General features: G+C 43.2%; 1 protein-coding gene and 1 pseudogene across 2 annotated transcripts; both read right to left on the bottom strand.

Annotated features, from left to right (window-relative positions):
• Positions 1–8589: 8589 nt before the first annotated feature.
• On the bottom strand, positions 8590–51081 carry LOC311085841 (tripartite motif-containing protein 16-like; the record flags this gene model as incomplete). Its single annotated transcript, XM_084118461.1, has 7 exons — positions 8590–9140; positions 9371–9418; positions 9871–10030; positions 27471–27704; positions 27806–27901; positions 28317–28610; positions 50803–51081. 7 exons carry the CDS (start codon positions 51079–51081, stop codon positions 8590–8592), a joined length of 1662 nt encoding a protein of 553 aa, XP_083974587.1.
• Positions 47131–50646, bottom strand: LOC311085149 (tripartite motif-containing protein 16-like; annotated as a pseudogene). The gene is made up of 4 exons: positions 50455–50646; positions 49556–49715; positions 47884–47931; positions 47131–47653 (listed from the first exon to the last, which is right to left on the bottom strand). The product of its transcript is annotated as a tripartite motif-containing protein 16-like (transcript).
• Positions 51082–65243: the final 14162 nt, after the last annotated feature.

Here is a 65243-nt window from a genome sequence, read left to right as displayed (position 1 = left end):
TAAATTGGACGGCCTCTGACCCTAGGGGTCAGAGCCCCTTTTCAATCTGCCTCCTCCTGACGTCTCACCTGTTTCCCAGTGTTTAAAAACACACACACACATTAGTCATATGTTGGCAGACCAGATACAGTCCAGCAAAGAGTCATTTCAATGTCTTACTGAAAGTAAATGAAAATCAATACTGTAAATCATGGAAAATCAAAAATTCCCATAACACTTCCGTAAGGTATCTGTATCAGCCTCGGGTTCTGAGGTCTGAGTCCCTTTCTTCTTCTTCGATAAGGGGCTTTGAGTAAAAAAAAAGAGCTTTTCTTTTAGAGGGACTTTTCTTCAGGCTTTCTTTCTCCGTGAGCTTATGCTGAAGGTGCTTTAGAAACCGATCCTTCATGGACTGCCAGCTGTGGTCGGTCGGTTCTCCATTTCTGTCCAAACCAGGTTTCCTTTGGCTTCATGCTGCCGCTTTTCCATGAAATCACAATAGCGGCGTCGTCTTCAAGTGAGTAAACCCAGCCGTCCAGTGCCCTGGTGACGGGCAGCCATCCTCGTCTGGACAGACTGTCCCACACTGATCACATAGTCGTCCCGATCCAAGTGCTGGTTCTGCTCTGCACAATCTCGGATGAATTTCGTAGAGATGTACGTTTGTCCAGTGCTCTCCATCGCACTGGTCACGTTGCCCGGATCGACCAGCAAAATGGCTCTGGGCTCTTGATTCCGACACAAAATGCCTCCTCCGTTATTCAGAGGGTAAAGCTGCGTTTTAGTTGGACCGGGTCTCACATAGAAGCGCATTGAATGTCCACTGGTTTCCAGGAATAAGACAGGAGATATTTCATATATTTTAGAGACCTTCTCCTCTCCTGGCTATAACATTGTGAAGATTATCTGAAGATTAAATGTGAAAGTTAATTGTTTTCACATTAAAATGGTTTAAGTTTATTAAGATATATTATTTAGAATGAGGGGTACTGACTCACTCTCCCAGTTTACATCTAGATTAAAGACGCAACTCTTTAGCCTAGCGATCATATAATGCATCTCCTAATCTTATACAGTTAAATCAGACCAAATGCACATGATTATCCTTGCTTAATGTTATGAACAGCAGCTACACTAATTATTTTCTATTTGCTTCTCTGTTTAATCTTGGGATGCCCATCCTGAGGTAACTAGAGATTATCAGCTCCAGTCTGGATCCAGAAGGGTGGAAGGGTGCTCTCGATGGGACGAGACTCTGGAAGGGTGCTCTCGATGGGACGAGACTCTGGAAGGGTGCTCTTGAAGGGACGAGACTCTGGAATGGGTGCTTTCGACGGGACGAGACTCTGGAAGGGTGCTCTCAAAGGGACAAGACTCTGGAAGGGTGCTCTCGACGGGACGAGACTCTGGAAGGGTGGCGGCCATGATGGGACAAGATTCTGGAAGGACAGCGGGGACGGAAAGAGAATCTGAAACTATTGTGTAGGACGATCCACTCACCCACAGGATGTTGTCAATGTATTCCCTCAAGGAACACATGGTGGCAGTAGCTGGAAATTGCCTAAAGAGTGGATCATCCAGACCTTTCCATAAGATGTGTTTGAGGGCTGTAGACAAACAGGTAAATGGCCAACACAAGGGAGAGGAGAGCACAGGACATAGACACTGGAAAGGATCGCTGGAGAAGAACGTTGGGGTAGGGATGGCTGACGCGAAACTGACGTTCCGAAGCTTTTCGAGATCCCAAAGCGCAGATGTTTCAAAACACTGATCCGAAGCGTGATTCAAAACACCCATGTCACGTGACTACGGCTAAATGAAGCTTCGGAGTGTTTCACAAGTGTTTCGACAGGTGGCATGGTCCGCCGAATCAGCGTTTGATTGACAGGGTCAGGAACAGACCACACAATCGCACATCTGTATAAAAGTTAAGTCAGCGCATCTTGAGCTCGTGGGTTTTTGTGAGAGGAGTTTGATTTTGAGATAGCAGATTTTTGGTGATATAGTGACATTTATAGTGCGATTTGTTTAGTTATTTTTAGGCTTACATTTAAATTTACACATTGACTGATAGGCTAGAGACAGACAGAGTATACATATAGTGACACATTAATAGATGCATAGATAGAAATAGACAGAGATGAATAGATAGATACATATATAGATAGATAGATAGATAGATAGATAGATAGATAGATAGATAGATAGATAGATAGATAGATACAAATGGAGGCTCCACAGAAGAGATGCCGTACATCTTTGGTGTGTGAGCATTTCCATTTGGAAACCCCAAATAAAGTGAGATGTATGTATTGTGATCGACAGCTAGCCTACTGCAACAATACATCATCCATGATGCGCCATTTGAGGAGCACTCATCCTGCCATTTTGCAGGGTGCAGAGGATGGTAGCATTCCCCCTGTACCTAGGCCTGCTATGTCAGTCTATGTTATGTTATGTAATCTGATTCATGTAATTTATACTTCATATATGCTGTCAGTTTAGGATTTGTTACTAATTTCTATTCATTTTCATTCAGAGCCACAAATGTCAACATCAGGCCCATCATCATCATCATCAACATCAACACCAGTAGAAACAGGACAGTTTATGGGAACTTTTTTATAATCGTATCCGTGAAACCCAGATGATACACAATGCTACAGCTGATGCCACAGTGGAAGTGCGTTTTTGCCCAGAACTCATAATCCCCTAACTTACTGGAAAGAAAGAGCAGTAATCTTTCCTCATTTGTATGTCCTTGCTAAAAAATATCTTTGCATGCCAGCAACAAGGATTTTTTCAATGGCTGGAGAAATTATCTGTAAAAAAAAAGAAGTAGGCTAAGTCCTTCCACAACAGAGAAATTAATATTTTTGAATAAAAATCTAGAAAAAAATTAGACATTGTGGCTTGATTTCTTTTATTAATATTCATTTGTAATGACCAAAATAACATTATGCACAGTGAGGAGCCTACAGGTTACAAGCTTCACATATTAGAAAAATACAATAATAAAAAAAACAACACAATTTTTTAATGGCTCGTTGTCAAGGTTGTTTCAGATCAGCACCTGCAAGTGACCACTAGGTGTCACCGTTGAGACGGGTGTCATTCACGGGTGCCCACCACTACATTGGGGATGATTGTTGGAGGTAGCCTCGACACAATATGGCACATATTCACCCGTTTCGGTGTCGGATTGTTTCGAAGCCTCGACACAATATGGCACATTTGCTTCAACTGTTTCATTGTTTCACAAAGCCTCGATCTGCCCACCACTACATTGGGGATGATTGTTGGAGGTAACACGGAAGAAGACACGGGAGATAAAGGTCCTACAGGTTTCACACACTTGGGTAAAATGAGACTAGACAATGAGGGAACACAAGGTGAGTGGTTCTATTTCGTTCTTACTGACCGCCAGAGGCAGTGCTTCCCACTGAATATTATCTCTCTTGCTCATGCACAGGTCGAGTCTAATAACAACAAAGTCATCACATGACCAGGTACGTCATGGGGATCCCCTCTATTTAACCCCGTGACATCCTGCAAACTGTCCCTATAATCTTCTTGCATACGTGCAAAGATTGCAGGTCGAAGGAAAAACTTTAGAATACTTGGATTCCGTCTTTCACAGCCTCGTAACAATAATTTTTGTTGGAGCTGCGCGTTGTGCGTCCTCCAGAGGCTGCGGCGGATTGAAGACAAACTTACCTGGTTGGAACACGTCTGTTTATTCCGATCGCGATAAGTTGCTTACATAAGCACCGGATGTTGTTTCTTTTTGGAACGTGTATATATGGCATCTCAGAGTGGTTTCGCTCCATAGAAAGGCCATAGTGATTAGTTATAGCGAACAGTAAGAGTGTGTGCGCTCCAGGAACAACAATATATTTCTTGTTACAGACCGCGGCGTGCACTGCAGCTGGTGGTAATCATATAGAGCATTCAATTAGGTAAGTAATATATATATATATATATATATATATATATATATATATATATATATATATATATATATATATATATATATAATTATAATTACATAGTTTTACATGGGTAGAATATGAATATGAATATGACAATTTAATTATTTTTTGTTGTTTTTCTTTGATATAGGCATATTATATTTCTTGCAGTTGCATTATATACGAGTGTTTTCGCTCTGTTTTTTGTACTGCTACCTGGTACTTCTATCAACAGTGGGCTATAGTATTAACACCAGTTTGGCTGTTAAAAAAAAAACAAAAAACCCCCTCATTCCTACCCAAAAGGCTCTCAACATCATTTAGAAATCAACCAATTGAGTTGGTAGCACTCAATCATTCTGTGTCTGACACACAAGTTAGCAATCCAACGGAACAATTATGTCCAGTGCGAGCCCTTCGGGGCTATCTGAGTGCCACAGAGAAATTGCGACAGTCAGACCAACTATTTCTCTGCTACGGCGGGCCAAGAAAAGGGCAGCCTCTGTCAAAGCAGAGGTTGTCACATTGGGTGGTGGAGGCCATTGTCCAGGCGTATAAGGCCAACAACATGACATTGCCAGCCGGCATAAAATGCCATTCGACGAGAAGTATCTCAACGTCTTGGGCAGCATTAAAAGGTGTCCCTCTAATGGACATTTGTGCAGCAGCTAATTGGTCTTCCGCTGATACCTTCTCCAGATACTACAGAGTTAATGTGGTCGCCCCTGGTGCTATGGAAGCGGCAGTCCTGTTGGGACCCTCAACTTCGGCTTAAGGTTAGGAGTAGCCTCCTCGTGACCTTGTTGTTATGAGCCATCCAGTGGGAAGCACTGCCTCTGGCGGTCAGTAAGAACGAAATAGAACGAGAGTTACGTATGTAACTACGGTTCTATGAGTTCTGGATGACCGCCAGAGCTCCCTGTCACTCGGAGTCTTGCGAGAAGATTCTGTTGAGACAGTTTGCAGGATGTCACGGGGTTAAATAGAGGGGATCCCCATGACGTACCTGGTCATGTGATGACTTTGTTGTTATTAGACTCGACCTGTGCATGAGCAAGAGAGATAATATTCAGTGGGAAGCACTGCCTCTGGCGGTCATCCAGAACTCATAGAACCGTAGTTACATACGTAACTCTCGTTTCATGGTGAAGTTAATGAGGGAGATCGCTGACAGGTGCAGGTGATTGTGAAGGAGGTGCAGGTGTGGGCCAAGGAGGATGCTGGGAAATGTAGTGAAGGAGGTGGTGACTAAGCTGGTGACCGTGACACATAGGACAGGAAGAGCTAAATAAACTTATCTCTGCATCTACACCAACAACATGTTTATTAGATCCAATACCCACTAAATTACTGAAAGAGTAGTTACCTGTAGCAGAAGAGCCTCTTCTCAATATTATCAACTCATCTTTATCTCTAGGTTATGTTCCAAGATATTGTTTCAACCTGGCAGTTTTAAGCCTCTCATAAAGAAATCACAATTAGATCCAAATGAATTAGCAAATTACAGACCCATTTCAAATCTTCCATTTATGTCTAAAATACTAGAAAAAGTCGTGTCTGCTCAATTGCACTCTTTTTTGCAAAATAATGATATGTATGAAAATCATATCATTCATCATATCAGTCTGGATTCAGGCCCCATCATAGCACAGAAACTGCGCTCGTTAAAATTACAAATTACTTCTAGCATTTGACCAAGGCTATATCTCAATACTAGTTTTACTTGATCTTGGTGCTGCGTTCGACACTATAGATCATAAAATGCTCTTAGGCCTTGTCCACACGGACACGCGTATTTTTATAACCGTGACTTTTTTTACGCGGTTCGGCCGTTCATCCACACGGAAAAGCAGTATCAGGTCACTGAAACCGAACATTTTTGAAAACCCCGGTTTTCAGAAACGCCAGTTGCAGTGTTGTCGTGTAGACAGTAAAAACGGGGTTTTTGCTTCTGATTCAGGCTTCTGATTGGCCAACGTGGCTTTACTATCGCCGCCTGCTGGTGTGGCATGCTCTTGACAGCGCGTGATAGCATGTTTTTGTTTTCATGTAGCCGGAGATTTCTTTTAAACCGAACATGTGTGGACGGGATTTTTCCTTTAAAACGCAGGAGGAAAAACTCTGGTTATAAAAATATCCATGTCCGTGTGGACTAGGCCTTAGATCGATTACAAAATTTCACTGGTATTCATTAAGGTGGTTTCGATTTTATCTATCAGACCGTTACCATTTTGTCTACTTAAATGGGGAAAAATCTAAGATAATGTCAGTAAATGATGGAGTGCCGCAAGGATCTGTGTTAGGCCCTCTGCTATTTTCAATATATATGCTGACACTTGGTAATTGTTACGGAATGGTTGAGTTAACAAAGCGCACAACAAAGGAGAATGAACTGGAGTAATATATAATAGTAAACTTAGAGAACAACAAAGAATTAACACAACCAATAACTATCTCAAACAAGGATGAACAGAGAATGGGTGAGAACACAGGGTATATATACACATGTGACAAACAAAGGGAACTAATGATATAATTAACGGACAACATGTGAACGAAATTACTAATTAAACAGACTAGGGGAAAACTACCAAAGGGGCAGAACTAACATGTTGAACACAAGGGCAAAACAAGACATACATGTAACAGTAATATTATAAGAAAACATGGAATTAATTTCCACTGTTATGACGATGACACTCAGTTATATATTTCATCACGACCAGATGAATTCTCTAATTTATCTAAGTTGACAGAGTGTGTTAAAGATATAAAATACTGGATGACCTGTAATTTTCTTGTTTTAAATTATATGGTATATAGGTATTATAGGTATTAATTATTGGACCAAAAAAACTGTACACAGAATCTCTAGAATACAATTTGCATTTGGAAGGATGTACTGTAACTTCATCCTCTACAGTTAAAGACCTGGGTGTTATATTAGACAGCAACTTATCTTTCGAAAATCATATTTCATATGTTACAAAACAGCCTTCTTCTACCTCAGAAACATTGCTAAGCTCCGAAACATGTTTTCTGTTTCTGATGCAGAAAAGTTAGTTCATGCGTTCATGACCTCTAGACTAGGTTACTGTAATGCATTACTAGCTGGTTGTCCTGCATCCTCAATAAACAAGCTACAATTAGTACAAAATGCAGCTGCTAGAGTTCTCACTAGGTCAAGAAAATATGATCATATAACACCAATTTTATTATCTTTACACCGGTTACCTATTAAAGGGATACTCCACTTTTTTTGGAAATAGGCTCATTTTACAACTCAGCCGTTTAAACAGTTGAGTTTTACCGTTTTCGTATCCATTCAGCCGAACTCCGGGTCTGGCGGTACCACTTTTAGCATAGCTTAGCATAGATCATTGAATCGGACAAGACCATTAGCATCTCTCTCAAAATAATGACCAAAGAGTTTCGATATTTTTCCTATTTAAAACTTGACTCTTCTGTAGTTACATCGTGTACTAAGACCAACGGAAAATGTAAAGTTGCGATTTTCTAGGCTGATATGGCTAGGAACTATACTCTCATTCCTGCGTAATAATCAAGAAACTTTGCTGCCGTACCATGAGTGCAGCAGGTGTAATGATATGACGCAGCACGATGAGAGACTCTTGCACGAGAGCGCGCGCTGAGACTTATATAATGGAAAAAGACAAATAAGGAAAAGTTCAATGGGTCTCAGCGCGGGGGGGGAAAAGTGAAAGTAAATGTGCTAAAAGTAAAAAGTTTTTTTTTTTTTTTATCAAGCGAAATGTATAAACCCTAACAACGATTTATTTTATTTTATTTTATTTTATTTTATTTTATTTTATTTTATTTTATTTTATTTTATTTTGTTGTTTAGTCTAGAAATCTAGACGCACCCTAACGGCAGCAAATTTTATTTTGCATTCAGGGTCGTCTAGCAACTCTCCATTGGCTTGCGAGCTGGCAAAACTAAACTCTAGTCAGGACAATCACATCGTGTATAGTCGGTGGGCGGGCTTAACATAATGACGGCAGAAAACAAAGCTGGCTGCTGCTGCTGCTGGCGAACAGCAGTCTTTCGGGTTCCCAAAACATGTATTTGAAACGTTAGTTTTTTTTTATAATTGGTGCCAAAGGTACTTCAGCAAAGGCTGTAAATGCTTATGTACATGTGATTTTTTCATTTTTTATTTTTAATAAATTTGCAAAGATTTCAAACAAACTTCTTTCACGTTGTCATTATGGGGTATTGTTTGCAGAATTTGGAGGGAAATAATTAATTTAATCTATTTTGGAATAAGGCTGTAACATAACAAAATGTAGAAAAAGTGAAGCGCTGTGAATACTTTCACCTGACTGTTAAAAACACCTGTAAATATATTTAAAAAAAAAATCTTTATAATAAAAAACTAATGTGAAACATGAAAGGGACAAACACACACACAGACACACACACTGATCTCATTGTCTATATGAGGATTTATTACACACATTTGTTCTGATATTATTTCAGTGACAGAAGTACAGCTGTAATAATAATAATAATATGATAAAGAGAAAATAAGAAACTATACAACATCTCACTGTTACTAATTTATCAAGCAGCTCAAAGTATTATGGGCAAAATCTCTCTACTGTCTATTCCGATGCATCAACACAGTTTCAATGATGATTTACAAACAAAAGCAAACCCAGGATAGAGTGGCTGAGTAAATATGGTCTGGACTGTGTGGATGAGGCTCATTGTGTCAGAGACGCTGTAGAAGGAGAGAGTTCCTGCTCTGTGATCCACATACACTCCTATTCTTCTCTGATCCTCATACACTCCTATTCTACGGCTGAGCGACACTGCAGGAAGATCAGTCGCTTTCTTATTGTGTCTGAATGAGTAACTGGAGGAAGAGCAGTGCAAACTCCAGGACTGATCATTCCCTCCAAACACACACTCATAACCCTCTCCCTTCCTGCTGATGCTCTTATATGACACTGATATAAACACACCATTATTCCCACTCCACTCAATCTCCCAGTAACAGCGTCCACACACACTCTCTCTACACAACACCTGAGGCCAGTAATCAAATCTGTCGGGATGATCAGGATACGGCTGCTCTGTGTCAGTGTTAGTAATCACTCTGTTCCTCTCAGACAGACTGAGGCGTTTATTCACTGTGTTCAGATCCAGAGTGAACTGATGGGAATCTGATGGAGAGAAAACACATCAGAATCAGGAATTATGAATCTGTCTGTTCTTTTAATGTAGCTGAACTCTTCATAATTTAATATTCAGTGTATCAGCAGTGTCTCAGTACAGCTGATAATCGTTTAAATTATCAATTATTAAACTAGTAAATTATGATTTATTTCTCCTTCTACAGGAAGAACATGAACACATTCAGTGATTTTGTCTGCTAGTTTTCTTAGTCACTTACATTGTAGGAAGTCGTCCCTGGTTCTGGGATTCCTGTTGGTGAATGTGACTGTGGAAATAAACAGACATGAACAGTGTGAAGAGAAATGAAAATATAAAATTCATCCATCTCTATACATTTCAAATGTGATGTTCTTCATGATATTAGACGATGTTGGACTCATTTCTGAGAGCAAATTAATCTCCAGGGGCCTCATTTATTAAACATGATTTGATCCTAAATTTCATGGATTCATCCTACATCAATATATATAAATATGCTTGTCCATGATGATGAGTGCCAAACCTCTGAACTATCCAGTGATTTTTGTGGCCGCTCTGTAGGTAAAGTTGATGCACTTGTTCACAATGGACTTGAATTTTAGCTGAACTGTGATGCATTTACGAACATTACGAGAAAAAGATTGTCCATATGGATGTTTTAACACTCCTTAAATTGTTGAACATTCACATTTCGGATCATTCTACGCACGTGTTTATAAACGAGGCCCAGGACTTTACCTCTGTCAGAGATCTTCTTGAGCTCCTCTTTGCAGAAATCCTCCAGTTTGACTTTCAGCTGACGGACAGATTCTTTCACTCCATCAAAAGAGGAGAGAGAACTGAAGAAAACGTCATTCACATCTGTAGATTCAGGAGGTGCTGAGAGAGACTGGAAACTCTACAGAAAACAGAAATCAAAACTCATCAGCTCCACACTTCACTCAATAACCTGCACTACTATCAGATCTGTGCAGCTCTTGTTGACTTGAGTCAACAGTTACTCACATCAATCCAGCACTTTCAGACAATCAGATACTTTCTTATAATATTCATTAAGTGGCTTTAAAGGCTTATTCATCCCAAAATAATAATATACTTTAAAAGCAGAAAGAAGAGTACTTTAGCATCTATTTAAAATATACTTATTATGGAAATAATATAGCCTACTTTAAAAGCTTTACTCAAGTGCAGATGGAATGTAATGTTTATGGTATTTTATTTGCAATTCTGTATTATAGTTTAAATTTATATTAAATGCAATTAGCTTAACTTTATAGTGTTTTTGAGCCAGTTAAGAATTATTTATTTACATCTTTATATGCAAGGCTCAGTACTAGGACCGATGCTTTTCAATCTGTGCATACTACCCTTGTGAGATATCATTAGGAAGCATGGAATTAGTTTTCACTGTTATGCTGATGACACTCAGCTCTATATTTCTTCACGCCCTGACAAAACGCCTCGGTTACGACTGTAACCTCGGTTCCCTGAAGAGGGAACGAGCGTTGCGTCGAAATTGACGCTATGGGAACGCTTTGCGTGATGACGTCTTGAAGCACATGTAAAATCAGTCCAATGGTGTGGCGGAACGTCAGAGGCGGGTGACGTCACGTACCAGGAAGCTATAAAAGCCGGCCCGAAACAGAAAACGAAAGCTTTCTTAAAGTCTGAAGTCGCGCTGACAGGCATGAAGGAGATATGGCAAGGCGACGCAACGCTCGTTCCCTCTTCAGGGAACCGAGGTTACAGTCGTAACCGAGGCGTTCCCTTTCAAGGGAACTCGCGTTGCGTCGAAATTGACGCTATGGGAACGTCTATACCAACGCCTCCATAGCTACAAATGTCTGTCCTGTGTGTAATCATGTGAGCAGCACTAAGAAGACAAAACATGAGACCCTGGAGCAGAGTCTAAATCCAGAGAGTAGAACCTGACGAAGGTGTGCGGTGAGGACCAGCCTGCCGCATCACAGACGTCCTGTAACGATACTCCTGATATAAGGGCCTTAGAGGCCGCCATACTCCTAGTAGAGTGCGACCGGACAGCCAAAGGAGAAGGCTGTCCAGCCGCCTCATAAGCAAGTGAGATAGTCTCAACCACCCACTTGCTCATCCTTTGCTTAGACACTGGACCTCCCTTGTTAGGGGAGAAAATGTCACTTTTACGCCACAGGGCAGCTCTGTGGACATACGCGTCTAACGCCCGAACAGGGCAAAGCAAATTATTCGCCTCCTGGTCCGATTTCGAAAGGGAGGAGGACCTCCAAGTGCCACGAGGAAAACGAGATACCAAAGGGGTCTTTCCCCACAGACATTCCACCCAAAGGACTGTGGTAAGCACCTACGGCCGCCACATAAACCTTTAAAGTGGACGGGGTCAGACCTGCAGTGAACCGGTCCTGCAGGAACTCCAGAACTGTACCAATTGGGCAGTTGACTGGATCCAACCGACGGTCACTACACAAAGAGGTGAATACTCTCCAGTTCAGGGCATAAAGTTTCCTCGTGGAGGGAGCTCTGGACTGTAGAATGGTCTCAACAACCTCAGTTGAGAGACCTGACTCTATGAGCTGGGCCCCCTCAGAGGCCAAGCCCACAGGTTCCACAGTTCTGGTCGGGGGTGAAAAATCGAGCCCCCTGCTTGGGACAGAAGGTCCCTCCTGACGGGTAGCTCCAGAGGAGGCCCGTCGAGGAGGGACACAAGATCGGGAAACCATACTCTGCCCGGCCAGCGCGGGGCTATAAGAAGCAGGCAAACCCGGTCCCTGCGAACTCTTTCCAGAACTCCCGGGAGCAGAGCAACTGGGGGAAAGGCGTACAGACGTAGCCTCGGCCACGTCTGTACCATAGCATCCAGTCCCAGAGGAGCTGGATGCGTGAGGGAGAACCAAAGTGGACAGTGAGACGTCTCTCGAGACGCAAACAGATCCACTTATAATTTCCATATCAGCTCCACCACCTCGGGGGTGGAGCCACCATTCCCCGGGCCTCGGCCCCTGTCTCGACAGAGTGTCTGCTCCTATATTCTGGACCCCGGGGATGTAGGCTGCCTTGAGTGACAGCAACTTCCCCTGGGACCACAAGAGGATATGGCGTGCCAGCGCAAACCCCCTTGATATAGGCGACTACCGACGTGTTGTCCGTATGTACTACACATGGTGTCCCCTGAGACCTGTGATAAAGCTCCTCAGAGCCCGGAAGACAGCTAACATCTCTAGGCTATAGAATGCCAGGAACGATGATGGTCTTCCCACAGACCTTGAGATGAGCGACCCTCAGGATCGCTCCCCAACCCGTGAGGGAAGCATCCGTCGTTAGCAGTTTGCGACGACAAGGAGCTCCCAGCACTGGGCCCTGGGACAGGAACCAAGGTTTCTTCCACATAACCAAGGCACGTAGGCATCACCGCGTGACCTTGATTGTGCAAAATGGGTTGCCCCTCGGGGAAAAACCCTCTGGTCCTGAGCCACCACTGCAGGGGCCTCATGTGCAGCAGTCCAAAAGGTATCCCGTTGGAAGCTGCTGCCATGAGACCCAACAGTCTCTGGAACTGTTTGACAGTGAGTAGCTGGCCTAGCTTTACACTTCTCACAGCTGCCAGGATCGAAGCGTGGCGATGACAGGCGCGCCTGCATCGACACTGAATCCCAAACCACGCCTAAAAAAGTGGTCCTCTAAAATAGAGAAGCACACTCTTCTTGGCGTTCAGCCGTAACCCCAACTCTTTCATATGGGCGAGAACAACATCTCGATGTTGAACCGCCATCCAATGCGACTGAGCTAAAATCAACCAATCGTCGATGTAGTTCGTGATGCGAATACCCCGGAGGCGCAGAGGCGCCAGAGCTGCATCCACGCATTTGGTGAAAGTGCGGGGTGATAAAGCCAGGCCGAATGGAAGAACTCGATATTGGTATGCTTTGCCCCCGAAAGCAAACCTCAGGAACTTCCAATGACACGGACGGATGGAAATATGCGTCCTTGAGGTCTATCGTGACAAACCAGTCCTCGGACTAATCTGTGGCACGATTGTCTCAATGTTAACATTTTGAACTTGAGCTGCATGACAACTCGAAGATCTAAAATGGGACGCAATCCCCCGTCCTACTTTGGAACTATGAAGTACCGGCTGTAAAACCCGGTTTCCCTGTTGGAGGGAGGTACATATTCTATGGCCCCTTTCTCTAACAGAGTGTTTACTTCCTGTTCCATAACCAGAACCTGCTCGGGGCCCACCACTGTGGGCAGGACCCCCATAAACCGCGGTGGGCGTTACTAGAATTGTATCTAATACCCTTTTTCCACGGTCTGCAGGACCCAACGAGAAACATTTGACAGTAGCTTCCACGCTGTCAAAGATTCTACTAGAGGTACCAGTCTCTCGAGACTGGTTTCTGGATTTTGTTGCTGTTGAGTAGTCGGTTCGTCGCCCTGTAACGGCGCACCGGCAGGGAACGACCAAACAGACTGCTCTAGCACCCTCCTCAGAGGGGGCGGGCATCCCGAGGCCACTACATTTCCGGGTGGACCTTGAGATATGTGCTCGCCGGAGACCGCTGCGCCCTGTAACACCGGAGGCGGCAGGGTTGGCAGAACGGTCCCCTGAGGGCACCGAAGAGAGACGGCACCGTATTTTTCTCCTGCTGTTGAGTAGTCGGTTCGTCGCCCTGTAACGGCGCACCGGCAGGGAACGACCAAACAGACTGCTCTAGCACCCTCCTCAGAGGGGGCGGGCATCCCGAGGCCACTACGTTTCCGGGTGGACCTTGAGATATGTTCTCGCCGGAGACCGCTGCGCCCTGTAACACCGGAGGCGGCAGGGTTGGCAGAACGGTCCCCTGAGGGCACCGAAGAGAGACGGGCACCGTGAAAAGAGGTGTTAACCGCTCTGCTTCGGGGGGACTACCCTCATTTGTCCTGAGCCCTCAGACATCAGGACTTTTTCCCAGCAGCCTTCTTGGCGGTAATAACGGTCCGCAGATCCGTTTTACCCCTCGAAGACTGCTGGGTTTGAGAGCGCCCTCCGTGTCCCCGAGATTTTTGTGGGGGAGCACGGGAGGAAACGCTCTGTTTCTGAGTGGCACGGTGCTCAGCGCTCTTTTTAGAGGAGTGAGGCTGCTCCCGCTCAGCAGCCTCATAGAAAGAACGGCGGGGGAGAAGTTTCTGAAGTGCAGCTGCCTGTTTTGAAGCTTCTTGTGACTTCGCTACAGCACTATTAACTGCGTCTCCAAATAACCCTTGCGTGGATACTGGTGCATCTAAAAGAACATGTTTTTCTTTGTCCTTTATGTCACTTAAGTTGAGCCACAGATGCCTCTCAGTGGCCACCAGGGCTGCCATAGAGCGGCCGATGGATTTAGCCGTCTCCTTGGTGGCCCTGAGAGACAAATCCGTGGCTCTACGCAGTTCAGACACCGTATCAGCACTAATACCCCCGCCCTCCTCAAAATCACCCAATAACTCAGCCTGGTAAGCCTGCATTATGGACATTGTATGTAAACACGCTGCAGCTTGACCGGCGGCGGCATAAGCTTTATGAACCAGGGAAGAAGTAACTTTTACTGGCTTGGATGGAAGTGCAGGAGCCTTCAGAGAAGATGCCGTTGCTGGAGAGAGATAGCTCGCGAGCGTCTCTTCCACCTTCGGCATCTCCCCATAACCATGCTCTTTATAATTGTGAATGGATGAATAGTGTGATGTTTGTGCAGTATACACTCGATATGACACTGGTTTCCCCCACGATCTCGACACCTCGGTGTGGAGATCGGGGAAAAACGGAAGGCTTCTGCGCTGAGGCTGTGCACGAGATGGCAGGAAACGTTCGTCGAGCTTGCTTTTCGAACGAGCGCCCTGCCTATCTTCTGGCCACTCAATAGATAATCGCTCGACAGCTCTAGTGATAACATCAAGCAATTCTTCAAACGCATGAGACTGAGGTGGCGAATCCTCAGACTCAGCGTCAATACTAACAACGTCCAACTCCTCAGAGCTGGACAATTGCAGTATTGGTGCCTCCATCGGGGGGGAAGAAACCGCAACGCGTGCTTCCACACCCTGATGAGAGGCAGTGGATCTATCAGAAGGAGGCTGAGATAAGGCAGAGCCCGTCTCAACATCCACTGATAGATCCATTTGCGAACCCCAGGTCTGTGATTGCCGCCGTGCCTCGGCAGCGGCGGGACCAGAGGCCTGGGGAACGCGATCGGGATTGAACCGAGCCAAGCGGGATCGGAGCGTACGCAATGGAAGCGCGTCGCAATGCACACAGTCACCACCCTCGAGTGCTGACTGGGCATGCTCCTCTCCCAAACAAACAACACAAAGAGTGTGAGTATCACCTCCCGTTAAATAACGCGGGCAGGGATGGACACACACTCTAAACTGCTGCTTGCTCGCCATACTGAATATATATATATATGATATAGACAGACAACACCAAATATACAGACAGATTTCACACAGAGCGCAACTGAAGACTCAGAAAGCTTTCGTTTTCTGTTTCGGGCCGGCTTTTATAGCTTCCTGGTACGTGACGTCACCCGCCTCTGACGTTCCGCCACACCATTGGACTGATTTTACATGTGCTTCAAGACGTCATCACGCAAAGCGTTCCCATAGCGTCAATTTCGACGCAACGCGAGTTCCCTTGAAAGGGAACTTACCAATTCACAAAATTAACCGAATGCATAGCTGATATAAAAAATTGGATGACTAGTAATTTCCTACTACTTAATTCTAAAAAAACAGAGATTCTAATTATTGGACAAAAAACTTCCTCACGTAATAATCTAGAATACTGTCTAACACTTGATGGCTGCTCTGTCAAGTCTTCGTCGTCGGTTAGGACAAACTTGTCCAAAACGCAGCAGCTCGAGTTCTTACCAGAATCAGGAATTATGACCATATTAGCCCCGTTCTGTCAACACTCCACTGGCTCCCTATTAAACATCGAGCTCTTAACGCATTATAGTCCTTCACGTCTATTGCGATCTCAAAATTCCGGTCAGTTGATAATACCTAGAATATCAAAATCGACTGTTGGCGGTAGATCCTTTTCCTATTTAGCACCAAAACTTTGGAACAGTCTTCCTAACATTGTCCAGGAAGCAGACACACTCTGTCAGTTAAAATCTAGACTAAAAACACATCTCTTTGACCTAGCATACACATAACACATTATAGACTTCTATAATTCTATAATTCTATGATTCTACATCATAAGAAGAATGGCGTCTACGCTAATATTAGTCTCTCTGTATATCCCGAGGTTTACCACAGTACGCCGGATCCAGGGCGTATTCAGATCTGATGAAGGACCTGCGCCTGGACGCGACGACAGCGCTGTCCTGAAGTGTCAACTAGACTCTCCCCTGTGAAGGCCTCCCTCCCCTCCCTTTACCTCTCTACAGATAAAGCGTTGTCGGGATAATTCCGGATCGCGTGGCTACACGGAAGCGATAAAAATTCTGTATTATAAATTTTAAGGCCAGACAAGTAGTTTGTTGAGGGTTGATTTGTAGGGAAGGACTACACGTCTGTCCACATATATTCAAACACGGATACCTATAGACTGAACGCGTAATACACATGTGCACGCCATCAGCGTTCTCACAGGTTCGCGTTTTTTATGTTTGCGCAGAAAGAACTTAAGAGTTTTCTGTTAAAACGGTGTTGTGTTAGCGGCCCCTAAGTTAATAACCTGAGTAGGGAACGGAGACGTTACGTCACTGACGACGAATGGGGTTTCGCTTAGAAAGCCTATCACCTTCGAGTATACATAACGAGCCAATGGCAATGAAATGCCATGGGTCTGCAGAATTTGCATAGCGTAACTCTGCCCCACCTCGTGAAGTAAGATATAAGGAAGTACGCCGGCAACATGCAGATATGTTTCTTCACTGAGGAGCCGAGACTGAACTCAGGAGTTCCCAGCGGTACAGCAGAAGTGGCAGGGAGATGTAACTTTCGTGGTCACTACGAGTTACGTCAGTGATGACGAATGGGGTTGCATATGGAGTATCACTGGGGTGTCCAGCAGCAGGTGGAATATTTCCCCAGGGGTGGCAAGGTGGCTTGCCAAGGGAAAGACACATGCTCAGAGAGACTTACAGTGGAATACACATGTGGGGGTCACCCAGAGGGGGAACCATGCACATGGAGGCACCTAGCCAAGCGCGAAAGCTGCCGGTGGCATAACTCTGGCGTTGACGTCAACAGTACTGGAGGAACTCAGGGCTTATTAGGCTCACCTGAGGAAAATATTGCATGTATCCCGTCCGTGGAGAGGAATGGTGAGCAAGCGAAGACACCTGAGCAGAATCTAGTACCGGCTAGTTGAAGCGAGTACATGAGAAGAAACTGGCTCCACTCGGAGATTGTAGAATCTCGCAAATGTGTTAGGTGTCGCCCAGCCTGCAGCTCTGCAAATGTCTGTTAGCGAGGCACCATGCGCTAGAGCCCAAGAGGAGGCCACACTCCGGGTGGAGTGGGCCGTCACAACAAGGGGGCATGGTCGACCTTGCTGGTGGTATGCCAAAGCAATGGCGTCCACTATCCAGTGAGACAACCTTTGCTTGGAGAGAGCCTTTCCCTTCAGCTTCCCACCATAACAGACAAAGAGCTGGTCTGAGGTCCTGAAACACTGTGTTCTGTCTACGTAAGCACGGAGGGCGCGTACTGGACAGAGCAGTGCCAAGGCTGGGTCTGCCTCCTCCAAGGGCAGCGCTTGCAGGTTCACCATCTGGTCTCGAAAGGGAGTGGTGGGAACCTTGGGCACATATCCAGGCCAGGGTCTCAGGATCACGTGAGAGTTAGCCGGCCCAAATTCCAGGCACGCTTCGTCCACTGAAAATGCCTGCAGGTCCCCTACCCACTTGATGGGGGCCAATGCAACCAGGAGCGCTGTCTTAATTGACAGGAACTTAAGCTCCACTGATTGCAGAGGCTCAAAGGGAGCACTCTGCAGGGCAGTTAAAACCACTGAGAGGTCCCAAGAGGGTACGAGGGGAGGACGAGGAGGATTCAGTCTCCTCGCTCGCCTCAGGAACCTGATGATCAGGTCGTGCTTTCCCAGAGACTTACCATCAACTGCATCGTGATGTGCGGCAATGGTGGCAACTAGGGGTGACCCCGAATAGTCGAAGGTTCGATGCTTCGATTGGAGGAGCCTGATTCGACTACCGATCTCATGGTCGAATCTTCGCAGAGGTGTTATGAAACGAGGATGATGCCACTTTGGCTATATGAGGGCGCTCAATGTCTGATTTCACATAGAACTACAGGTTTTCTGTCAATACGTTAATATTCAGCCTATTATGATAATGCTGTATATAAAAATGTGCAAAGAGAGAAGCTTTTAATAAATATTTTTTAACGTGCGTGAATAAATCAAAACACCCCGTGACAGATTTAAGTTTCACTTTCAATATGTGACCGACAGAGGAGCGTCTTGGCGGCAAGGATTTAAATCTTTAACAATGTCTGGGATAAGAAAATCTAAAGTGTGGATGTACACCATCAGAAAGGATATTCTCCAAGGCTGGATTTAGCATCAGGAAAACCATGATCGCACTTCTGCCGGCCAACGTTAACAAGTTGGTTTTCCACAGGACATTCTAAAATGCTTAACTTGAAAAAAGCTTTTAAAACGCTTAAAATGCACTTTTAGGGGCCTATCACACCTGACGCGTTTTTTTGCAGTGAGAGGCGCCTATATTTTCAATTGGTTTCCAATGGCAGCGAGCGTTCTGCGCACTGTTTATGCGCCTGCTGCGCCTCGCGTTTTACCGCCTGCTGCACCTCGCGTTTTCGAACCTGAAAAACGCGTTTTAGAATGTATTTTATCCGCGCGCACAAAAGACTCCAACGGACACAGACAGAGTGAAAGACTGGATTTGTTCTCTCGATCAGGTAGGGTAGAAGTGATTTCAAAACTTTTCAGCCGGTTCTAATTTGATTTTTGGATGCTGTGAACATTTTTAGCTAAAAAGACTGCCACTCCAGTTTAGCATTTATTGTTGTTTCTGCAGTTAAAAATACAAAGTTGAAAATTCTGACTAACTCTCGTTATTTTAATAATTTCTTTATTTTTATTTTATTTATTGATCTGTCAGGGTTATCTAATCTAACTATTTGTGGCTTGTGTTTTGAATATGTTCCCCTGCACTTTAGGCATTTTGCACACATTTGCTCCTCATCTTGTGACTTGATTCTGATTTATTTCGTTTTGTATTTTTATTTATTAGAAAGGTATATTCTGTTCTAATTTAACTTAGTAAATTAATTGTTTATTTTTTCGGTGCATCGATGTTGTGCTGTACTTAGAGCCTGCTCGCACAGCCGGTAATTTAGCCGATTTAATTTGATTTGCATGTGAAATGTAAATCCTGTCTGCAGTGTGGCCTTTCTGGAGTTATTTATGTTATTTCTTAGTTTTATTGATGCCAAATGTATTTATACATTTTCTTCTATATCTTTGTGTGATTTTCTGTACATTGCAGCTTTGAAATGTTAAAGCCCCGCCCCCATACACACGATTCGACTATTAGTCGACTATAGGCAAGACTAGACGATTCTGATTCGACTATGAAAATCCATAGTCGGGGACACCCCTAGTGGCAACATACACTTTGAGGGTGGAGGGAGACAGCCTTCGCTCCAACCCTTCTTGCAGGAAGGAAAGCACGACACTGATCTGGCATTTCGAGGGGTCTTGTTGTTTAGAAGAACACCAGTTGACGAAGAGGTTCCACTTCAACGCATAGGCATGTCTTGTGAACGAAGCTCTAGCGGAAGTGATGGTAGCCACCACTGCTGGTGGTAGGGTACTCAAACCTGCCTCGTCCCGTCCAGGAGCCACACATGGAGGTTCCAAAGATCGGGACGAGGGTGCCATAGGGTGCCCCGTCCCTGAGAAAGGAGGTCCTTCCTCAGAGGGATTGGCCAGGGAGGTGCTGTCGCGAGGAGTACTAGTTCTGAGAACCAGGTCCGGTTGTGCCAATACGGGGCAACCAAAATGACCTGCAAAGTCTGCGCAAGAAGGCTCACTGGGGGAAAACGCGGCCAGCTGTGCGCCAGTGCATCTGTGCCGAGCGTGCCCTCGGCCAGGGAATAAAACAGGTCGCAATGGGATGAGTCGTGGGAGGCAAACAGATCTACCTGTGCGTCCCGAACTGATCCCAAATCGTACCGTCGGTGGTGCAGCAAGGCGGAATGACCAGCCCAGGTGTGGGTGCATGGTCATTAGCCGCGTTCTGCCAGAGGAGGCCAGGGGAGGACCAGCGTCCCATGGGGGCGTGCTCTGCACACTATCATCCGAGAACTCTGTGACAGAGGAGGACGATAGTGGCGGGACCCGTGGGCGGCGCGCACTATCGTCCGAGAACTCTGTGTGCTCATGGTTGGGGGAACCAGTTCTTTCTTTAACCCTCTGAGGTCGACAAACGCGCCGACGCGTTTTGCCGGATTTTCTCCACATTGTAGCACTATAAACTTAAATTACTCCATCATTTATGGTCATACAGAAAAAAGAAATATAAAAAAAGAATCTGTGATATTTCTCCTTTTGTATGTGTCCACTTACAATCAAATCAAAACATTGTGCTTTTGTAAAATAAAGAAAATAAACAGGGTGTGCTTTCTGCCTCTCCGTCGCGGTGAACTTTTTTTTCTTGAGCACGTCTATAAACTGAAACAAAACTCAGCGAATACTTGTCACACATTTATGAGCCATATACCTTTATAAACATTTAAGTGTGTACTTTTAAATGATCGGATTCAAAACGAAAACAAATATTCTCTGTTTAAGTAATTTGTATAAAACCAACAAGATGTCCAGCTTCTCAAACGCTTGCTCATTACAGTTAATTTGGCCACGCCTACTCGCGCAAAAGACATTCACATGCAAATCTCCACATGGAACGCGAACGCGCTCGTTACCTCAACAACAAAACACTTCACTTCACTTTTCGTCGAGTTTGAAAGACGTGCCTGAGCTTACATTGGATTTAGGCTACCTCAGAAGAAGAAGAACGCGATTTGAAGACAAGAAAGATAAGGTAAGAAATTCTTACATAGCCTAGTTTGTTATTGTTGCATAAATGTCACGTTGCAGCTGAACTGTTGCTAGATATATGGGGAATATTATAATATTTAGACCCGTACGTGTTTACTGTGTTTGTGGATATCTGCTCAAACATAGATATGTTTATGGTAACCATAATGTTTTATATTTGAGAGTGATCGCGTTTGAATGTATCATATTTTGCAAGCGATCGCGTTTGAATGTATCATATTTTGCAAGCGATCGCGTTTGAATGTATCATATTTTGGATGAAAGCAAAACGCACCAAACGGCTTCTTGTTTTTATTATTATCTCATTTCATATCATCATAACGGATGGAAACATTTGAAGTAACATGATAATCAATATATTTTTCTCTAGCTTCTTTTGGAAGATTTATAGGCTGCTATAGGTTATTTATTGTTATTATTATTTTATCCGCACTGCGCATATACCTTATGCCTACAAGGCACAACAAACCTGGTGTTCATTATATTATATATCGTTGGAAACGTGTGTGTGTGTGTGTATTCTGTGAATTTTAAAAAGGAATTTTAAAAAGCAATTTTAACCAGAAAAATCTAATATTTATTTCCAAAATCGTGCAGGCCTTTCTCTTGATATCAGTATGTTCACTTTTTTTTTTTTCAGGTCCCAGATGCCACTGAGGACTTCAACATTCACATGAGTCTCAGTACGTGAACATGGTAAAGTGAAAATCTTGGAAATGAAAGGTATGTACAATGTTTTTAGGAATGGCACAAAGGTCTCTGTCTTTGAAGTGCTTTTTTGGCATTTGTTGTGTATCTTTGGATTATGTTGTGTTGTAAATAAATCCAAACAATTTAAAAGCCATTATTTTTTAAATCTCCTCATTTACAGTATTGTGCAAGGTTGCTCAGAATGATAGGGGCCTGATAGCTCCTAATAGGGCCGTTAGGGGAGGTTCTTTGTCTTTCTCAGGTGAGAAAAGCTTACATATTAATGAGCTCTCGCATAAGGCTTTTTCACACAAAACACGTCGTAAAATTTTTAAATCAATATATTGTCTTATCTGAATGAGCAGTCAGGGTGATTTTCACATAGTTTTGCAGCAAATATTCTAGGCTACGTCATACAATTTTCAAAAGTCTTGTGAAGAAATAATCAGTATGGGTTTCATGGCCTTATTTCAGTGAGAATTTTTTTTTGTATTTTCAAAAACCACGCATAAATGTCATTATCTCAAAACTACAAACTTTTACATACATGCTGCTGATATATTATTGTAGCAGAGTTTGTGCTGAATACAGTGTAATTAGACTTTAGCCATGAAAATGTCACAAGTAACAGAAATAACCAGAAATGTCAGAGCATGTCAGAACACCTCCAGGGCCCAGAAAACAGCTCAGACCTCAGAGGGTTAACCACATTAGGGTACTGCTCGTCGTGGGACGAGCAGCGGTTTGGAGAACAAAAGATTCTCCCCCGGCCCTCCACCAGGGGAAGGAGTGGCCCTGCTACCATCTCCTGGGAAAAACTGGTTGCCAACCCTGAGCTGCCCGTCTCAGGGGCGCCGCTTAGCCCGGCGTTTAGTGGGGCGCGGGGCCGGAGAGGGCTGGGGCGCCTTCCTGCGGCTTCCTCCACAACGTGGCCCGGGTGAAGGCTGCTGCTGGGGCCGTGCGGGAGGGGCGGGAGCCGCGGGAGGGTGCCCTCGGCAGCGAGCAGGCTGAGGATTCTGTGCCGACGGCTGAGTGGAGGCAGTAGAGGGCCGTCGGGGTAGAATATGCTTTATAGCCTCAGTCTGCTTCTGGGCAGTCGAGAACTGTTGGGCAAAGTCCTCGACCGCGCCGCCAAAGAGGCCGGCCTGGGATATGGGGGTGTCAAGGAGACGAGTCCGCTCCGCATCCCGCATATCAGCCAGGTTCAGCCAGAGATGTCTCTCATGGACCACAGCTGTGGACATTACCTGGCCCAGGGAGCGTGCGGTCACCTCAGTCGCTCGGAGAGTGAGCGGCACGCAGCTCATCAAAGAGCCCTGGGTCAGTCCTGCCCCCGTGCATGTCCTTGAGCACCTGGGCCTGGTAGACCTGCAGGATGGCCATGGCATGCAAAGAGGCGGCTGCCTGTCCCGCTGCTCTATAGGACTTCGCCACCAGGGTAGACAAAAACCTACAGACTTTGGATGGGTGCTTTGGGTCACCACGGGAGGAAGCACTCTGCGGACACAGCTGCATCGCGACAGAGTGTTCCACCGGGGGAACCCCAGTGTACCCGTGGGCAGTGGCCTCATCGAGGGGAGGTAAGGCGGAGGAGGTCAACGAGCGATCACGGGAAGACAATGGTGCCATCCAGGACCTCGAGACCTCCTCATGCACATCCGGGAAGAATGATATTGGGGTTGGACGCCGACGAGAGTCAGCGGCCGTGCCCAAAAACCAGGCTGCGAGCGCACAGTGTCGGGTGGCGGGGACCACTCGAGCCCAATGGCCGCGGCTGCCCGGGAAAGCATGGCCGTCATCTCGGGATCTGACTCGGGCAATGCTGGAACACCCGAAGGTGGCAGCACAGCCGAATCGTCACTTCCCGAGGACTCATGCCCACCTTTTGATGCTGCAATAGACATTGCATCCTCTTCTGGAGGGCCGAAAGAGACACGCGGGGCCTCCATAGAGGGACCAGCGGTCTCAATCTGAACACTCTCGGGTAACAACGCTGGAGAGGGGGTTGTGGACCACGGACGAATCGACAGTTTGTTCCACACCGTCACCCTCAGGTCACCCTGGCCACCAGCCGAAGTACAGCCTCTCGCGGAGACCTAGACCGTAGATCGGGGTGTGGATGAGGGGACTCTCACTCGAATGAGTTCATTGAGTCTCGACCGTAGCGTTGAGATGGTCATGTTCCCACAGTGAGAACATGAGTCATCCACAAGCGCTGCTTTAGCGTGATCAATGCCCAAACACACAAAGCAGCGATTGTGCCCATCAGAATTGGAAACATTGCGACCGCAACCAGAAGTGCACGGGCGAGGCATCTTTAAAAAGACGTGCCTATGGGCCATCTATTAATGGGGTTAAATAATTTTGAAACTGCAGAAGTCATTAAAATTAGCATTTTCAGTTAAATTTGGGGAAACCACTTGAAACATTTGTTGTGTTGAGCTATTTCAATTACTTTTGTTTGATTTGTTCATTGCAAACAGCTGGAAGTCTGTAAATTTTGCCAATAAACCTGATTTGCAATGGGGGTTGAATAATTTTGATTGCAACTGTATCACTTGTGCATTTATCTATAGGAAGTTAGAGAAAAGCAGAGTGATGCAGAGGTTTTCTTCTCTGATAATGGATGGAGAGGTGTGACGATTATAATTTGTTGAGACGGTGGAGGATTTAAGGGAGTCTCTGATTGTTGAAGAGAATCCAGTATAGTCCTTCTGAAAGGGAGTCGAATATCCTAAGGCTGCTTCTGCAACTTAAGGTGAGGTGAGTCCGCTCTTCCGGAGGACTTCAGTGAAGCACCAGAAATCTGGGTGGATAGGCACATTTAAGATATCAGAGTAACCAGGAGCTGTATTGCTGTAAATGGCGGCTAAATTTGTGAGCATAGCTGCTGAAAAGGAAGGAGGGCGATGGACTGCTGAAGCTGGCCGGGTAGGTGGCTCTGCTGTAGCTGTAGTATGGGATGTTGCTGGATGGTAAGATGTAAGGGTGTTGGGGGGAGGAGGGAAAAGAATAGACTGGTTGAAGAAGTCCAGATTGGCCCGTATGAGGTATAATTGCTTAGGCACTGGAAGGTTTCTGGACTGAAGAGTTAGCTGTTTAAGAAATATCAGAGTGAAGCGGAGCCGTATTGCTGTGAACCGCGACTTAATTTGTGAGCGTAACTTCTGAAAAGGAAGGGCGATGGACTGCTGAAGCTGACCCGGTAGGTAGAGCTGCTGTGGCTGAAGTATATGTGATGTTGCTGCATGGTAGGATGTAAGGGTGTTGGGGGAGGGAGGGAGGGAGGGAGGGAGAGAGAAAGGATAGACTGGTTGAAAATATAAATAGAGTAAACAGAAGTCATATTGATATGAACTGCTGAAGGAAGGGTAGAGGAATTGAGGTTGGGATGAAAGGATGTGTGTGAGTTTGAGCAAATTGTGAGCATGGAGAAGAATGATGAAATTATTTTAGAAAGATCAGATGACTGGATGAGCTGGGCTAGATTTATAAATTACCTGCTAAAATTTTTTGGATTGGAGAATGTGATGGGTAGCTGAAGCTTGCAGAGTAGATGGTGCAGCTTTAGCTAACTATATAGGCTGTTGCTATATGGCAGGATGTACGATATTGGGGAAGGGAACGGTAGGGGTGGAGAAGCGAGTGAGGGGGAAAAGGATAGACCAGTTAAATAGAAATGGAGGTTGAAGGAGTCCAGATTGGCCCACGTGAAGTAGAATTCCTTGGAGTGCTAGATGAGGTATCTGGACTGAAGAGATAAGCGCGGTCACACTACACTTCTCTTTCCATTGATTTCCTGGATGTATGGAACCAATGGTACGATTTCTATATGTCATAATCGTTTGTTAACAAACATGTATTCATTACTTCGATAAGCTCATTGTTTCTGCCTTAAATTATTACATTGTTTAAAATAATAAAATTTTAGCTAACTTGTGTGATTTGTATATGTACATCTCAGAAAACATAACTTATACAATACATTTACCTCTGATAACAGATCACTCTAAACTGTAAATGTAGATGCATACATTTTTCTGTAAAGCTGCTTTGAAACAATATGTATTGTGAAAAGCTTTATACAAATAAATGTAAATTGAATTAAATGGATGGAGAAATGGATAAAGGGATCAATGGATGATGGATGGGTGAAGGGATGGATGAATGGAGGTATGGATAGAAGAATAGATGGAGGGACGGATGGAGAGAGGGATGAATGGAAGGATGGATGGAAGAATGGATGGATGAATGGGTGGATGAATGGATGGATGGAGGGATGAGGGAGGGGTGGATAGATGGGTGGATAAATAAATAGATTGAGAAATACCGGAGTAAATGTATAAATGCATCGCTGTGAATTGAAGGAGATGTAGAGGAATGGATGTTGGGATGAAAGGATGTATGTGGTTGGCGTTTCTGAGCAAATTGTGAGAAGAAAAGAATGATTAATTCTTAGAGAAAAACGAGATGGAGTGAATGCCGGTGGAATTACAGCTTGGATGCCGATGGGGGGAGCTAGAGCTGCAGTCTGAGGCTGTTGTGGAGGAGAATGTCTTGTGACGTCACGGGTGACGGAGAGTGGCATGTGTATGAATTGAGAAATTAGAAAATGCCGGGCAGTCTGGTTGAGGAACGACCACACCCAGAGAAGACAAAGGACCTTTCTGGAAATTAACATTTGAACTCTCTCTTGAGAAACTTGCATCCCCGAGTCAATAACCTCCCCATCTCGTCTCACGTTCATGCTGAGATCACCAGAAATTCACCCAAAAATCTATATGGTTTAATGTGAATAATTATCATACAGTATTATACATGTTTGGTATCATTTGAAATGTCTCAGTGCGACTGGTACAAAGGTCTCATTCTCCACAGAAGTAAACCAAAAGACAATAAAGTTTTTAAGAGTTTAGAGATAACTTGCTTACAGAGGAGGGTGTGTCTTCCAGGCAAATGGCATTCTGCCCTCAAAAGGTGTAAACTCTGTTTCAATGTGAAAGAAGTTTCTGTCTCAGTCTGTGTATTTAAAGAAAGAGGCTCGGTGCGATTTGTAATGAGATCGGCCCGTAATGCATCCCATAAAAGATGTAATGGTACATCTTTTACTCTTCATCTCTGAGCATTTGATGTTTTGTATTGATTGTCTTTGAATTGATTTTATAATTGGCATCATACATTTACCTGACTAATAATAAATTGTTACATTTTGATTTATTCTGACTTACTCTGAAATTATTAACTCTAATAGATTACGTGGTATCCATTGTTTTCGCAAATCTGATATACAGTATATATATATATATATATATATATATATATATAAAAGAAAAAGGTCAGAAAAATGTTTCCTATGAGATTTTGCTGGGCTTTGTATGTGTCGTCTCTTTAAAAAGAAGATGATCAGATGAGAATCTGACTGAGGATTATATGATACCACAACCCCCTTGACTGAATCTGACTGAATCCCTTTCAACATCTCAGTCAACAGGTCATTCAGTTCTCATGAAATGTTTCCCTGTCATAGCAGGATCTTGCTCAAGTCCACTATTATCCTGTTATTTTAGACCTCTGTTACCTGGAGGAAATGGATATGATGCTGTGTGTGTGAAAGCTGCTCCAGCTCAGCGTCTCTCTTCCTCAGAACATTGATCTCCTGCTCCAGACGCTTTAGTTGTTCTTCAGCTCGACTCACTGCAGACTTTTCCTGATCTCTGATCCACTGCGTCACCTCAGAGCGGCTTCTCTCAATGGAGCGGATGTGCTCAGTAAAGATCCTCTCACTGTCCTCCACTGCTGTCTGTGCAGAGCGCTGTTCAAACACACATCACAATCACACAGTGAGTTCAGCAGGACTGAAGGAGGAGAGTCCTAACTGAGATGTCTCAAACTTCTCTTCTTCTCCAGACTCACCTTATAAGATGCCACAGCCTCTCTCAGCTGCTGAAGATCTTTCTCTCTCTGCTGGATTCTCTGACGGAACTTTATTTGAGTCTCCTTCAGATGAGTCTAAAGGTCAAAACAATAACAGGAAATGTCACATAAAACGAGAGATTATGAACAAATATGAAGCCAAAGTGTCAGCATTATTTAATTTAATTTTACTCGTAAGTGGCCTTTTATGTAATTAACATTATATTATCTGCAGATCCCATTTTTAAAGATATAAAAATTTGAAGAACACTACAAGTGCACATTTAGTACAATTAAGCTGACTTATTTTTTTAAACCAGTGAAGTTGTTTAGATTCTTTTTGTCTCCTTTTGAGGTTAAAACTGTGAATGTGTAGACTAAAATAGATGAGACGTTCTGAGACGTTTCTTCATTCCACAGAAGAAAGTCACACCGTTTTAGATCGGTATGATGGTGAGTAAATGAAGAGAGAATTTTAATTTTTGCTTGAACAATCACTTTAAGTTCGTACCTGTTTCTCAGTCCTCTGTGCTGCAGCTGATACAGTTTTGTGTTTTTTATGTTCATACTCCTTGCACAGCACACAAATGTATTGTTGATCAGTGATGCAGTATATTTCTAGCTCTTTATCATGTTTACGGCAGATCATGTCCTGCAGTCGTCCAGTGGCATCAATCACTTTGTGTGGCTTACGTGAGTGAAAATCCTCATGACGGTCAAAATGAGTTTGACAGTAAGATTCCTGACACACCAGACAGGACTTGACGGCTTTGTATTTTCTTCCAGTACAGACGTCACACTCCACGTCTCCAGCTCCAGCGTAACAGTCAGCAGGAAGTTTAGTCTTCTTCGGTTTCTCCACCAGTTCAGCCAGAATGGTGTTTTTACCTAAAGCAGGTCTTGGACTGAAGGTCTGTCTGCACTGAGGGCAGCTGTAGACTGTCTTCTCATCCTCCTGATCCCAGTGGCCTGTAATACAGATCTTACAGTAACTGTGTCCACAGTGGATGGTCACTGGATCATTCAGAAGATCCAGACACACTGGACACATGAACTCATCCTGAGAAAATCTGGCCTCTGCCATTTTACTGCAGACACAAACACACAAACATACTTAGAGACACAAACACACAAAGCTCAACAATACTTTAGTTTCTGTTTCCCTGAACTGAGTCGAAATAGTTTACTGCTTCTATGTTTGAGTGACGTGTGTAAAACAGGTGTCTGTAAAGCAGTTTCCTTATTACTGGTCAAGGAGAGGCACTTTCCAGGGCTGTGTTTAAGGTCCACTTTTTTATGCCCCTCACTTGCTAACTTTCCTCTGTCTTGTTTAAAATGATACATCATTGCTTACATTGCAGGAGTGCCCACTACTGGCAGAACCCTAGATGGGTTTAAATGTTACACACTGAGCCTGTGATCACTTGTGGGTAAATCAAGTTCGAGCACTGCAAGGTGTCACAATTGTGTTGCATTGTGTACAGTATGAGTGGACTTGTTGCCTCTGTCAAAATCAAGGGGTCGAGGGTCTGTTGAATAAAACTTCCCTCATCCACTTGACGAAGTTGAACGCACTTCAAAATGGCGGTAGGGATTCTCCTGAGGGGAAGTGCTTAGGGAAGTTCCCACGTCTAAAAGTGGAGTTAAATGCCCCTAGCTGTGTTTATTTGCTATTCAAGTGAAGTTGAAAATATTGTAAATATGAGTTCAGAGCACATGGATGACTAAGCAAAGTCATATTTACAAATGAGTTTTGACATTGACGGGGCATAATCACTGATCATGCTTTGGTGGTTCCATCTCTCAAGAAACCAAATCTTGATTCGGCCCCACTTAAAAAGTACAGGCCAATTTCTAACCTACCCTTCATCTCAAAAATGAACATCCCATTTACAAGATGTTTCACTCTGGATTCTGAGCTCTCCATTGTACAGACTCTGCTCTATTGAAGGATGTTTTTGCGATCAAATTTTAGTTAAAGAATGTTAATGTACAGAGATAGAAAGTAAAAAATAAACATCACTCTCAACATTTTTTTCTAAATTACCATCCCGACTATACCCCCCACCCCATCTCCCAAAAGTACATTCGGAACATACATAATTAGTCTAAGAAAAGTGCAAATCAAAATCCAAATACAATAAATAAAGACAGGAAAAAGTAGGAACATGAGACATAGATCTTACAACCGCTCATTTATTTTTGAAATTGCATCTAGCCATGCTAGATAGTCCTCATGATAGTCCTCTGAGAGGCTTCATATAACCTTGCCACTGAGAGCTCCATGTTCGCAATGTCCAAGAAAGAATGCATCCAGTGAGTCCACGCTAGAGAGTGATTAGGTTTCCAGCGCAAGGCAAGCTTTTTCTTGGCATCTGTAAGTCCACAGAAAAACTACTTTTTCTGAGTTAGAGAGAGTAAGAGGAATCATCCCTTAGAAGCAAAAGTCTCAGACAGCATGATACCTTAAATTCCAAAATGTCCTTTAGCGTTGTGGAAACCTGTCTTCAAAACTCGTTGACTTCAAGGCAATCCCAAAACATGTGCATATATGTGCCTATGCACCCAATTGAGCAAAAGGTTTTTAGAGACATGTTTGAGGTTGGCCCATATTGAGTCCCAACATATGTCATTACTGTCTTCTGAGCCAGTCCCAAAAATAACTCTTAACTTTTTTAAGAAGCTTCCAAAAACAACAGGTACAATGAAGAAACCATACCCCTTGTACTTCCATATTAAGTAAGCAACTTATGCAAAGTAAGAGCCCCAAGGAACCCCATTTGCACACATGGCAGATCTCAGGCGCAGATAAAAGAAAAATGAAGTGCCTGGTCAATTATATTCAGCACGTACATCATTAAACAATCGTAAACCTTTGTCACCAAAAGCATCGGCTTAAACATTATTCCCTCTATCACTCCAGTCTGAGAAAATAAAAGGTTTATTATCCGAAAGAAGACTATGATTACGAAATAATGGAGAATGAGAATGCCATTTATGGTAATCATGGGAAACTTTTGAAGCCGCCTGACAGGTAGAAAGAAGATATGCTATTCCAGTTTTTTTGCACTCTTCAAATGAGTGTTGCAATAAATCAAATCCTGGAGTCTATAAGGTAAAACCAGATTAAATTCAATCAGTTCAATCAATCAATCAATCAATCAAATTTTATTTTTATAACGCCTTACAACAGCCAAAAGGTGCACAAGGCGCTTTCCAGTAAAAGCATCAATAGACAACAGAAAATAAAACACAAATATCAGTCAGAGTCAGAGGTTACATGTTAAAAGCTTGTCTGAACAGATGTGTTTTCAACTGCGATTTAAAAACACTCAACACGGTGATGCTTCGTAGGAGTGTTGGTAAAGCGTTCCACGGATTAGGGCCCTGGACGGCAAATGACTGGCCTCCAAACTTTTTATATTTGAATTTGGGAGTGACCAGAGAGGTGTGTTCAGAGGAGCGGAGAGTTCTGGGTGGTTGATAGACCGTTACTAAATCGGCGAGGTAGACCGGGGCCAGACCATTGATGGCCTTGAACACGAACAGCAGGACCTTATACTCCACCCTAAACCGCACCGGGAGCCAGTGGAGCGAGCGGAGGACTGGGGTGATGTGTGAGCATTTGGAGGTGTTGGTGAGGAGACGTGCTGCCGCGTTTTGAACCAGTTGAAGCCGATTAAGAAGTGATCAATTAAGTCCAGTGTAGAGGGCATTGCAGTAGTCTATCCTCGAGCTGATAAAGGCATGAATGGCTTTTTCAAGGTCAGCACGGGACAAGAATGGTTTGACCTTACTGAGAAGCCTTAGCTGGTAAAAGCTCGCCTTAACAACTGCACTAATCTGTTTGTCATACTGCAATTTTTTGTCAAAAATAACACCCAAGTTACACACAGTGGGAGCAAACTGAGGTGTTAGAGGACCAAAACTGAAAGAACTGTTGGGTGAGTCAGGGCTGAACAGGATGTACTCAGTCTTTCCTTCATTCAAATGAAGGAAATTCTGGGAAAGCCACTGCTTGATGTCCTTAAGGCAGTTATAAAGGGGGTCCAGCGTAGAACGATTGTTCAGAATCACAGGAAGGTAGATCTGGAGGTCGTCTGCATAGAAATGAAAATGAACGTTATGATTGGAGATGAGTTGTCCAAGTGGCAGCATATAGAGAGAGAACAGAACAGGACCGAGAATGGATCCTTGAGGCACACCGGATGACAGAGGGGCAGATGAGGAGGAAAAGTCGTCGAGCATTACAGAAAAAGTTCTGTTAGTGAGATATGAGGAGAACTAATTGAGCACTGCGCCCTGCAAACCAACAAAATGTTGAAGACGGGAGATGAGGATGGCATGATCCACGGTGTCAAATGCAGCGGTAAGGTCCAGTAGTACCAAAACCACAGAGCTTTTACTATCCAGAGCTCCAAGAATGTCATCATGGACCCTCAGTAACGCTGATTCAATGATATGTCTAGACCTGAAACCGGACTGAAATTTATCACTAATGACGTGCAGTTGTAGGTGAGACTGAAGCTGGGAGAAAACAAGCTTCTCCATCAACTTACACAGAAGTGACAGGTGAGATATTGGTCGAAAATTGGACAGTATGGTGGGATCTAGGTTGGGTTTCTTGAGCAGCGGTCTAACAATAGCGTGTTTGAGAGCAGTGGGAACAGTCCCCAAACTAAGACAGCTGTTTATGAAGGAGACAAGAAAAGGACCTACGATGTCAATAGCCTCTTTCAAAATCCTGGCAAGAACAGCGTCTAGAGGGCAGGTGGTAGGCTTCAGCTCATGGACAGCTTTTTTGAGGTCCTCCAGAGTAACTGCATCAAAGTTCTCCAGCACGCATTGCGTCGCTCGGGAGGAAAAGGCAACAGTAGGAGCTTGTGTTATAGTTTGCCTAACAGACGAAACCTTGTCCAAAAAGTATTGTTTGAATGCATTGCATGTATTTTCTGATACATCATTCAAAACACCAGACACCGGATTTATGACAGAATTAATAGTGCTGAACAGGATTCCAGGGCGGTGGCTATTGCTATTGATGAGATTAGAAAGGTACTGTCCTTTAGCTTCCTTCACTGCTCTCTGATAGGTGGCAAGACTGTCTCTAAACATCTCCAGTGACACCTGCAGCTTATCCTTCTTCCATTTTCGCTCAGCCTGTCTACACTGGCGCCTGAGGGCCCAAGTTGAATCATTGAGCCAGGGGTCCAATGGACCTTTGGTCATCTTTACCTTGTAGGGCGCAACAGAGTCCATAATCTGGGAGCAGATGGTGTGAAAGGAGGAGAGGAGAAGGTCAGGACATAGAGGCGATGCCAATTCAGCAGTAGAGACGATGTCAGAAACAGAGAAGGCAGCAACAAAGTTATCAACTGTAGATGGAGTAAAAATGTGACGACGATGGGGGGCAGTGGACGAGGGAGCAGGAGGAACAGCACAGATGTCAAACCGTATGAGAGAGTGGTCAGAGATGGGAAAATCCAGGACCTCACAGGTTGACACTATCACCCCACGAGAGATAATAAGGTCAAGGGTGTGACCTAACCTTTGAGTGGGACGGGATATGGACTGGGTAAGGTCCAATGAATCTAAAAGTGCCTTAAAATCATTAGCAGGTTTATCAGAGGGGCAGCAAACGTGAATGTTAAAATCACCACAGATTAGAATATTATCAAACTTTGCCATTGGACCCCTGGTTTCTAAGTGTCTCTGCTTGCATACAAAGTCCCTTTTACGATCTTGATCTTGTTACATGCTCTAAGTGCTGTACATGCTAAGAAATAATTATTTTTCAGTGACCATGAAAGATACACTTTTCTTAGAATAAATGGACAATCAAAGAGTTTGTTGGAACTGATTCATTGATTGTAATATTAATTTAGCTTACCTCAAAGTTAATCTAATTAACTGACCCAAATATTAATCATTAATCATAATTGGTAATTATGGATTATTATTAATATTTCTCCTTTGAGCTAATATCATTAAAGTATACTTTCTTATTTTTAGTTTGTTAATGTTAAAATCACCACAGATTAGAATATTATCAAACTTTGCCAGAAACTCTGTCAGAAACTCTGAAAACTAATTTAAAAAATTTAGCTTTGGTGGCCAGTAGATTAGTGCACATAAGATAGGACAGGGTAGTGTGAGCACAAATGCTTGTAACTCAAAGCTGGAATACCCTCTAGTGGACAGCTGGCGGCATATCAAGGACTGTCTGTGTGTAGTAGCTATCCCCCCGCCCCTACCCGTTTGCCGCGGGGTGTTTAGGTAAAGATAGCCAGAGGGGAGGAGTTCCGAAAAGGCACTGACGTCACCTGGGGGAAGCCAGGTTTCGGTGAGGAAAAACAATCCAGATTGTAAGAGGAGATGACATCATTGAAGACAAATGTTTTGTTATTGAGCGATCTGGTGTTACATAATGCCATGCGAAATGTGGTCGAGTTGACAGGCGGCGATGTCACACAAGGAATTGGACGGAGGTTTCCTTGGACGCAACCCCGGGTAGATGTTTTGACGCGGCGGGGACACGGAAATGGAACGCCAGTGTTGGAATTAACCGGCCGAAGCCATCGGTAGCATTCCCACGATCTTCTAGCACTGCCAAGTCCTGATTGATTTCCAGTCCTCGGCGACAGAGAATCCAGGTGAATCCTCAGCCTGACATGTAACCCCCTTCTCCGACCGCGTCTTCTGCGACGCTTACTGCCTGGTAGCAGACAGACAGGGCGTCTCAGGTAAGAAGGAATTAATGTCAACAGTGGCGGTGGTGGTTTGAAGGACTGGGCATTTAGGAGGCGATTAGTTGTAAAACACAATTCCAGCAGTGTAGTGCGATCATAAACAATAATCGGCGAGACGGTAGCAAAAACAAACATGAAAAAACAGAGAAGCAAGTGGCAAGCCAAACATAGCGGCGCCATCTTGCACAGCCACAGTTGCCAAGATACAACAGAGCCCAGGACTCAACCATTCTGTAAGAGGTCATAATGTAAAAGCCCAATGATAAAGCCTAAAGTCCGGTAGTAAAGTCCACCAGCATCCTTGCAATGCTGCAGTGTTGAATACTTTATATGGGGAGACTTGCCATTCCATATGAACTGCTCTATTGAAGGATTGATGTATTATCCTCAGTGACATTACTTAACATCTTCAGCTCAAACTTGTGTTCAGAATATGGATGTACTGCTGTCCCTTACGAGTGTGCTATTTAGTATACTTCTTTTAAACTAAAAATAAGAAAGTATACTTTAATGATATTAGCTCAAAGGAGAAATATTAATAATAATCCATAATTACCAATTATGATTAATGATTAATATTTGGGTCAGTTAATTAGATTAACTTTGAGGTAAGCTAAATTAATATTACAATCAATGAATCAGTTCCAACGAACTCTTTGATTATCCATTTATTCTAAGAAAAGTGTATCTTTCATGGTCACTGAAAAATAATTATTTCTTAGCATGTACAACACTTAGAGCATGTAACAAGATCAAGATCGTAAAAGGGACTTTGTATGCAAGCAGAGACACTTAGAAACCAAATCCATATTGTGCACAAGTTTTATTAACTAACTCACAAACATAACTAACACTAACAAACAAACATACATACATTCATACATACATACATACATGCATAGGTAAAAGGGTGAGTGATGTGGAACCGGAAGCAGGAAATAGAACTATGGAAAAGATCTATTTAACTATGAAAGAACCATCAGCTTATCATTTTCAGAGCACCTCATTAAATTGATACTTGCATGGTATGCAGTGGATACAATTCTTGAAGTGGTTGAAATTTGAGTTCGTTGATGGGTCCGTGAGTGTCAAAAGTCACTGGTGCAAGTTGTCATCGTTTTCTTCTCTGCTTGATGGAGAAGATGATGATGAGGCTTGCATGGTGGTTTCGACGAGCACATGGCTGTTGTGAGTCGAAGCCTGCGGCCCTGGCCTGCTGAGGGCACGCTGGACGGCACGGCATCCTGAAGTGCCGAGAAGGCCCGGAATTGATCGTTGTCCATTCAGTGATGGTAAAGTTGCAGTTTTCTGGATTGGAGACATGGCCTTCTGTCTCCCTTTGGTAGTATGAAAGCATGGCAGGCCGTGCTCCGGCATGCTGGGCCCAGGGCCCTGGGCCCCAGTGGGGGGAGGGGTTCCCCCCAGTATCAGCAGAAGCAGTGTTGTAGCCGGATGAGACGAGCTAAGATAAAGGGCGGTCACTGTGGACTGTCTCTAATAAAGCCTGAGAACGGCCACACCTCTCGGGGTTTGCTTGACCAATGAGAAGGGTGGACTTTCTGGCGGGAGTTTCCTCTGTGGAGAAGATTTATGACGCTATGTTCTAAACATGCTCATTTGCAATGGCACGCTGGATTGGTTTCTGAAGGCAAAACTAAGAAAGATTCTTGTAATACTAATATGTTGCACAGCTATCGGAATATCATGTACACAATCATTTCGATCTTCAAAGTACCAATTTATAGAGACCAAACATGGTATAAGTGGGGTTACATTGACCGTTGGTCCTGTAACAAAATACATAGTATCAAAGAGATAATAGTATCAACAGATAATAGTATTTTTTTTAAAAGACAGTAAATGACATTCACAAAATGTTCTGGAATGTATGTTAATTTCATGTTAATCAGTTAATCGATAAATGAATGCAGGAGAGTCTGTTCTAACGTCTGTAGGTTTTGTAGCAAGACCCTATTCACATTGCTACGGGTCATAAAACTAACTTATCTGATCGTGGCCATGGTAACGAGAAGACCTTCTTACCCTGTTTGGGGGATGGGACCACATCCCAGAGTGAAGTTTGAAGGTTTTTATGGTACATGTACCAAATAATTGTGTCTGATTTGGTATCAGTCATTACAATACTTTCAGTCTATTTATATGTAATTATCAGGAATATACTTAAAATTGCATTTAAGTAAATTTGACTTATATTGACAGAAAAGTCTAAGTCTATTTGGCCTATAGTTGTACTCAATCTCTTGATCGAGATTTACTTAAAGTTATTCTAAGTAAACTTGGCTTGTAGTTTGACTTATATTGACAGAAAAGTCTAAGGGCCCTATCTTGCACCCAGCGCAATTGACTTTGTACACCGACGCATGTATCATTCCTATTTTGCACCCGCGCACAGCGGATTTTTCCCTCCACAGACGCACGTCGGTTAACTAAGAAATACACTTGCGCTCCCGGGGGCGGTTCAGCGCAAAGAGGAGGCGTGTTCCGGCGCAAACGTTCCCTCATGCTATTTAGAAAACAATTCCGCCACTAACCGAAAAAAACTAGTTTAAAGTCAGTGGCGCGTTGCACATGTTATTCATATGCTATTTTAAGGGCGCATGCTTGGCCATAATCAATGTAGCGTGTACACAACGCGCATACACTTTGATTCTCTCATCTACACAGAAGCAGCAGTTTTCATTTTTGCAAATCATACATTATTATGATAGATAGATAGATAGATAGATAGATAGATAGATAGATAGACAGTTTATTATAAAAGCATACATCTAGCTTATACATTTACCCAAATTATCATACGTCTGTTTAACCGAAGCTAATTTGGGTGTGTTTCTCCATCCCCAACGTCACTTCTCTGTGTTTTACGGCCCTGACGAGAACATCGGTCTCCTCGGCTGTGAACCGCTCCTGGCGCGCGCCTGGCAAATTCGCCGTTATAATAGGAATCCGCTTTAGAACAAGCGCGCCTGCTCTTAAAGGGAATGTGAGATGACGCTCTGATTGGTTTATTTCACGTTACGCCCAAACCACACCTATGAATAATGAAGCTACTTCAGACCAACCCATTTGAGATTTGCGTCGGGCGCAAGAGTCATTTATCCTGCCGGTATAATAGCCCCAGCGCCCAAGACCCGCCCACAAAGTTACTTGCGTTTTGCGCTTGATACTTGCGTTTCAGACCGTTAAAATAGGGCCCTAAGTCTATTTGGCCTATTGTTGTACTCAATCTCTTGATAGAGATTTACTTAAAGGTATTCTAAGTAAACTTGGCTTGTAGTTGTGTTTAATCTTTTGATTGAGCAGCCTCATTAAATACTTAAAATTGAATACTTTTTTTCACATAGTTTTACATACTGCCTTATAAACGTACATTGTTTGAAAATATTGATTTATAAAGAAAACGTCTCGGGTTCCGACTGTAACCCTTGTTCCCTGAGAAGGGAACGAGGCACTGCATTGACTACGACACTTTGGGGAACGCCCTTAGCGTAACGCATATGAAGTATGAATGAAACTAATCCAATCCTGATTGGTGCTGCATCATGACGTAACATGTGACGGCAAACACGGAAGCTACAAAGGGACGCCGGCACACAACAGAGTTAGCTTCTGCGATGAAGCAAGTCGCTCCCAAGCAGGGGAAGGCGTGGCGGAGGGACGCAGTGTCTCGTTCCCTTCTCAGGGAACAAGGGTTACAGTCATAACCAGAGACGTTCCCTTTTGAGGGAACTCGAATTGCGTCGACTACGACACTTTGGGGAACGAGTACCTACTATGCCACAACGAGCCCTGCCTGTCCCAGTGTGAAGCTGCGCACAGGCACACTTAGGACGAGAGCACTAGAGTGCCTGGCATAGAAGGAATGTCCAGGCTATAGAATCTGATGAAAGTATGAGGGGTGGCCCATCCTGCTGCATCGCACACTTATGGGTTTGGGGCCCCTGAAAGGAGGGCTCTAGAGGACAGCGGATGGTTGAATGAGCCCTCATGGCCAAAAGTGAAGGCAAGCTGTGCACCTGATAGGCCATAGAGATAGCCGGAACGACCCACTTACTGATGGTCTGTTTGGATGCGGGAAGCCCCTTCTTGGGCGACCCGAAGCACACCAGCAACTGGTCTGACTTCCGCCATGAAGAAAACCTCTGGACATAAATCTTGAGAGCTCTGACAGGGCAGAGCAAATTAAGTCTTTCTTCATCCGCCGTCACGTGAGGTGGAGGATGAAAAGCCTGCAGAACCGTAGGCCGTGCCACATTAGATGGCACTTTAGGCACATAGCCCGGCCTGGGATGCAAGATCCTGGGGAGCAAACTCCTTAGATCTATCGTGACAAACCAATTCTCAGATTTGATCTGACTCACGATGATGGCAATAGTGAGCATCTTGAACCTGAATCTCCTCAGAGACCGATTCAAATGCCTTAGATCTAAATTTGGAGCAACCCTCCATCCTTCTTGGGAACTATGAAGTAGCAGCTGTAGAACCCTATGGCCTCCTTTACCAGCAGGGAGTTTACTTCCTGTTCCAATACCCGGCCCTGCACTGGGTCAACTGCAGTCCACACCAACCCGTTGAATTTCAGTGGGCGGAATCGAGCTGCAGCCTGTGACCCTTCTCTATTGTGCGCAGGACCCAAGGAGAAATATTTGGCAGGTCTTGCCATGCTTTGAAATATTCTACTAAGGGAACCAACCTCTCAAGACTGATTTCGGGTATTATTCGAGATTCGTTTTCAATCCCCTGAAGCGGCTCTCCGGCAGGGTGTGGTCGAAACGATTCTCAATGTACGGACGCGAGCGCCGTCTGGCCACAAGCCAGTGGGGCAGACAGAGCAGTGTGCGTTCGCTGGAAACCGATGTGTCTCGAAGTGCACTTAATGGTGGGATACAGACATCGATTTCCTCTTTCGGTTTCGTTCTCGACACCCTGAAGCAGAGGACCGGCAGGGAATGATCGAAAACAGTTTCCGATGTGCGGACACGAACACTGCCTGGCCGCAAACCTTTGGGGCGGACACTGTAGCGTGCATTCGCTGAAAACCGATGTGTCCCGAAGCGCACATGACGCTGGATACAAACATCGATTTCCTGAGGGCTCCGCGGAGGAGCGATTCTCGCTCGTACCTCCACGGGGGGGACAGCCCTGCTATTTTCGTCTCGTTTTCGATACCCTGAAGCGGAGGACCGGCAGGAAAAAATTATCGAATTATCGATCGAATCCTATCATATCTTCGAAACCGTTAGACCGATCGAGACGAAACCACCGTAGGAAGTTTGGAAACATAGGTCATTGGTAATACCCAAATGTCAAAATTTTTATAGTAAGTGGCAAAAAAATCCAATCAAAGTCGCCCACAGGTCATTTTTTATGCTCTCATACATATAAATGTCTATAACTCTAAATCAAAATGAGATATTTTCACCAAATTTGACACACACATGTATGGGCTCACTCTGAGAACTGCTGTGGAACTGCACCACTTGGTGGCGCTATAATAGAACAAAACAAGGACATTGCCATTAATTACAATATAATATCATGATATTAAATGCTACACTTTACGAATGCATTGTGGCTCTTCAGCTATCAGGTTAACCATAAGCTACATTAGCATTAAGATAGCTTAGCATGCTAATCTGGTTAACTTACTTTTGTGTGCTAATTCTTACACTGAAGCCTCTCCTCAGCAGTTTGGTAAGTAAGCGTCAACTGAGTGGTGCAAGCTGCTAAACCACGTGCCACGAGCCCCGAACCATTCGTGGGTCGTGGGTTTGAATCCTGTGTGGCACATGCCCAGACCACAATAGGTACTGTGGCCATAAGTGGTGCAAAGATGCTTGAGTTCCAGACATGGTGTCTATCTGAGAAGGAACTCAATAAACAAGACTTGTGGCACATATAAAAATTATTTATTTTGAGTTGATTCTCAGTTGAATTATGGAACATCGGCATCTTGGTGAATGCATGTCTTCCCAGTGGCGCGACGAGGTAAGTGACAGGCATCTGATCCAGAGATAATGGGTTCGAGTTCCGCGTGGGACAACTTTAGAAAAATTGTGTGGAATATTCAGGTGCGCTGGAAGCTGTTTCATGCGAGGGGGGCTGAGGGTTGGGTTGGAAAATATGTTTAAAATATTTTCGTTTTGTATAAATTGTATCTTAATTTTGATCAATGTTTTATCAACCAATTGCCTGTATTTCATAAATAAGAAGCAAATATATAGCAGACAATGTAATAAGGCGCCTGCACGATCACTTGCATTGCACTTGAACTGGAGGGCGCCGAAACTCAGCTTGTGCATCACAGATTTGAGAAATATCTATTATAGAAAGCTTGAAATGTCTACTTTTAAACGAAACTATTCAAAACGAAAAGAAATAGGCTACTCTCTTATGTAATCCATATATGAAATGTGCATTTCTCTCTCGCGTTCATGGCGAGTCCGCATCGCCAACTTCATCTTTGCAGCGACACAGAAAACACCAGTTTATTAATAAACAATTAAATGTCTACTTGCTATTTTTGACACATTCATACTTTTGCTGGTTCTACTGGGAATATTGTGTCATTTCGATTCCTTTTTTATTCAAGCATTGTACTAATCTTTCTTTCTCTTGGATTAGAAATAAGTATGTTTTTGTTCATTCTGTGTTCATTCTCATCTGAACTTCTGTTAATTTTGAGGTCATTTTCACCTGTACTTCTGAACCAGCTGTTTTTTCATGTATATACAATTTCTGCTGGTTTTTTTTTTTTTTTTTTTTGTGCTTGGCCCCGTATTTTTTATTTTTTTTAAATTCTTTTAAATTGATACTTTTATTCAGCAAGGATGTATTAAATTGATAAAAAGTGATAGTAAAGACAGCAATTTCTATTTTAATTAAATGCTGATCTTTTTTCTTTTTTTTACTTTTTAGTCTTCAATGAATCCTGAAAAAAGTATCACAGGTTCCAAAACAAAACTGTTTCCAACATTGATAATAAAGCAGCATATTAGAGTGATTTCTGAAGGATCATGTGACACTGAAGACTACAGTAATGAGACTGAAAATTCAGCTTTGCATCAGAGAAATAAATTAGATTTTAAAGGATATTAAAATAGAAAACCATTATTTTAAATTGTAATAAATGTTTTCTTTTTCTTTATTTGTGATCAAATAAATGCATGCTTGATGTGCATAAAATACTTATTTAAAAAACATAAAAAATAGTAATGTCCAAATTTGTTGACCGATACTGTACGTACTATTATATATACTATTTTTGCATAATTATCAAAAATGTTAGAATAATAAAGTCCTTTCATGTCACCATTTTGCGTATTGTTGTCAGCCTACACTTCACATAATAGACCTGTTGGTGGCGCCTGGCTTCATTTAACCAACTATGATAGTTTGATCAAATGGTAAATGGTGTATCAATATACATAGACTAAATACAAGTGACTTGGACACTACTTAACATTAATGTGACTTTTGGTGCTTTTGTGAAGTGCTTTGTAGTCAAATAACAACAACACTTTGTTTCAACAACACTGATTCAGATCACTTCATAAATGTAAATTCATCTGTCCATGTCATTTTCAAATGATTTATGGAAAATTACCGCTCAACCTCACATTGTTCAATGAAATTTGAACATGTTGTGCCAGATGATGATTGCTCGGTGTATTATGACAAACAGGCATCAATGAATTATGTAATATTTTAAAATATGTAATACGTTGTGGATTTTTAATTGAATCGACACACTACCTACCGCACTCACTGAAAGAACTATAGGGCGCTTTCACACTAGCACTTTTGGTGCGCACCCGGGTTTGAATGACGTCAGAGTTCGGTTCATTTGGATGATGTGAACGCTGTCTTCCGAACTCGGCTGCGCACCCGCGAACCGTACTCGAGTCCAATTAAAAAGGTGGTCTGGGGTACGGTTCATGTGAACTCGGGTACGGTTCGCTGCTGATATGAACGCAATCGAACCAAACCGCGGAAGTGAACCGCTATTGATGACGTATAATGTGTCTTCAGCGGACAGCCCGCTGTCTTTGAAACGTTTTCAGAATTTTTGCGGCAGACAGACGCAAGTGTGTTTCTGTAAGCAAACCAAAGGTTAAAAAAAAAGAAGAACAAATGTCAACCGAGCAAGTCTATCCATCGGGGCAGGGGGAGGGGGGAGCAATCGAACTCTGGTTCGGAACAGGCAATCGAACCAAGTGTGAAAGCGCCCTATATTTGGCTCAAGAGCATCGGTTCCTGAGCAGACTGTGAAATACCTACGTTTACACTAGTGCATTTTCGGTTTAAAAAGCATAACTTTTGCTACGGTTACGCCTGCCATCCACACACTACTCCGGAGTTTTAGACCCTCGAAAATGTAGACTGACCCCTTCAGTCAGTCAAGTCCGACACACACAAGTGACGCAACCCATAGCAACGTGTCGGCAACGACACCTCAGACTGACAGATACGTAAAAATAAACGTGAATTTAGGCTACTTTAGTTTTGTACACATTGCCATGTTAATTATAATCAAATGCATTTTGTTTTATTGACCACAATATTTTCATTGATATTTGTTTGAGAGGGGCACTTTTGATTGATTTTGACCCCATAGGAGGTAAATAGGTGAGGAAGCACGACCTGGTCATCAGGTTCCTCGGCGGGGCGAGAAGGTTAAATCCTCCTCGCCCTCACTCCATATCCTCTTGGGATTTGTCTCTCTCTGGTGCTTAGAGCACTCCAGAACGCCCCATTTGAGCCTTTGCAGTCAGCTGAGTTGAAAGTTCTGTCGATGAAGGCATTTCTTCTGGTTGCATTGGCCTCCATTAAGAGGGTAGGGGACCTTTAAACATTTTTAGTTGACGATTCGTGCCTGGAATTCGGGCCGGCTGACTCTCACGTGATCCTGAGAAGGTTCCCACCACTCCCTTCAGGGTCCAGGTGGTGAACCTGCAATTGCTGCCCCTGGAGGAGGCAAAACCAGCCCTAGCTTTGCTTTGTCCTGTCCACGCTTTGCGTCTGTACGTGGCTCGAACGCAGAGCTTTAGGACCTCAGACCAGCTCTTTGTCTATTACGGAGGCCAGCAGAAGGGTAAGGCTGTCTCCAAGCAGAGGATGGCCCACTGGATAGTGGATGCCATCGCCTTGGCCTACCAAGCCCCAGGCGTGCCCTGCCCGCTCGGGTTGAGAGCTCACTCTACTAGAAGTGTTGCATCCTCCTGGGTGTTGACACGCGGCGCCTTGCTGACAAATATCTGTTGAGCTGCAGGCTGGACGACACCTAACATGTTCGCTAGATTCTATAGCCTTCTTGTAGAGTCAGTATGCTCCTGTGTTCTCACCTCAAACGGGTAGAAACGCCAAGAGCCCCCTGCTTAGTGTCAGCTTGCTGTGCCAATACATGCGCTTATATTGCTCCAGTAGAGTTCCCTGATGGGCAAACCCTGTTTGTTTCTTCATCACCCTCGGCAGCTGGACGTGGTGGAGCATTTGGCGCCAGGCCTACATCTGTTGTATCCATGAGAACCGGTGCTAGTCTGGGTGCCCACATGTCATGCCCCCGAGGGGATCCCATATGTGTATTCTTCCACGTAATAGCTCCTAATCGGAAGCCAGTGTCTTTCCCTTGATATAGTTAGCTCTGTCGACTACCTAGGTCGAAGCCACCCCAAAGACATTCCATATGTAGTACGGCCCTAGTGGTGTAGTCCATGTGAGCAGTTCCACATTTACCTCCCTGCAGGCAGGATGTGGCTTCTGCAGCGTTCCAGCAGAAAACTTAACGGACACGGCTTTTCTCACAGAAAAGGGAAGGCGTCGTAATTTCTGTCATCTTGACATGACTGAATCTGACACTTCGACTTTATGCATAAACCCTGCAACACAGCCTACTGAGGATGAGTCCACCTGAGCAGAAAGATGTAACACTGGTTCTGAAGAGCAAGATGCGGAGGTTGCAGTAAGCTCTGGCAGGATTTCAGAGCTGTTATGAGATCCATGCCCATTAATGCAGTTCCTTTGTCCACTACATAGAAGTTCACAGAGCATTTGCGGCAGTTTTTTATTACTGTTGCATGCAAGCAGCCAATCACATTAATTAGAGTTCGCGAGTCAGTGACTAAGCATGCTGCAGGTGGCTGTAGAGGTACTTCCCCAAAGTAATCATCAAACATGCTCTTAGGCAGAACTGAGACAGAAGTACTAGTATCAACAGTCAGTGTAACAGGCCTCTGAATCGCACCAGCTTTGACTTTAACGGTACAGTGCAGTTTAGCGCTTACATTCTTATCTTGTAGTAACAGTAGTGTGTACGTAGGCATTACTACTTCATGCACTGTGTGAGTTTGCGTCGTTCTACAGACACGTGCAAAATTGTTACAGGTTACCTTGACTGCTGGACATTCTACTGCATTTGCAAGATGTTTATCTTATCCGCAGCGAAAGCAGGTACGTATAGCTGAAGTCACTGTCCAAGGTGATGTGAATGGAGCAGTCGAGTGTGCGCCAGCCATTCTATTTTTAGATCCCCCACCGCCGCATCCATATACTTTTGCGTTTATTTGCACACTCACAGTATGTATGGGAAAGTTATGTGTACTCGTTAGTGCTTTAGCATGCTCTCCAGCAGATTCAACTTGTTGTGAAATTGTAACAGCATCAGCTAATGTTAACTTATGCAATCGTGGGTCACCTCGTCACCAAAATGATGTTAATTTTATTATTGTTAATTATAAACAATTATAACATAAAATGTTAATTACATATTTACTTTATTACTAACTTACCACAAATGCAACTCATGCTCATCATTCTTCTTTTCTACTCTCCTATTCATATTCATATTCCCCTCTTAATACCCAATTCCCCCTAGTGGTTTCAGTAAGTATTGCACTGAATAACAGGACACCACAAATGGTTTTAAATTCAGTTCTGGAATGTTGTCAGTCTGGGTTTGTAGTTTGTAAACTGAAAGCATAATTGCACTTTTATTGTTCTGTTCTCATCCTCATGTACATCTGTAAGGTGACAGTACACAATTAAAGAAATTAAATTATTTTGAGGTAGAAAAATCAACATTTTTCTTATTTGACCAGGTGAATGAATATTAAATGGCATAACTGGAATAATCTGAATCAGTGGATTGTTTTGTTTAATTTATATATAGCAATTACTCTGTAGGCCTACACTGTTAAAAACACCTATAAATATACAGCTGATGCGAAACATGAAATGGACAATAGCCGCGTTTCCACTGTCGGGCCAGTGCGAGCCAGGGCTTTAAACGGGCCGTGCCGGGCTAATAGCCTCGGGCTAATAGCACCTGGCCTGCGTTTCCACTGTCGGGCCAGAAGCTCCACAGCGCTTCACTAAAACACGCCCGTAACACGCCTCTCTGGAACAACGTCACACTAACCCATTATTTCACCAACAAATGGAAGTTTTGTCAGAAAACTAATCAGAAATCACTGGAAATAGCGTTGAAAACAAACATGATAAAAGCGGCCGTTTGCTGGCATTTTTGTTGTTTACTTTAATATTTAAAACCCAAGCATCGATGTTTTACCACAGGTTTACAATAAAAAGTGATACATTGATCATAATGAATTAATTGATGTCAAAATTGCACATTAGTCACTCAGAAATAAATTACCGTTAGGTCTATTTCACAAAAGAAAGAGCAGGTAGAGGACACACTTACTTCTTCAGTCGCGTCTGTTTCTGTTTATCTGGTAGTTACAGGACATATTTACATCACATTTAGAAAGAATGATAATTTCTACAAATATATGCCACCAAAAATACGACCTGAGGAGCTTTAGCACTCTCTCGACTCCCATACAGATATTTTCAGTCAGAGAAACAGAGGAAGCTCCCGAAAAAAAAGTTGCTTTATTTTATGATAGTCCGGTATAGAGACGAGACGTAGGCTAGGCTACTGACAGATAAAATAAAAACATGACTGTGATAGCCTTTATGATTGGTCTGATTTCTTCAAGCGTTCACTATGTTTTTTTATGCGTATCTTCAAGCGTTTAACGTTACTATGTTTACTATGGTAATGGTTAGCGCGCATAGTCTTTTGCATCACAAACAGAAGGCATTCAAACATGAACGCGAGTTAAATTATTTTAAAAGTCTTTAATGCTGACAGAATCATCCGGTGCTGCCGTCTCCCGACTCAGGTAAACTCCGCCTCTGTTCGTAACCACTCCTCTAGCCCGAGCTGGCCCGCTTTGGCCCAAGGTATTCGACGGGCCAGAAATCCTGGCCGTTGGCCCCGAGTAAGCCCTGATCAAGCCCCGGAAGTGACAGTGGAAACGCGACTGGCCCTGGCACGCACTAGCATGGCCCGGCCCTGGCCCGACAGTGGAAACGCGGCTAATCACACACACACAGACACACAAACTGATCTTACTGTCTATATGAGGATTTATTACACGTTTATTCTGATATTATTTCAGTGACAGAAATTCAGCTGTAATAATTATGCAATATTTATCAAGCAGCTCAAAGTATTACAGGTAAAATCTCTCTACTGTCTATTCTGATGCATCAACACAGTTTCACTGATGATTTATAAACATAAAACCCAGGATAGAGTGGCTGAGTGAATGTGGTCTGGACTGTGTGGATGAGGCTCATTGTGTCAGAGACGCTGTAGAAGGAGAGAGTTCCTGCACTGTGATCCACATACACTCCTATTCTACGGCTGATGGACACTGCAGGAAGATCAGTCGCTTTCTTATTGTGTCTGAATGAGTAACTGGAGGGAGTGCAGTACAAACTCCAGGACTGGTCATTATATCCAAACACACACTCAATGCCCCATCCCTTCCTGCTGATGCTCTTATATGACACTGATATATACACACCATTATTCCCACTCCACTCAATCTCAATCAGTAACAGCGTCCACTCACACTCTCTCTACACAACACCTGCAGATATCCATCAAATCTGTCTGGATGATCAGGATACGGCTGCTCTATGTCAGTGTTAGTAATCACTCTGTTCCTCTCAGACAGACTGAGGCGTTTATTCACTGTGTTCAGATCCAGAGTGAGCTGATGGGAATCTGATGGAGAGAAAACACATCAGAATCAGGAATTATGAATCTGTCTGATCTTTTAATGTATCTGAACTATTCATAACTTAATATTCAGTGTATCAGCAGTGTCTCAGTACAGCTGATAATCGTTTAAATTATCAATTATTAAACTCATAAATCATGATTTCTTTCAGCTTCAACAGGAAGAACATGAACACACTCAGTGAGTTTGTCTGCTAGTTTTCTTAGTCACTTACATTGTAGGAAGTCGTTCCTGGTTCTGGGATTCCTGTTGGTGAATGTGACTGTGGAAATAAACAGACATGAACAGTGTGAAGAGAAATGAAAAGATAAAATTTATCCATCTCTATACATTTCTAATGTGATGTTCTTCATGATATTAGACGATGTTGGACTCATTTCTGAGAGCAAATGAATCTCCAGGGGCCTCATTTATAAAATACATATGATTTGATCCTACATTCTATGGATTTCATCCTACATCAATATATATAAATATGCTTGTCCATGATGATGAGTGCCAAACCTCTGAACCATCCAGGGATTTTTGTGGCCGCTCTGTAGGTGAAGTTGATGCACTTGTTCACTATGGACTTGAATTTTGCATTTACGAACATAACGAAAAATGATTGTCCATATGGATGTTTTATAAATTATAGTAATGTAGCAGATTGGGTATTTCCCTCCGTTACTCCCCCTGGTGGAGAATGGGAATAATCTCCCCATAGACACAGCTGTGTCAGAAACCGGCTGGTTACTCATTATCATGATTGCACTTATAATAAAAGCAAGACACCCATAGCAGAGTTTGTTTAGCTGATTCTGGTTACTCTCTTGCTGTCCCTTTTTCTGCCTTTTCCTGATGGAGTCGTGTAGTTTGGGTCGCTTATTTGTCCAATCTCAGGTATGTGGATGGGTGTAAAGTGATAGGTGATTTAATTTATTTTTTTGTTTAATGTTGGTGTGTAACCTAAAGCCTGTTCTGCAGTTGCTACAGTGCAGTGAGGGCATGTTGCAGCATGCAGTCATTTTATATACATTGTCCTGATGCAGTGAGTATGATCTCTTTGGGGGATTCTTTTGATTTAAAAAGTGCTTAAATCTCACTGTTGTGAATTTGTGTGCAGGTTGGGGGGGCGTGCCTAACGGCGTGCTTCCAGCTCAGAGCCGTGTAAGAGCATCTGTAATCAGCAGGATACACGGACCCCAAACTACGCTGCTGTTTTTGTCTCCCTTATAAATTTGTTTTGGTTATTTATTTTTATGGAATCTGTAACTTAAGTGGGTTCTCTCTGGGGCATCTGAACGGGGGTAATTTGGCCCACCTCCATTTGGGGTGCAGTGTTAAACACACTTGAGTGTGGATTTGTTTCATTGCCTTTGTAGTGTGGGACACTAACGTGTGGGTGTAGTGAGTGATTACTTACAAGGTGGGTCAGAGATTCTTTCTCCTGTTAGTGTCTTCGATTAACCCCCAGTCTTTGTTTTTTTTTTGTTTTTCTTTCTTTATTTTATTTTAATTTAATTGTAATTTAAATGCCTTTTTTGTACTAACATGTAGGTCATTAAGAGGTAAATGTTTGGAAGGTATTTATTAGTGAATGTTTTTTTTTTTTTCAATGTGAGAAGATTTTGTAATAAATTGTTGTTTTTAATTGTCAGAACCGTCTCAGTCCTCTTTGCCAAAGAAACAAACCTGTGTTGTCTGAGTATATCCTTGGGCGAAAGTCCCAAGGTGGCGTAGTTGGCTACATTGACAATCTTATCAGTTTATTTAATGTTAACTTCCTTGCTGTCTAGCTTTGCTCTTTTAGCCCCCACTCTGCCACAGTAACATTCCTGAAATTGTTGAACATTCACATTCAGGATCAATCTACGCACGTTTATAAACGAGGCCCAGGACTTTACTTCTGTCAGAGATCTTCTTGAGCTCCTCTTTGCAGAAATCCTCCAGTTTGACTTTCAGCTGACGGACAGATTCTCTCACGCCTTCAAAAGAAGAGAGAGAACTGAAGGGAACGTCATTCACATCTGTAGATTCAGGAGGTGCTGAGAGAGACTGGAAACTCTACAGAAAACAGAAATCAAAACTCATCAGCTTCACACTTCACTCATTAACCTGCACTACTATCAGATCTGTGCAGCTCTTGTTGACTTGATTTATCTTCAGTAATTCAGCTCAATCCAACACTTTCTCACAATCAGAGACTTATAGTATTTATTATTTATTAATTGGCATTAATGATACAAATTCTAGTGTTTGCCAGTACACTTTAGCACACTTTTAAAATATACTTATTATGGAAATAATATACATAAATTTATACTCAAGTGCAAATTGAATAATGTACACTTAATTTCTGTACACTTAATTGAATGTTATTTGCAATTATATGAATGTATTATAATTAAAATTTACATTAAATGCAAGTAACTGAACTTTAGAGTGTTTTTCAGTCACTTAAGTAGGATTTAATTACATCTTTAAATTCTATCATCTTTGAAATATGGTTAAAGTTAGTCCACTATTATCCTGTTCTTCTAGATCTCTGTTACCTGGAGGAAATGGATGTGATGCTGTGTGTGTGAAAGCTGCTCCAGCTCAGCGTCTCTCCTCCTCAGATCATTGATCTCCTGCTTTAGTCGTTCTTCAGCTCGACTCACTGCAGACTTTTCCTGATCTCTGATCCACTGTGTCGCCTCAGAGCGGCTTCTCTCAATGGAGCGGATGATCTCAGTATATACCTCTCACTGTCCTCCACTGCTGTCTGTGCAGAGCGCTGTTAGGACACACATCACAATCACACAGTGAGTTCAGTGGGATTGTAGGAGGAGAGTCCTAACTGAGGCTTCACGAACTTCTCTTCTTCTCCAGTCTCACCTTTTGAGACGCCACAGCCTCTCTCAGCTGCTGAAGATCTTTCTCTCTCTGCTGGATTCTCTGACGGAGCTTTATCTGAGTACATTTCTAGCTCTTTATCATGTTTACGGCAGATCATGTCCTGCAGTCGTCCAGTGGCATCAATCACTTTGTGTGGCTTACGTGAGTGATATTCCTGATGAGGGTCAAAATGAGTTTGACAGTAAGATTCCTGACACACCAGACAGGACTTGACGGCTTTGCATTTTCTTCCAGTACAGACGTCACACTCCACGTCTCCAGCTCCAGCGTAACAGTCAGCAGGAAGTTTAGTCTTCTTCAGTTTCTCCACCACTTCAGCCAGAATGGTGTTTTTACCCAAAGTAGGTCTTGGACTGAAGGTCTGTCTGCACTGAGGGCAGCTGTAGACTCTCTTCTCATCCTCCTGATCCCAGCAGCCTGTAATACAGATCTTACAGTAACTGTGTCCACAGTGGATGGTCACTGGATCCTTCAGAAGATCCAGACACACTGGACACATGAACTCATCCTGAGAAAATCTGGCCTCTGCCATTTTACTGCATGAATGCAGAGAGACACAAACACACAAAGCTCAACAATACTTTAGTTTCTGTTTCCCTGAATTGGGTTGAAATAGTTTCCTGCTTCTATGTTATGTCTGTTAAGCAGCTCATCCTCATTCCTGCTCAAATAAATGTATGCAAAGTATGTTAGTGAAGGGCGGCTCTGTGATCAGTAGTAAATGCTGCTCCATCTCTGAAAGCACTGCAAGTTTCAGTCACTTATAACGTTAATTTGAAAGAGCAACATGCGTCAAACATCTGTCCAAACTTGTAATGTGAAGCGTTCATAAACCTATTGTCTAACAAATGACATGTAATAACATGTTTTTACTACAAACTTACTTCATAACATCAGTCGAGTGTTTGAAATAACAGTCTTTTGTGAGCTGATGTATCATAGATATGATAGAATGAGACAGACAGTATATTATTTTATAGTATTCTAAACAGTGACAAAGGCTGTCGATTAACATTGCATTATAAATAGGCCTGTACTATTACTTCGGTCTGATCTTCTGTGGGGTTTTTTGGTTGTTTTTTTTTGGTATTTTGTCTCCATGTCTGCGTACCTTGTTGTCTTTTGAGCACATGGGTTTTGTTTTAACAGCTCACCATGTGCTCTGCTATCATTGTGGTGTTTCCCCTCCCACTCGTTATCCTTAATTATCCATCAATCTCCTCCCAGGAATTTCTTCGCCCAAGGGTCGTCTGTATTCCTTATCTGGTCCTGAGAGAGAGGCCATGGACAAGTATATTCAGGAATCCTTAAATGCTGGCCTCATCGTCCCTCTTCCTCGCCCGCTGGGGCTGGGTTCTTCATCGTCGAGGACGTCGGTTGTTTGTGCTGGCTGCTCTGTGTCCTGAGGTCCTTCGGTGGGGGCATGAGTCCAGAGTAGCCTGTCATCCGGGGGTTTGGAGGACCCAAAACAACAGAACACCGGCTTAGTTCCGGGCAAGCGCAAAATCCCCATGAACGGGGTAATCAGCCAAAATCACCGCCAGCTGTGCACGATGAGACACGTTGTCATTAGGGTGGGATATAAGGAGAGAGTACGGGCCGAAGAGGGGTTGGTGTTTGGGGACCGAGTATCTCGGAGGAAGCGCGAGCGGTGGAGAAGAGGAAGTGGGGCTGGCAATGGACGCGAGACTGTGAGTGTGGGAGGAAGAGCACGCTGATTCAACTGGAGGAAGGAAATCGTTGTACAGTAAGATCGCTGGTGAGAGACTGTGAGTAGTCCAACCGATCTCCACCCTTTCTCTCTCTTGTCTATAGGACTTCTTGATGAGAATGCCAGGTCAGGAAATGGGCGACAGCCATATGTATTTCCCACTGAGTGTTGAATTGCAGTGATGAAGTGATGTGATGCACTGTTTTGATGTGTGAAGTGTGAACTTAACCCTGCTGGATGTCTATCACTTGCCTGTGTGTTCTATCATGTTCTAAGACGGGAGGAAGAGGCTAATACTGTTGTACTCCACAGAGACTTGAGTGTACTATCTGTCAGCCCATTGTGAAGAGAGACACGTAGGTGAATGCTTAACTGACTGCTTTGCAGTGAAGTTCCTCCAGCCTAACGTCTCCCTGTCGTAAGCTCTGTGTCTGTCAGCCCATTGTGAAGAGACACGTAGGTGAATGCTTAACTGACTGCTTTGCAGTAAAATCCTCCAGCCGTAAGTTCTCTGTCTGTCATTACTGAAGAAGAGGATTACGTGTCTGTATATTCACCTGTCTGTTTTGCAGTAACGTTTCCCTGTCACAAGCTCTGTGTCTGCCAGCCCTTTAAGAGGAGTGCATACCTGAATATTCACCTGACTGCTTTGCAGCAAAGTTCCTCCAGCCTAACGTCTCCCTGTCGTAAGCTGTGTCTGCCAGCCCTTTAAGAGGAGTGCATACCTGAATATTCACCTGACTGCTTTGCAGTGAAGTTCCTCCAGCCGTAAGTTCTCTGTCTGTCATTACTGAAGAAGAGGATTACGTGCTTGTATACTCGCCTGTCTGCTTTGCAGTGAAGCTCCCCAGCCGTAAGTTCTCTGTCTGTCACCTGTAGAAGAAGAGGATTACGTGCCTGTACACTCACCTGTCTGCTTTGCAGTGAAGCTCCCCAGCCATAAGTTCTCTGTCTGTCACCTGTAGAAGAAGAGGATTACGTGCCTGTACACTCACCTGTCTGCTTTGCAGTGAAGCTCCCCAGCCGTAAGTTCTCTGTCTGTCATTACTGAAGAAGAGGATTACGTGTCTGTATATTCACCTGTCTGTTTTGCAGTAACGTTTCCCTGTCACAAGCTCTGTGTCTGCCAGCCCTTTAAGAGGAGTGCATACCTGAATATTCACCTGACTGCTTTGCAGTGAAGTTCCTCCAGCCGTAAGTTCTCTGTCTGTCATTACTGAAGAAGAGGATTACGTGCTTGTATACTCACCTGTCTGCTTTGCAGTGAAGCTCCCCAGCCGTAAGTTCTCTGTCTGTCACCTGTAGAAGAAGAGGATTACGTGCGTGTACACTCACCTGTCTGCTTTGCAGTGAAGCTCCCCAGCCGTAAGTTCTCTGTCTGTCACCTGTAGAAGAAGAGGATTACGTGCCTGTATACTCACCTGTCTGCTTTGCAGTGAAGCTCCCCAGCCGTAAGTTTCTGTCTGTCACCTGTAGAAGAAGAGGATTACGTGCCTGTATACTTACCTGTCTGCTTTGCAGTGAAGCTCCCCAGCCGTAAGTTCTCTGTCTGTCACCTGTAGAAGAAGAGGATTACGTGCCTGTATACTCACCTGTCTGCTTTGCAGTGAAGCTCCCCAGCTTGAAGCTCCCCAGCCGTAAGTTCTCTGTCTGTTTCCCGTTGTGAAGAAGAGTACGTACCCGAAACACGCACCTGAGCTGTCCTGCAGCAGCCTCCTCCCAGTCGTGAGCCACGACTCGTCCCTTCCACTGGAAGACAGCGAAGCCACTCACCAGAGCACTTCCCTTTACTGTATCCTGTGGGCCTTTGGTGGGTTCGTAGGACGGAACGACCCTGCCCAGAAAACTTACCCATTTGAACTTTCTTATCCACTTTTATACCGAGTCTTTTATACCGGACCGAGACCGCGGGACATCCACGCTGCACGTCCCCGGGCCAGAGTGAGGTTGGATCAAAAAGCAGGTGAGTGGCCTCTCTCTGGGTAGCTGTTAGCTGACACACCCACACATTCATTCATGCATTTTGGTTGAGACTGACTCCCATGCTATTTTGCATCACGTAGGGAAAGTGTTACAACCGATTACTACAAATATAAAGTCCCGTAGACGACTGTAGTAGTAATGTAACGTAATTTAGTGATTCTGACAGGTCAATTTAGCTCAAAAGGAATTATTAATTAATTTATAAACTGCTGAACTTAGATCAGCAGTTTAAGACATTAAATTTGTAAGCATATAACACAAGTAATACTTCTCTTTAAAGGGTCATGAAACCCTAAACCAAATTTTCTGAGATTTTAACAGAGGTATATGTGTTGAACACCATTGAAGACAATGTTAGCATCTGTTAGATTTAATAGTAGGGGGAAAATGGTTAAATTTTAGTTTTTTTCCGCTATTTTCGTCTTCCGGGTTTAAAATCTTCATCGTGTCCACGTCACAGGCTATGACGTGGCAGAGCACTATAGTACTTTGATGACTCATCGGTGTCTCATAATTATTCATGACTGAGTTTTCTTATCCAATGAGAAGACACTGCCTCTTAATTATTCATGACACCACGTGGAACTTTCCAATGACAGACATGTCAAACTGTGATATTTCGTAGTAGATGATGGGACGCGCGTTTGTTTTCGTGGTGCAAAAGTTGCAGTGCATCTTTCCCCGCGATGCTTCCCTGGCTGGACTCTGACTGCGGGCGGTTGGTTGGCCATCAACCACGGACACTTCTAAACTATGTGTGTGTAGCAACCATTCAACTGGAGAATGGTGGACTTCGACCTTAATGCAGCAGGTTTCGTCTTGCGAGTGATGCGGTCCAGAGGACTTTTCTATCGCTTCAGAGGTGTGTGTGTGTCTAAAATGTAACCCTGACCGCGTTTTACTTGCCTTTTGTTAAATAATCACTCGTTATTAAAATGTAGATATTGTGCTTAGTTTGTGCAAATTTCTATGTCATTGTCCATCTTTATTATGTGGGTTTAGGGGGCGCATAGATCTAGGCTATAGCCTACGGAATGTTTTTTTTGTTTTTTTTAAAGCGGAAAATGTATTATTTTCAAATATATGCATTTATAGTGTGTATATAAACATATATATTTTATAATGGCATAATTATACATATGCATGTACATTTATATGTTTTAATAAGGTGTCAGTGTATTTCATTAGACTTTAACTTTGCCAGCTATAAAAAAAATCTACCATTTCCTCGTTTTACCACTGATTTTTAGTGACAGTCTCGTGTACTGTATTGAGGTGCTACTGGATGCATAGGCCACTGGCTTTGACCACACCCACTCCCCTCCCTTCTTCTTACAGCCACCACGCCCATTTAAGTTGCATTTTTCAAAAAGATTGTGAGCTAGACTTGAGTTGAAAGAGGGGGGGGTCGTGACCCTTTAAAATACAAACAAGACTTTGATTATTCTAACACATAAAACTAATATCTAACACAAACACACACACACATTCATACAAGTTGCAGAAAGAAAGAGAGTGAGGAGGAGTTTTAAGAGTGAGATGATGAAATTCCAGGTTTCTATATGCACTTATAAGACATGACCTGAACGAACCATCAATCATTAATTTAACCCTTCTATCGTTTCTTAGGCGGGTTATTAAATCTATATCAATGCACCAGTTCAGCTTAAGAGTCTGGAGGCTACTTGCTTGTTTTTCTAGCCTGGCAAGCCAGACCTACATCAAGATGTTAGGTCTGGAAACTCACCATAGACGCGGTTTAATCCGAGGGGCGGGATAAACGGCTGCCTTTCAAATTCCCTCTGCACGCAATAGGACAGCGCTTCAACCAACCAGAGCGTTTTCCCAACAGCGGAGCTTAGTTGATAGATTCAACTTTTGCCATATCTGGCCGGCAAAACGACGAACACATCTTCCTTTTTTTAAGAATGACTTAAGTGCCATTCTTTGCTCTTTTCTCAAAGAAAAACTTAACTCCAAGTCCTCCAGAGGGACTTAACTCCAAGTCCGCCAAAGCCGATTCGAAAGACCGTTGTTCTCCAGCAGCCGTCATTCTTTGTTTTCAAGTGGCAGCCGTCGCAACTCTGTCGTCATATGTTAAGCCCGCCCCCGCCTACTCTATACACGACGTGATTGGCCTGACCCAATTTAGGTTTTTGCAGCTAGAAGGTCTATTGAGAGTGCCTAGACCCACCTGGCTGCGAAATACATTTTGCTGCCGCTAGGGTGCGTCTAGATTTCTAGGCTATTGTTTTTCCATTCCTTTTGGGGATTCCCTTCGTTGAGTAAAAGGGGGTTCCCGGGTTCATTGGCTGGCGTCTCCTCCTGCCTGCATAGATGTCTTGGGCGGCCAATCACGTTGTGTGCTGGCGGATGGATGGAAAGTCTTTGAAGCTGGAAGCGGGCTTTGCAGTCGAATCGTGGACCGATACTTTACCACAAAACTTAACTTAACTGAACCTAGACTCACAATGGAAAAGAAAAGAAAACTAAGAAAAGAAAGAAAATTGTGACGAGAGTTGTTAGATGGCTTGAATGAAGCTGTTTAACCCATGTTCTTCTGATCTTGATTTGGGTTCTTTCGTCTGCTCGTCTACATGGTTACTAGTCTGCCTGGTTACTCCGTCATGGCTTCTCCATGATCGTTTTTGAATCTACTTTTCTTCTTTTCTCCCCCCAAAGCTTTGTTCGGGTTCTAAGATTTTAAACTCAAATGTTTGTCCAGCCTCCTGGATGAGTTCTTACCAATTAGACACTGTCTTTATTTGAGAGGTGGCATTTTCTTCATTTCTCATCGTAAATCATGCGTTATCTGTGATCTCCTTACTCTCCAGCTCTAGCAGAGAGTACAGAGGCCACAGTTTAGACATCATTCCTATTATAAGAATATAAAACATTTTACACAGATTTCAATCAAGCCATCTTTTGAATTAAGAACATACGATCGTACTGATAGGAAACGAGACACACTTTCATTCAAACATCTAATAGTTATAACAATTACATGACTTATATGGGATCTAAGCATATTAGACACACATATAGGTTGTAGACACAATAAAGAATTATGTAGTTGCACGATGTTTGATTATAAGTCCATCAATAATTGTTTTGGGATGATTTTATGTATTTTTATAGGTAAAGTCTCAGTCTCTGTGGTTTTAAGAGATTTCAACCTTGGGGTCATTCAGAGTTCCTTAAGAAGAAGGAGGTCTGTTTTGTATATCTGTCGTGGAATCAAGCAACCTCTGCCGTTATCTTGGTCGGGCCCTGAGCTTTGCCATCTCTGAATCAATCAGTCTTTTCCAAACCATCTAACATTGACAACGTTCTTCCTTTAGTTGCTTGCATAGCCATAAAGTTCTTAGCGTAGACTGGCTGGAGCCTGGATTTTATGGTTCTGGATTGGTGATTTGGGGTTTGGAGTGTTGAGTTCTGTGTGGAATTATGTTTGAACAAATCACCTGGAAGATTCATTTGTGTTTTTGTTTCGCCCTCAAACCTTACAGCAATATATTTGGTTTCTTATATCAGAGATAATTAACACTGCATCACTGGTGACGCTTGGATCAGTCTTTGCTGTGAAGTGCTCTCTTGACCCTGTGGACGATGATTTGGACTTTCTCTTTTCTTTTACGTTCCTGCTAATTTTTCTGGGCTCATTGAGAGCAAAATAAACATTTCTGTTTCCTGCAACTGAATCCGTATTATTATGGAAATACCAGAGGTGGAAAGTAACGAATTACATTTACTCGCGTTACGTAATTGAGTATTTTTTGTGTGTACTTCTACTTTTTTAAGTAGTTTTTAAAATCTGTAATTTTACTTTTACTTAAGTACGTTTTGATTGAAGTATTGTACTTCGCTACATTTTAAATAATATCCGTTACTGAGTAAAAAAATAACTAAAATAACTAATAATACACGGGGGGGGGGGAAATCGCGCTCCGGAAACTACTGCAAGGGCGGGAGAACAAATGTGCAAAAGAAAAAAAGTGATGCAACAGCATCGAAAGCGAACCATTGTCAGTATGGGCAATATTTAGATGTGCAGTAAACGACTCTGCATCGTTGTCCTCGAGGATAGATATACAATTTGCAAAAAATGTGGATGAAAAGTGGCTGAAAAAGGAGGAAACACATCCAGTCATGCAAATTGAATTTACAGTAGGCTATAGGTAGCCTACTTGCCTAATTGCACACTGAGTCCAAAATTTTCGTATGCTTTTTTTCGTATTCGTCATTCGGTGGCTATGAATTGTCAAAACACCATTGAAAATGCTTGCTACGGATGCGAAAAACGCAGAAAATCAAGACGTGACGTCGTATTTACTTTTTAACATGCGAAAATTTCGGACGCGAATTTCGGACTCAGTGAGCAAGGACCTTAACGCCGATGTCACGTAAAAGACGCAAACTGATGGATGGATAAATAAATCGAAAGTAGAGCTGTGCACTAAATCAAATCGCGACATGATCTGTGAATATTAAAGCACAAAAAGACTGCTATATAAATATATAATCGTTTGATCTGCGTGTCTCTGTGGGAATGAGCTGCGCCGCTTTGTTTACTACATACTCAAGCTCAAGGTGTTTTCAGTGTCTCACAAACAATACGAGGACATGAATACATGGAACATTTCCAGCGCTGCTCTGAGAGAACGCCTAATGAGCATTTTCATCATTTTATTTGAGAAAACCCATTGTCAAATACACTCTGGAACAGGTCTTCACTACATCCCGTCAAAATAAAAGTTTGGTTTAACTAGGAGAAATTATGAAAGAAATATATTATTGTAGGCCTACAATAGAAAGCACTTCTCAGAATAATAACAACAACATCAATAATAAGATAATTTATTTAAATATTATTTAAGGAATATTTTTTGTTCATGATTTAATTTAGTAAATCTGTTTTGCAGCACTTCCCCAAAAAATAAAAGGATAAAAGTTTAAATTTTCATTTGATTACCACCGTTTTTGATAATATATTTGTATTTAATCATAAAAAGAAAAATTTGTTTTCTGAATAAAATACATTTCATATGACTCTATTATTCTTAATCATTTAAATAAATTATTAATGTTAAAAATTATTTGTTGATCAGATTCATTATCATTTATTGAATTTAGTTGATTAGACTAGTTTTATTTAAATTTTAATAAACAAAACATACCCACATGGTTTTCGAGTTTGTTATAATAAAAGCATTTGTTCAACCAAAAAAAAAATTTCATTCATTTAACTGTCATTTTATCTGATGATAATAACAATAACAACCATAATTTCATAATACAGTTTATTTATTTATTTAATCATTGATTAATACTGTAAGCCGTGATCATTTCTGAGATGGTTATTATACTGTGAAAATCTACAACCTGGGAGAGTTTGACAGTAGCGCCTGGAAAAATGTGGTTTGGGGTCCATGTGTGTTTGATGTTTCTTTCTTTTTTATTCTGTATAGTAGAGTAGAGCTCTTAAGCTATTTATAATAGTATCATATGAGGGGCTAAGACATTTGGATCATAATAAAACATTATGCAGAAGGTAAATTATCAGAAAGTGTCCCACTTAACCCGTTTTCACGCTATATATATATATACACTACAGGGCCGTTGAATGCTTGTATCTGACTGGTTGACGAACGTTCTAAGGTGTGCAATTATTTTCAGGGAAACGCATGGCTAAAGTAGTTCCAGGCAGGTCTTGACCGCATTACAGTTCCATATCACTTCGCTTAGTTAACTGTAATAACGGAAAATAGGATACAATTCATAACAAGAAAAAAAATGGCAGACAATTTTGTAATTGTAAATTTTAATATTTATGGTGAACATAAAAAATTTAACAACTGGGCGACGGCAGAATTGGATAACCCAGATGAAAAAAACAAATAAGAGGACATCAAAAGCAGCAGGCAATAACAATAGACATAAAACAATCAGCGAAGAACAGCTAGACAGACTTGAGGGCGAAAAACATGAAGAAAACACAAACAAAAAAACAACAGCTTGGGCTGTCAATGTGTTTAACGACTGGCTTAAACACGAAACGAGCGGTTTGTGTGAGAAAACGAACAGTATTTTTATCGTTGTTACCTCTTGAACACAGCCGCGTCCAAATGATCTGAGGGCGCGGGCGGGTATAGATATATACACTAGATGTCGCCTTGGGTACGGTTTCGTTCCAATGAACTGCAGTAGCGAAGGCGAAATCTAGTGTATATATCTATACCCGCCCGCGGGTGGGTATAGATATATACACTAGATGTCGCTTGGCTACGGTTTCGTTCCAATGAACTGCAGTAGCCAAGGCGACATCTATGTATATATCTATACCCGCCCGCGCCGTCAGATCATTTGGACGCGGCTGTGTTCAAGAGGTAACAACGATAAAAATACTGTTCGTTTTCTCACACAAACCGCTCGTTTCGTGTCTTAGGCCATCAATGTGTACTTACGATGGGGAATTGTTTAATTTGGACGATGGGGAATTGTTTTAATTTGGACTTTGTGCATGCTCTTTGAGACAGTGACCATAGACCTGCATTATATGACTGACAGACAAGAACGGTTTGACCTAAAAATATCAAAATTGAAACTACTGCGGAAAAAAAGACACCTACATCTTGGATGCCCTTCAGGTAAGCTAAAACATACCAAAATTTAATTTCAAAGTGAACTATCCCTTTAAGGCCAAAAATACATCTGTGGACAAAGTAGAGAGAGACGGGGCAGACGCTTTAAATACCCAGCTGCGGGCTTTCTATGCCACTGTCCGAAACGGATAAGGCGCAGAGTATTCAGTGTCAAGTTTTCTCTCCCTACGAGCTGGACTGAACCGCTATATATCCAAATACAACATCATTGGGCAGTCAGAATTCAAATCATCCAATGACGTATTCAAGGCCGTCCTCAAAAAGTTTCGCAAGGCTGGGAAAGACTCCAGTTCTCATCATCCTCCCATTTTGACCGCTGAAATAGAGCGCATTCGTATCTCTACGTGTCTGTCACCAGACACAGCAGCCGGGCTGGTTCCATAGACAGTAAAAGAAATGGACACAGCGACCCCATAGATTTCAACGGAGAAAAGTGAAGCAAATTAGAAGCACTCACTTCCTGATGGCTGAGCGTACTGCGCAGACTCAAACTGAGCTTGACGACGTAGAGGTGACGTGAGCAACCTGTCTGACAGTTGTAAGTCTTCTAGTAGCTGTGCCAAGAGAAATCTGAATCATTCCCTTCCGAATCTTGCAGAGACGGAGAGCGTGAGTAGGAGCTGTCCATGAGCTAGGAGCAGGAGCAACTTTGATTCTCTATGGCAGCGGTCCCCAACCTTTTTTGCGCCACGGACCGGTTTAATATCAGACAATATTTTCACGGACCGGCCTTTAAGGTGTGGTGGATAAATACAACAAAATAAAATGATACGACCAGCATAAAAACTGGGGTATTTTTTAAATATTATAATAAACGTGAATCCAATGTGTAGGCCTACTTTATTAGCAGCGTCCTCGTAACATCGCTTTTGTGCTGTTGTGGCGATCTCAGGGTATTCTGTCATGACCTTTATCCAGAACACCGGCAGAGTTGTTGTCTCGAACATACTTTTAAGGCCGCCGTCATTTGCGATCTCCAGCAGTTGATCTTGTTCTTGCACAGACATGCTGGATTCACCTGGTTTGTTGACAAATGGGTCGCGAATCCATTCCTTGGCAGTTCGTGGGTCTTTTGTGGTTGGGAAGTAGCGCTTGAACTCTTTTAAAAGCGAAATGGTGATCGTGCACCAGCTGGGAGAATGAAGGCTCGGGCTCAGTCTCTTCCAAAATCCCCGCCAATGTTGGAAACTGCAGCTACTTTATCAGCCAACTTGAAGACTGTTGTCATTTTCCCCTGAAGTGACAGATGGAGTTCATTGAGCAGGCTGAATATGTCGCATAAGTAAGCGAGTTTTGCGACCCATTCCTCGTCACTAAAATGTGCTGCCAGCGGTGACTTTTTTTCTGAGAGAAATCTCTGCAGCAGCTCTCGTAATTCAAACACTCTGGCCAGCGATCTCCCTCGGGATAACCATCTTATTTCTGTGTATAAGAGACGTCTGTGCTCCGCGTCCATCTCCTCACAAAGCTGCTCGAACAGACGCGAGTTAAGGGCGTGTGCTTTGATGTGGTTAATAACTTTAACAACATCATTCAATACACTGTTAAGTTCCGGTGGCATTTTTCGGCTAGCCAGTATTTCCCTGTGAATGACACAATGCGTAGACTCACATTCAGGTGCAACCTCTTTAATCCGTTAAACCAGACAGCCGTCCAGTCATGGCAGCAGCTCCGTCTGTGCATATGCCAACACAAAAGGACCATTTCAGTTTTCCTGATATATAGTCATCCAGCGACTTGAATAGTTCTGCAGCTGTGGTTTTGGTTGGCAACGGTAGTGCACATAACATATCCTCATGCACATCCTCCTGATGAAGATATCGCACATAAACAAGTAGTATTGCCTTGTTGTCAATATCTGTAGACTCGTCAACCTGGAGTGCGTACCAAGGTGATGTATTTATCCTCTCCAACAATTGTGTTTCAATGTCCTCTGCTATTTCGTCAATGCGCCGAGTGACGGTGCTAGCCGAAAGAGGCACCTGTGCTATCTTTTTAACCGCAGCATCTCCTAGAAGTTCACGGCAAATGGCTTTTGTGGCGGGAAGGATCAATTCTTCACCAATAGTGAATGCCTTCTTAGCCTTAGCAATACGGTTAGCCACCAAGTATGATGCTCTCAGTGCACTCGCATTTATTGATGTGGTGGCCCTCAGTAATTGCTTCTGGCCTTCTTGTTCACACTTTTTTCTTTCAAAATACTCAAAAGGCTTGTCTTTTAATGCTGGGTGCTTGGTCTCCAAGTGACGAAGCAATTTTGAAGGCTTCATTGCCTCATTAGAGAGCTGGTTGCCACATATTATGCAGAGCGGGCTTGGTGCGTGTAAATCACTTGTTGCGATAAATCCATATTTCAAGTAGGACTCCTGGTATTGTCTGTTAAATGCAGCTTTCTTTTTCTTGGAAGTCGTAGGCTCTTCTTACTGTCTCCTCAATGGGCCGTTTCCCCTTCGCAAAGAAACTTTCCAGAGACGTTTGTTTTTTACTCATTTTGCTAGCTTGCGGGTTTATTTTTAGCGGTAACGTATCACGTGACTGAGACAAGCGTTGCTATGCGCCAAGAGTGAGTCATAGACGGATGTAACGGAGAGAATTTGAATTTGACGATGCTGACTCGCGATCTTCACAGTAGTGAACGCGCCAGAGAGAAATGCACATTTCATACGAATTACATAAGCAGAGAGCAGTCTGTTTTTTCGTTTTGAATTGTTCTGTTTAAAAGTATAAATTTCAAGCTTTCTATATGTGTCTCAGGTCTGTGAGGTCCAGTTCACACGCCTGCGCCTCCATGTGATTATCTATTTTCTACTACATTTACTTCTTATTTATTAAATCCAGGCAATTGGTTGATGAAACATTGATTAAAATTAAGATACAATTAATACAAAACGAAATTAAATTTAAAAATAGGCTTTGTGCTTTCTGTTTGAGGTCTCTATGCAAGTTTTAAAGCAGTCTTTTAGTGCCGCTTTCAGAGCGCTCACGTCCGTAATGGAGAACTGTCCCGTCTGTAACATTGTTTTTTTTTTTTTTTTTTTAAATAAATTTCTAAATAAATGCGATTTATAGTCCAGTGCGACTTATAGGCTATATGTTTTTTCCTCTTCATGACACATTTTTTGACTGATGCGACTTATACTCCAGAGCGACTTACAGTCCGGAAAATACGGCAAGTTATTTATTCTTTCTGTGCGGCCCGGTACCAAATGTCCCACGGACCGGTACTGATCCGCGGCCCGGGGGTTGGGGACCTCTGCTCTATGGGCTTTTCCCTTGACTTTATCGGACTTAATGCCTCCACGCCCCCCAGATTGACTGTGAGCTTCTCCTCCTGTCTATACGGTAATTTCCAGAGAGTCGCGTGGTTATGACACAATCGTTAGCCTATTTTTACAAAAACTGCTTCTATGGGGCCATAACGTAAGATACAAGGTAATGGAGCCTTTTATACATTGTCATGTTTCTTTAGAAATAAACAATGGACAAATAGAGTCTTTAAATGCCTCAGATGTAAAGTTATTCGCTGTCAAAGTGACGCCAAAATGAATGGGAGTCAATGGAATGCTAACAGCAGGTGATGGCTTGTTAGCCAATGGTGGCCCTCGGGGGTGGTACGCTTTTTGGATGCTGGATTACCCCCCTGGCTGGTTCGCAAGGTCTGGTTTGACATTCAGCTGAACCTGGCAAGGAGGGGGCGTGAAGGAAATCGAGAATTAAGAAAGCATTCATTCCTCATTAAAAAAGACGAAAATGATGATGAATATATTTGCTTGTCTTATAATGCAGAAACAAAAAAACACAACAAGCCCACCGATCCCAACAAAGACTGCTACTGAGGATTCATGTTTGCCAATCCAGGGGACCCCCTTTGCCCGGTTAAAAGTTTCAGAAAGTACATCGCCAAATGCCCACCTGATGCCACATCCTTCTATCTTCATCCACTGAAAGATTCACAGGAGGAGCTTGACAGGAGAGATTGCTGGTATTCCCACGAACCGATGGGTGTGAACTATCTTGGAAACATGCTTCCGCACATCAGCTGGGCAGTCGGGTTATCCAAAAGATACACCAACCATTCATTAAGAAGCACTGCAGTTCAAATGCTGTCAGAGGCAGGGCTGGAGAGCAGGCAGATCATGTCTGTCACAGGGCACAAGTGTGAAACAAGCCTGAGAAGCTCCTGGGCACCTTCCGCTACAGAAAGAAAGAAATGGAGCTTGATCCTCTCAGGAAACAAAAGTACAAACGAAAATCAAGCCAAGGATCTAAAGCCAAAGGATCTAGTCCTAAATGCAAGAGCGTTTTAATGACAAAAACTTGACAAACGTCTTGAAATAT

Source organism: Abramis brama (genome assembly GCF_963993115.1).
Source record: "Abramis brama genome assembly, chromosome: 6".
NCBI lineage: Eukaryota > Metazoa > Chordata > Actinopteri > Cypriniformes > Leuciscidae > Abramis > Abramis brama.
This window is presented reverse-complemented; position numbering and strand designations above follow the sequence as displayed.